The sequence below is a fragment of the Diabrotica undecimpunctata genome, chromosome 3, assembly GCF_040954645.1.
Source record: "Diabrotica undecimpunctata isolate CICGRU chromosome 3, icDiaUnde3, whole genome shotgun sequence".
Classification (NCBI taxonomy): Eukaryota; Metazoa; Arthropoda; class Insecta; order Coleoptera; family Chrysomelidae; genus Diabrotica; species Diabrotica undecimpunctata.
Window position 1 is genome coordinate 107,939,141 of NC_092805.1, and position 72,089 is coordinate 108,011,229.

The window sequence follows — 72,089 nt, forward strand, 5'->3', positions numbered from 1 at the left end:
TTTAAATATAAAGGAATCTAGTGCCCTATCTACCCTATCTAATTAATATAATACTTTCCTTTATTTTACTTCTATTGCATTTCTTTAATTGTTTTCAAATCAATGTTGTAACTAAGACAATTTTATTGAGTAAAAACTACTTATTTTTTTCATGTTAGTAGTGGACGAACGATAATGTGTATGTATATTCTTCTTAAAAATAATGAAATATTATTGTAATTTAAGACGAGTGGTAAAAATATTGATAACAGACAGGCTGTTTACATGATTGAATTCAATTCATCTCTGTCATGGCACGAATAAACACATTAATACATTATTAAATCACGCCCAATATTAACTTACGTTCTTTCAATTTTCTTAACACACCGTCACTTTAGATCGTCGAGCTTTTGAACAATACTCAACATGAACAGTACAGATGTCATACTTAGCTTGAGAAAAAAATGCTTTAGTACACACCAGAAAAATTTGACGAATCATGGCATGTGCCGAAGAGTATTTGATGGGTTTCTATGCTGGCCTCCTACAAATGCCGGAGAATTGGCGGTACAGAACTGCTCTTGGGATATCTTAGAGTCCACTGAACAGGTGAGTTTAGATAACTTGGAAGAAAAAGATTAATATAGTATGGCAAATATGTTTAGTTATTTTATATTACAGGGCTAAAATTTTTAATTAAATTAAAAGAAAAATATAACGCGCCAAAATATAAAAAGGATTTTTCGTAATGCTCTGTTGTATTATATACACTTTATATACCTATTGTAATTAGTGTATTATAAGTGCTGATATTTTAAAAATTTCAAATCCATATAGTAATACAGCTTTACCTTTGTGCTAAAGATTGTTAATTTGGTTTAGTTGGGTAAATCCAGGATTTTCATATGTTAAGCATATTGTACATATTACGAACTTTATTAATTCTTTTATGTTCATCATTTTCTGTACCAGTCAATTATGCTACCCCGATATACAAATTCCACCACTCACTCAATTTTCTGGTTGCTAATCATAATAAGTTGGTTATTTCTAGTGCCAAATTGCATTTCTTTGGTTTTGTTGCTGTTTATTTCTGGACCAACCTTATTTGATTCTTCTTGTAATCTTTGTACTTAAAATTGCATATCGTGTTTTGGACATGCAACTCCATTTTGGTAAATTAAGAGTTGACCTTGTTACAATGTTGAATAGTAGGGTGATAAAACACAGCCCTGTTTTACTCCGTTTAGCACAGCTATTTGGTTAGGTGTTATGCCGTGGTGTAGGACTTGGCTTTCTGTATCACTGTAGTTCTGAGTTCTTTGATGAGATTTATTATTTAGTCCTATTTCCTGTAGTGCTTTCTATATGGGTGTATGTGTGAGCGTATCGAATGCTCTCTTGACGTCCACAAAGCAAATGAAGAGTGCAGAGTTGAATTCCTGCAACTATTTTACGATTACTCTAAGAAGTGTTAATTCGGTGTATGCATGATCAGTTTAGTCAGAAACCAGCTTGTTCTTTCCTAAAAATTGGTTAGACACTGTCTGTCAATCAGTTATTTAAAATGATGGCTGTAAATTTATTTACGGTATTCAGAAGTATGATTCCTCTTTAGGTTTCACAATATCTTTTGTGGGCTTTTTGTGACACCAGCATATAAGTCCCGTTTTCCATTCTTTGGAGAAATTTTCCTCTCTCCAAGTCCTCCTCAAGAGTAATTTGATTCTAAAATTTTGATAAATCTGTATAAAGATCTGTTCAGATATTTTTACAACTGTTAAGTGTATCGTGTCTTAATAACTAGATTGAGACAGTAACTGAAATTTTAAGTTTTTCTTCATTAGTTTCAGTGCACAAAGTACATTTCTGCTCCTGTTGTTAAACTCATATATCGTTTAAGATTATTAGTTAACCACCAGCATTTACAAGTATTGTTGTGGAGCTAGTATATATTTGTGTAGGTATATATTTATATGTTAAGTATTTTTTGACACCATTTATCTCTATTTTCAGCCATTTGAATGCAATTGTTCACAGATGTGCCTGAAATTTGTGATTTTTGATCAGTATAGATAGATAGATAGATAAATAGATAGATTTAATGAGGTGGAATTTAGCTTATTCCACTGTGACCTTTTCAGATCAGAATCGTTTCAGATCTATTATGGTCCTCTAATCGTAGATTACATTTTCTAGCCTGACCCTTTTTATAAGGTCTAATAGCTACGAGACTGAACCTTCCATGTAGCTTTTTTCCGGTGGCTTTTTTCGCTAATGTAAAGAACCGCACATTTGACACTGACACAAAATGTGCTCTGCTGTTTCTTCCTCTAGGTAACAGAATCTGCATAGGTCATCATCTACCAATCCCATTAGCTTCAACTGCCTATTCAGCTTGCAGTGCCCTGTTAACAGACCTATTATGACTTTGACTGTTTTTCTGTCTTTGCTTATTAGGTCTACTGTAAATTTTGGCGAATGTTATCTAATGAACTGTTTCCCCTGTCTTTGTCCTCTGAATTCATTCAGGACAGTCAGGACAAATTTGATGTGTGTTACCCAGCTGTTCTTGTTACTGCTTTTGCAACGTCGTAGAAGGGTTCCAGTCCAATAAATGGCATTAGTGAGTCTTGTTTGGCCATTTCATCTACTTTTTCATTGCCCTTATGACCCTCGTTTCTTGGTACCTAGGCTACCCTAACCTTGCTATGGTCTCCTAGTTTATTTAAGACACTCACATAATCTCGTACTAGCTTAGCTTGATCAACATAACGTGTGGGTGACTTTCCTTTTGGTTTTTCTTTAACTTTCCCTGTACTATTAGCTTTTCCAGTGAATCTTTTTCCTTCTCACAATTTTTTTAACATCCAATGTTTATTGCAATCTGTCTCATTACAAACAATAAGTAATATGTATACTTTATATGTACAATAACACAGTGGAAAGCCACCCAGTGACGAGTACCCAGATAAGACATATAATATTATAAATTTAATCTAAGACATATCAATTAATTTAAACAAGAAAGTTTAATACAGATAAAGAAGACTGACAACAAATATGAGTACTACTGGTCTGTTCTTATTAATCTTTTTTCATGTGAAATGTTGAGCAAATCCGTGGAGAGTGAATTTGGATGGCAAGATAGTCTGGTCTTGTATGCAGAGTTTACAGCAGATATGGCTTTGCTAACGTCATATACCAAGGGGTATTGCAGATCTGGCGCAGAACTTTCGATTGGAATCGTTGTTGTCGAAGTTTTTGTATGTTGGTATTACTGGCTGTATTAAAATACATTTATAAATTAGAAGTTTGTTCTCCATGCTAAGATTTGATTTTCGACTCATGTACCAATACATTTTCCTGTAGATTAAGCTGAATTGAAGGCGCTTCTTCCAGATGTGGATGCCCCGATTAAGTTTGCTATGCAAATGAATTCCCAGGTAATTATAAACAGTATTAACTGGTAGTGGAGTGTTGTTTATAGAAACATGTAAAACGTCACCTTTTTTTTAAGTAAAAGTTATTTGTCTTGATTTTAAACTGTTGAGTTGGACTCAGCTGAACCATAGTTTCATCCAGCTCTCTAGTTTAAGCAGGCGATTTTGCAATATCTGGGATGCTTCAGTTGCTGTAGAATTTGAAGGTATGATAACTGTGTCATCGGCATATGTAGCGATTGTTGTATTGGTCGTAATTGGGAGATCTGATGTGTATAGAGGGTGGGTCCTAGTACGCTTCCTTGTGGAACTCAGGGACATATTGGAAACAGGTTAGTGATTTCCCCACCTCCTTTGACTTGAAAAAATCGATCTGTCAGGTAGGATCCTAAAAATGAACTTATGGGATGATAAAATATGGATTTAATTTTGGAGATAAGACCTACATGCTGTCTCTCAAGCATAGAGAGTCTCTCTAGAAATGCATTACTGCCATATAAATAAGTTCCAGTCTTCTCAGAAAAAGTCATTTAAACCCTTTGGATATAAGAGGCCAATTATTTGGATATAAGCCAATTCGTCAAACAGCTCGACGATTACCACAGGCTAAAAGAGAGGAAGCTGAAACGATTGTTCAGGAAATGAAGAAAGACGGGCTGATAGAACCTTCTACGAGCCTGTGGGTCTCTCCGGTGGCCCTGGTTAAGAAGAAAGACGGAACGACGAGGTTCTGTGTGGATTATCGTTTGCTGAACAACGTTACCAAGAAAGATAGTTATCCTCTGCCTCGGATCGACGATACATTGGACACATTGGCTGGAAGTAAATTGTTTTCTACTTTGGATTTTAAGTCTGGATACTGGCAGGTAGAAATGGACTCAGTAGATAAAGAGAAGACAGTCTTCACCACAGGATCTGGATTGTGGCAATTCAACGTTATGCCATTTGGACTCTCTAATGCTCCTGCGACATTTGAGAGGCTTATGGAAAATATGTTGAGAGGGTTATCTTGGAAAAGATGCCTGGTTTATCTAGATGACATAATCGTCTTGGGGGAGACATTTGAAGACCATCTGAAGAATTTCAAAATCGTTTTTAATCGACTTAAAGCTGGCCAATTGATGTTGAACCTCAAGAAGTGCCAGCTATTTCAAGGTAAAGTCAATTATCTGGGTCATATAGTCAGTAAAGAAGGAGTGGCCGTGGATAAGACAAAAATCGATTCCGTTAAGGAATGGCCAGAACCAACTGACAAACATCAAGTGAAAAGTTTTCTTGGACTATGTACTTACTACCGGAGGTTTATTAAGAAGTTTGCAGATATCGCTAAGCCATTAACGCGACTTACAGAGGAAGCAAGAGATTACCGCTGGGATACAGACTGCCAAAATGCCTTTGAGACCTTGATGAAAGTATTTAATCACAGCACTAATTTTAGGGTATCCACTGCCAGAAGGAGAGTTTATCTTAGATACAGATGCAAGTAATGTGGGAATTGGAGGAGTGCTATCTCAGATTCAAGGAAGACAGGAAAGAGTTCTTGGACGCCTACTAAGATAAGGGAAGAACAAGAGAAACATCCAGTTGTACAGAAAATTCGAAAATGGAAAGAGGAAAACCGTCGACCACCTTGGCAAGAAATATCAAACCTATGCTCAGTAGTTAAGACGTATTGGGCCCAGTGGGACTCATTTATCATGGAAGATAGCTTGCTCAAACGAGTACTGGAAAATGATGACGGTTCGGAGAAGAGAAGACAGTTGGTGATCCCAAAGAGCAGAATAGCCGAAGTACTTCATCAGTTAAAAGACAGTCCATCAGGAGGGCATTTCGGTGTAAAGAAAACCCTTCAGCAAATTCGGGAACGGTTTTATTGGATGAACAGTTCCGACGACGTAAAAGACTGGTGTAAGAAATGTACTATTTGTGCTACGAGTAACGGGCCTTACCGAAAAAGGAGCGAGAAAAAAGCTCATATGAGACAATATAATGTTGGAAGCCCGTTTGAAAGAATAGCTTTGGATATTACTGGGCCATTTCCAGAAAGTGAAAATGGAGGCAAGTACATGTTGGTAGTAATGGATTACTTCACTAAGTGGATCGAGATTTACGCACTTCCAGACCAGAACGCCGCCACCATTGCAGATAAGTTGATCAAAGAATATATCAGCCGATTTGGAGTGCCTTTGGAGATCCATAGTGACCAAGGAAGGAACTTCGAAAGCGATCTATTCCAAGGAATATGTGATAGACTAGGCATGAAGAAAACAAGAACTACAGCATATCATCCGCAATCTGATGGTATGGTAGAACGGATGAATAGGACAGTTGGCAAGTATTTGACAAAGATGGTGCCCGATCATCAGCGAGACTGGGACCAATATCTTCCGTTCTTCACAATGGCCTACAGATAGCAGGTGAAGATTATGTGATCGAATTACGAAGAAGAATGGACGATGTACACGAGTTGGTCCGTTTCCATCTTCAGATCGTTAGCGACCGAATGAAGAAACGGTACGATACGCAAGCCGAAAAGGGGTGCTTTAAGAAGCACGACAAAGTCTGGCTCCATAATCCCAAGAAGCGAAAAGGTTGTTCTCCCAAGTTGTAGCAGTTTTGGGAAGGTCCATACCTCATTATAAAGAAGATCAACGATGTCATCTACCGAATAAGCAAGATTCCGAGGGGAAAGCCGATGATAGTACACCATAACCGGCCGGCGTCTTTCGAAGGTGACCATGACGTAGATGAAAAAGTGAAGTAAACCAAGTCCAAGATGTGTCTGACCTCACGTTTGAGGAATTCATGGGTGCCTATGGAGGTACCGGTAAAGCAAGACATGGTGTTACCACTGAAGAAAAGCAAGATCTACTCGCGCTTCCAGATGACTACTCGCTGGCCCTTACCATCCCGGCCAGTATCAAAGACGCACCAGGGTTGGCATCTGTCATTCGAAGTAAGTTCGGTCGAGTTGAAGAACTTCAATGCCAAGTGTCAGCTGCCGGGAAAGCCTTGAAACTTCAAGATGCATCACGTTACCTTTTCTACCTGGTAACAAAAGACACTGCCGTGACCAACCTACCTACCGAGATGTATGGGAAGCCTTACTTCAGTTGAGAGAGTACATACTAGAGTCCGACGTGCAAAAGTTAGTCATGCCAAAGTTGGAGTGTTGCCAATTAGATTGGAGGGTTATCCGAAATATGGTGGAGGAGATCTTTAAAGACACCGAAGTCCATGTGTTAATCTATTGCAATCCGCATAGTTACTGGTGCGGAGAGAAAACCGTCCCTTGTCATTTTTATACAACTGGAAGTTGTAAAAGTGGGTCCAGTTGCCGATACCAGCATACCGTTCCAGTTTCAGTCCCGACAAGGTTTCAGGAGGAACCATCTTTTAAGAGGGGGCAATGTTACGATAAATATGACTCATATTTAACCTGTAAACAAGAATTTTCTAGTAGTTTCCCCTACGATAAAACCGGTCTACTTTCCATGCCGTTCGAGATAGTTCAGGGGTCAGTACAGGTCAACATCCGTCCGCTTCAAAGGGACTCCAAAACAACGGTTGATAAATATATGTATATAGAGGAATTTTTATTGTGTTAGTTAGTCTGAATAATAATATCGAGTCGAGTTTTGAAATGTAACGCGCGTATTGTCGGGAATATAAATTGTAATAAATGTTGTAAATAAATTATATAATTATAGTGTAAAATAAATTAGTGTAATATTGTATAAATAAAGACTTTATTAAACTAAGTGTTTTTTTTTATAAAAAACATTTAGTTAATATTTTTTTAATAAATAAAATTAATAAATTAGATTAATAAACTCAGTTCAGTAGATATCAGAGACATTTAAGATCAAATATTTTATCTATTCTTTTCATTAACTTATGTACTACTATTTCTAAATTGTTTTGTATGTGTTAAGGAATTGTTGTCTCTATTACATAAGTCTCAACTGTAGTAGATGTATTTCTATTATCTCTTCTTGCAACAATTTTCGCATAGCTGATAGTTGGTTAAGTGATTGACGGATGTACAGCACGAGGTGGTTTTTTTTTTTTCGAAGTGTTGGACATTTTTTTCTGCAGCTCTTTGTATACTGAACATCTCTTGTAGCTAGCAGGATGATTCGCTAGACAATTTACATATTGAACATCTTTTATATTCTTTTATTTTGGACATTGAGAATATAGGTGATCGCCTTCGTGATATAAAAATAAACTGGTGGTTTTGTATATATATATATATATATATATATATATATATATATATATATATATATATATATATATATTTATATATATATATATATATATATATATATATCTTTATTATTATTGTGAGTACCCAGGTCTATATTAAATATTGGCAGATCTTCCTTTGTGCTTCTTTGCTTAATGTTGGAGTTATTCAGTGGTGTACGTTCGTACACTAGGAACGGTTTTTTTAATGTTATCTGGATCTTTTAAAGGGTGTAAATTACGTATAATAACCCGGAATCCACGGTTTTGTTTTAGTTGGTATGTATGGTACTAAGAATTTTTTTCTGCTTAAGATTTTACAATTAATGAATAGATTTTGGATTAGTCAGCTTAAACTTTAATTAAGTAGGTTGTTAGCAAAACATTTTAAAGAATATTTACCTGGAATTATCTGCTGTAGTAATTCCTGTAATGGTTTATTACACTCGACATTTTTTATAAATGTAGGTGGTGGCTGTTCATGTCTTTGGTCTTCCAGCATTTTAACCTCTTCACGAGATTTATCATTTTCAAGTACCTCGTATCTACTGAATACAGAGTTGAGATGTATGAACACAATTTTGCTCAACCAATAATGTTTGAGTGTAGGTTGTTTGGTGTTTTTCAATTCAACACTATCATGAATTCTTACAATTGGCCAAAATATCTCATGATGTTCTTCTGAATAGTTTTGCGTTCAGTGATGTTGAGATCGCAAGGATTGAGGATATTGGTACGTTTCTGGGTTTATGGTATTCTTAGCATTTGTCTTCAAGTGAACGTTTTGAAAGCATCGATTTAACAATAGGAAATATTAGTGTCCTAACAAGCATTATTTTTGTAATTTTGTAGATTCCGTGATCTTTCTGTACTCTCTGGAATTTGGCGAAGACAGTTTTGACCGTAGAGATTTTTATTATTATTTCTTTTTGTTGGAGATTTTTACACTTAGGTATATAAATTCGTTTATGATCTCAATTCCACCAACACTTGCCAGGACTATCTTTCTTTTGATCTACTAATTACCATGATTTTACTCTTTGATATATTGATTTAAAAACCCATTTCATGACTTATTTCACTCACCTTTGACATTATTCGGCGATTTCTTCTTTTGATGTAGCCCCAATCAAGTACACTGAAAAATTAAAAGAAGGAGAAGTTGTAAATCGTAAGGTGATTGAAAGGGATTATTTACCCAAAAGTTATTGTCCGATAATGTGAAACAATTCTTCTTTTTTGAAATAACTATCATTAAAAAATATATATGCAGGGTGTTTCACGATGAGTTTTCACTATCTATATATCGGAAACTGCTTACACAATATTTATAAAAATTGGTTTATGGGGATACCGAGTTACCACGTACTTAAAGAAAATATTTTGAAAGACAGGCCACTTTCGGTAATACCGGAAATTAACAACAACTTTGGTATTTTAAATATAATACCCTGTATATTATTGCATTTTTAGATTCTAGACAAAAGTAAAAATTGACAATCTATATATCATCAAACATGTCGTGTAAATATGCTGAGCAACACGCATAAAGTTATGGGGAGGTGCATTATTTTGCTGATACCAAGCTGAAGCTGTCACTCCATTTTCTAAAGTATGTAACTCCGGTGGTATGGCTGTGTCTAATAGGTGGCAATATCTTTCATCATTTAAATTTTCATCATAAAATTTTAATGCTAGAATTTTATCGTCTTTTATTGTGTAACGATAAGACTACCAAAAAAAATTGAAATACAGTTATAAAAATAATACCTCAATCAACCATGGGAGCTTATCGTCTATGCTTCGCCTAGCTCAGTATCTCAAGTGTGTTCACCTTGTCTTAAACTAGGAATCAAACCATGAACCCTTAGCTGATAGCAAATAAAACAAATTTTAACTAATCATATTTATTAAAAATAGGAAACAATCAACCCTGCCAATGCTTAACAATAAATATAGTGAGGGTGATACTTAAGGCAACGATGGCATCAATGGGCTGCTTGTGTATCCTGCCAATTAGACGGTTAGGTCCTCCTGTGAGCTGCAGTTATACCATGTGAGTGACTCCCAATTAAGTGGTTAGGTCTTCCAATGGTCAATAAATTTTCATAATACGGCCAATAAAGTCTGGAATACGGTTAATTAATTCAGCCAATAAAATTTGGAATACGGCCAATAAACTAAAATACAAGAAACAGCTCGTATTAGAGACACATCATAAAGGGTTTAATTTGGTTACAATTTACAAAATTACAATTAAACTAATAGCGGATGGCAAGGATAAAATGAAATATAATTATCATTACTTAGTTTAATTCTGTTAACGAGTCCTACATGCATATAATTGAAAAAACGTGCTTTCAAAAGAAGTGAGGTTACGAATATTGAAAATGCTGTCAAAATTATAGAATACAGATTACAATGAAAGAACTCAACCCAAGAGAATGTTGCAAACCATAAAATGAAGCTTATAATAATTTTTGCCTTCTTTTATAAATTTTAAAAACAGGCAAACAATTATATTCCTACTACGTTAGAAAAGTTGATTGACAGAAAGTAGGGAAACTAAACTGAAGTTAGCACAGATGTCATAGGATGTTTCTATATGATGGAATTAGCTTTTCTGTCAACATAGAACAGAGTACTTAGTCTACCGGACAGAGAGAGAGAAGGAAAATATTTATTCTACCGGAGAGAAAGAAAAGAAAGACAAAGGGCGCCAACTACTTTTTAAAGAAAGAATTAAAAAAAAACGAATCTAAAGGCAGGAATTAATAAATTAATAAAGAAATTAAAATAAAATAATTATTTAAATATAAATTAATAAAGATGTGACGTTTATAACATTACAATTGCACAAAAAGCATTAAAACTTCAACTATTTTGGAATTTACGTTCTCTACATGGATTTTCATCAGATCAATTATGTCGATTAAATAATTCATTTTTGCTAAACTTTGGTTCATCAGACCATATAACTTTTTTTATGAAGTTTTCATCCTCTTGGGTTTTCATTAAAAATCTTTCACAGAATTCTACCCTTCGAGAAAAATCACACAATAATTGTAAGTGTTGCATCAAATGATTTAAAAATGGTTTCCATTTGAGTTTTTTTAATGCGATGAATTGTTCTCGTCGACAAAGTAAGATCTCTTTCACAATTTCTAAGCGAGACATTTGGAGAGACTGTAAAATAACCCAAAACATTAATTTCGTTTATGTCATTGTCCACTAGTAGTTTATTTTTATTAATTATTGTCTTAAATTGACCAAACTGAGAGCAGTTTTTAAACAATCTTCTTACAATATCACCAGTTGCATTTGGTCGATTTAGAGATCTTTCTACGAAAATACAACAAATCCGTTTAACAATTACGTTACACTCGGCGTAAATAATAATCATATATAAAAAATGATCATTAGTAAATCCTAAATTTGCCATTATTTACTATGATATACAAACTGATAAAGAAAACTGTCAGAGCAATACATATAAACAATTAACGTTCTAACTATCAAATCTTTAGAAGCCATGACCTACCCTTTACTAATATTGAAATAAGTTTTGTTATGTTTCAACTTAGATAATGAAATATCTCAAAAGTGGTTGAATTTAGATATAGGGAAATACACACGAATTGGCTTAAAAAAATACAGCAGAAAATGTAATACTAAAGCATGTTTAAAATTTCTTCAAGTATTCCTCTCAGAAAATTACTTTCACGTCGACTTTGTCCACGAACTTTACTGGACCCATTAGAAATAACCCTTAAGCAATGGTCGATTTACCACGCCTGCTCGTAACAACGAAATTTATTACAGTATGTGTTCCTTTCTCTTATTATTTTTCTTTAGCTAAATAGAAACTCTTTCTCTTAACAAAGAAGTTCGTTCCTATTGTCGAACAACACAGCATATTTTCTAAGAAAAGCTGGGATGTGACTCTTCTATGAAATAATCTTTTCAGTCAGGAGAAAGTAGGAAAGATGGGAAAGAAGACCGCACCGGACTTGTCAATTAAGTACCATTTTCGCTTGGCACTCTCCACTACTCCAACTTTTTTTTATCCCTTGCTGGTCTAAATATCGAAAATCGAATTCATTTTCGTTGTGGTTCCTGTTACATGTGGTGGTGTTCATTAAACGGCGCGGCGGTAAGTGTAATTTCAATTCACCATTATCCATCTATCTTCATACAGCAGTCCTATAGTAAATTTTCTTCCTTGTCGTGCAGACGTCCTCCAATTCAATGACACTGAGTCAATTCTGTTTGCCGTTTCCTCCATCCATTCAGTTCAGTCTACTCTATTCTAGTTTAGTCTATTCTGAGGATTGATCTGATGTATTACCTGTACCTACATTGATTTGATGATTAATGTGCTGATTAATCCATGGTAATTCGGTACCTTACTTACATTATCTACGCTGCTTGTGACGTCCCAATACATTACTTGTGGTGCAACCTGTCAAGTGCCTTTTTCGACGATCGTTCTATGAAAGAATGATATTACCTGTGACTACCTGCCGCCGACTGTAAGTACAATATCGAATTCTTTAATTATGAGTAGCCGAGATTTTTATGATTCAACGATCATCTTTTCTCCGGTGCTACCTAAACCGTTAGGAAAGGATTTATGACTCAAGTTCAGTGCCTTTATTTTATTCCCGCGTGATTATCCTAACCGTACCTTACCTTTCTCGTTATCTTATTTTATATGTCGTAGGTTTCCCTGTTCCATTAAAAATAGGGTGGTGTCCAATTAACTTCCCTTCTGTTTATCTTCTAATTTCTCTTCTCTTTATCTTCAGGACTCCACTAACTAATTCTTTATACTTGAGCCCAAAAGAACCCCGACCAAGATACCTCTACCAGACTGAAGTCCGAGCCTAGTGCCGTTTCCTGGATAACCTCCATTCTGTCCATAAAGAGGGTACAATACAATACAGGGTGTTTTATTTAAAGTAAGCAACTTATAAATGATTAATTTGTGTATGTTAACAACAAGTTTAAAACACACTGTATGAAATATCAATAAGTTGGACACATTGAGTGAACGGGCAAGCGCCTGTTGTTTACTGGTTACAATTTTACTTCACTAGCCCTGTTATTAATAGAGATATCGTTATTCAATGGAGGCTAAGATTTTTTCAAAATTCTGAAAAAAGTCGAAATATCTCGAAAATACTTCATTTTTGGTATAGTACATTGTACACAAATTTTATCTAAAATTTCATGTAAAATTTGAAAATACAATAAAAAATATTAGGTTCTATTTAAAATAACAAAGTTGATATCTACTTCCGGTATAACCGGATGTACCATATTCAGGACCACATTAAATTGAACTCAATATTATCGAAAATCTACACCTTCGAAATTTCAGATTTTTAACATATCTGTATCCGCCATTACTTTTAATCAAAACTTGTCGCGCCACACCCTGTATATCTAAATTAAGTTACCTCTTTTTTATACGGTGATTATGCCATAGGGTAAATAAATACTGTTAAGTGTGGCCCACCTTGAATATTTCTACTCATTCATGTTTCGACTATAATTTAGAAAACTTCTTTTACCTCCCACTTAATGAAATTTTACTTTATCTTAGGATACAGTTTTTCCTATTTCCTATTATGTTTAATAACTTCACTGACGATATATCCCTACCCACTATTAGACATATAGGTTAAGCTCATTTAGAATATTGTTTAATTTTTAGTTATCTACTATTTGTTTATGCCAAATTGAGATCAGTTATTTCCAAAACGAGCAAATTTACCATTTCCAAAATATATTTGTTGATAATAACAGCTTACTCAATGTCATGAGAAAAATGTTAATAATATAAATGGTGAATAGCAACATGATTTGATAAATATTTTATTATTAGAGTTTATATAAATTAAGCAAAATATATCACAAGGAAATATATACAATACTATTAGTTTACCAGGACCGGTATTAGGATAAGAGGAATATATTTTTATTGCGTACCGAAAAGGCTTACTTTGCTCTACTTCTTATATTCCTACATAGTTTGAAACAAGTATGTTGTAGACAAATAGGTTGTATCACAAACTAATCGAAACCTTAATATATGAAAGAGGTACATAACTTAAAGATTTTTAATGTTAATTTATAAAAACAAAATTATTTGTATACATATATCTTTTTAAACATTTTACTGGGGCAACGTAAGATCGATTATTGGGTTACTTGGTTTAAAAAATCTATACTATTTCATAATAAAATAAGTCAAAAAAGATTTTTTTTTCGCCTATAATTAAATGTTTCAAATTAGTGAAAAGAGAAATAGGTAATGAAACGAAACAAAATATTTCTTATTTCCATTAAAAGTTAAAAAATATAACATACTCCTCTACTTTTCGATGATTAGAATAATTCCATTATTGCTGACACTTTATCTTCCGTATTGGGCAAATTGCTTTTCCTCTTTCTTTTCTCTTGCTAGTTAATCAAAATCAATCTCATTCGAAGAAATATCGTCTATCTAGAGTTGAGCCGAGGAATCAAGATCATTATTCGCAAGTTCGACAGAAGTAAGAACCCCAGCCGCGTACCGGCTGGAACGTTCAGTTTGTCCTTTATTTTTCTTCTTATTTCTCTTTATAAGCAATTCTACTTGTTCATTAGCGGATTAATACCTCTACCGAAGGTTGTCACTCTTTTTTTGCGCAGTCGTCCTATACTTCTTCTACCGATTGGTGATTTATCTTTTGCTATTTTGACTACACGGGTCTACACCATTCTGCTTACATGATTATTATATTCTTTTTTCTGCTTAGTGTCCATTAGTTTATACACCGTACGTTACATTTTCTTCTAATTTCTTCACTCCTCTTTCGATTGCTTAGCGTATTTCCTGTAATTCTTCTCAGTACTCTCAGCTCTGACGTTTCCAGTAGTCTTTATGTTGTGGCTGTGTCGGGTCTTGTTTCTGATGCATATGTCATTATTGGTCTTGCACTTGTTTTATAAATTCTTGACTTCATCTCAGTATTGTTATGTCGGTTTCGCCATTTAGTGTTATTTAGGCATCCTGCCAGTCTGTTTGCTTTTTTTTTACTTGATCGCTCATTTCTTTGTTCAGGTTTTTATAGCTGGACAGTGTAATTCCAAGGTATTTTATTTCCATAGTTATTTAATACTAATAAAATAGATTTCTATTTTATATCTGATTGTTTTTTTTGCTGATTACTATTGTTTTAGTTTTCTGTGTTGACATTAACATATTAAATCCTTTTGAATGGCTCTCTGAAAAACACGACGAACTTACACCTAGCACCTGGATGGTATGCTATTGGCTAGGACCATCTTGCACTAAAGTCAAGGCTCATGCAGCATCCGTTGCTATTAATGTCATTTTATTACAATTAAAAAATTTGAACTCAAAACGTTTTAATACCAAATTGGCCTGGTTGTTAAAATCAAGATGATAAGAAATTAATTTTGAACTTAATTTTTTGACAAAAACATAAATTCCTATTGTTTATAAGAAATGCCATAAAAAAAATTAAAAATGTAAGTATAAAAATTAGTCATCATCAGTTGGCGCTACAGCCCTTCGTGAGCCTTGGCCTGCTTCAAAACATTCTTCCATCCTTCCCTATCGAGAGTCTGTCTTCTCCAGCTCATCACTCCAATCTCCCTCAGATCTTCCTGTACATCGTCCAGATATCTGAGTTTAGGTCGCCCCCTTCTTCTTCTTCCAACCGGCCGGTTTAGCATAGTTATTTTAGTGGGATCACTCTCATCCATCCGCATAACGTGGCCCACCTTAGGCGGTTTATTTTGATGGTCTTCACAATATCTGCATCACCAAAAAGTCTATAGAGTTCAAAGTTATATCGCCTTCTCCACAGACCCTGTTCGTTTACTCCGCCATATATGGCCCTGGTACTTTTCTTCAATACCTGTATACCAATAAAAATTAATACCTGTACTTATATGACGGCTTCTCCAAACTTATACATGCCATATAACAAGCCCTAAGTTTTGAAACTCACAATAAATGGGAAATATGTCATGGATCAAATTTTTTGCATCTAAGTGTATGTTAAATTAAATAGGTTACATTATAGTCTTTACAATTTATTTTATGCCACATCTGTTTAAATGTCTTTATTGGTACCAGATTAGAATTTTGAGAAATATTTATTGGATGTTTTGGTGATTTATCCCAACATTGATGTTAAGGTCCATTCGCTCAACTCGGGCATATTTTAACAGTTTCATAGCTGGAAACCTACAACACAAAAGTTCCTAGCTCACAGTATTAACAGCTTAAATAAACTTTTATTACAGACTTCTTTCATTAAGAAAAGAAGAATTAGTATAAATAGTGGAAGTGTATACTAAACCCATAAAATTTTGGGTAGTATATATTTAAAAAATATATTTCAGTTGTTATAATTTAACATAACTATTTATTATATGGTGCAAATAAATAAATATTGATTGTTGGTAATTCGTAAAGATCTATTTTATTTACTACTTAGTTTGTTTACTATTAATATTGGCTATGAGTAAGTGTGCTTGGTTGTATAGTATTTTTCCAGCCACTTTTAGTCTGTCAAAAAGTAACTAACTTCGCAAAAAAATAATTACTAAATTCACTAGACAGTTCGGACTGGGAATAGCGAACCGACATATCTAGAACGCATTTTTAAATTTTGTTCGGACAAACAATTGAGTTATGACACTGATCTAGTTTTTATAAGAATTGATGGAGTTGTTGTTTGTGATTATTGACGTTTTGTAAGATTTTTGGTGGAAGAGTTTGGAATGATAGTGGACTGAGTTTATTGGTCTAATTTATTAACTTTATTTATTATAAAAATATTCTAACACTTAGTTTATTAAAGTCTTTATTTAATTTATATATATATACAATATTCTTACACTTATCACAACTACTTTAATTTATATTATTTATTTACAATATTTATTTCCGCCTTACAATTTGAAACTTGACCCGATTATATTTTCAGACTGCCTCAAATAATGAAAATTCCGCTATTTATATCAAACAGCCGTTAGTTCTGGAATCCCTTCGAAGCAGGCGGATGTTGATCTGTGCTGACTCTTGAATTGTCTCGAATAAAAGGGAACACCAGACTGGTTTCTAGTGGGTCCGAGAAAATACTAGAACAGAATAACAAAATGTTTACAGGTTTTAAATATGAATCATATTTATTGTAACAATAGTAATTATCTCGTAGTTGTATCTTTTCTTCATATGATATCTGTATATTATTTTTAGGGATTGGCAACACGTCAATGTTTAAAAAATGGTACCTGGTTTGTACCACCTGGACACAGATTTCCATTTTCGAATATTTCTCAATGTGGAATGTTTTTTATAACTACAAATAAAACAACATTATCTCCTCCAATTAGTGATTTGGATATATTTTACTCAGAATGGATACCGCGAATCAAAGGAATATCATATTGCGGCTACACGTTATCTATAATATCGTTGATATTGTCTATATGTATCTTTATTAGCATCAAGTAAGTAAATCATTTTACATTTAACCAATATCATAACTACATAACTCCCAATAGAGTAAATGATATAAGGAAAAAGAAGCTATTGATTATTAGACTGTTATATCACACGTCACATAAGACGTTTAGATTTGACACTTATTCATATTTGACACTTATACTTAATTTAAAAAATTTAATTAAAAAAAATATCTGAGGCAACTTGTAATTTTTTTGAAGTGAAAACTTCTTTAGCGATGTTGTGCAGTTTTTGGATGAGGAAAAAGTATTGAATACGTTAAATGAAAGGGAGGAGATAACGATTATATTAAGATAAAGAAAAGACAAACAAGGCGACTACCAAAAGGGCACTACATAGCATCTTCGTTAAGATAGAAAAAACTAACAATGCTACTACAAAAAGAGCACTATACAGTATCTTAATTATTAATGAACGCATAGTTACATACGAGATATCATAGGGCACTATGGATGAAAATAGATTAAGTATAAGACAAATTTTGATTTATTGACTTAAAGGAGAACTCTGACTAAGTACAAAATAAACAACTAGGCGAATATGACATACCAAAGCATATGACAAACCAAATGAAACGACGTGAGACGTGATAGTACATAAAATGAGATGAATATGAGATAATATATCTATATATATATATACAAGGTTCAGTAAAAACACTCAAGTCCCGACAGAAGTAAAAACTTCTTAAATTGCATTGAAATTATGAATATAATGACAATGAAACTAAAATTATGAGTAAAATGAATAATAAATTTTGTTTGTTTTGTTTTGTTGACAAAACAAAACAAAATAAGAGCAACAGAGATGGAATTTCTAAGGAGAAGCTGCAGAGTAACAAGAAGAGATAGGATAAATAACATGGAGATTAAGAGGAGAATGGGCATGAACTCCGACATAATAGACTACATCGAACAGAAGAGGTTAACCTGGTACGGACATGTCAGAAGAGCAGACCAAAATCGGTGGATAAATAGAATAACAGAGTGGAGCCCGATAGGAAGAAGAAAGAGAGGCAGACCCCGAAGATCTTTCAGAGATGAGGTGGACGAAGCAATGAGTAGAAGAAACCTACAGGAAGGGGACTGGCTAAACAGGAAAAATTGGAGAAAACGGTTGAGTGAAGGAATACAGTGAAAACTGTGGAAATCCTTGTATATATATATGAATAATAAATTAAGTTCATTTAAGTGCACAATGTCGCTAAAGAAGTTTTCACTTCAATAGTATATGACGCACGCAACGTGTATATACTATATACCACTTATTTTTGGATAGAGAAAAGGCATTATTGTATATATATATATATATATATATATATATATATATATATATATATATATATATATATTTATAATGTATTGTTTGTGAATGATAAGCAATGAGTGTTTTTAATAATATATATAGGGTTTTTATCGCGGTTCTCAAAGAATTAGTTTGTAAGCACTTTTTTAAATTATCTTTGTTTCGAAACTATCTTACCGATTTTTCTATCAGATGTCGCTATTGCGTCCATAACGAAGCCATGTTATTGTTGCTTCCTTATAAGACAGAGAAGATTATTTTTCACGTTAAGAACGGCTATGAATAACTATTCTGATGAGACTTATTAAGTCGAAATACGTATCAATAGATACATAGACGCTTTGAACGTGAAATTAAATCTTTTCTGTCTTTTTCATTTTATTCGGATCTTCTCTGTATGAGTACGAGAAACAAATTCGTTAAGGATTTCTGCTTAGATGAATAGACATGTCGTGGAATGCAAATTTTAGATTCCCCATGTCTCTATTAACATCTTTATCATCGTCTGGCCATGCCTTGCAATTTTTAGAAAGCTCCAGATTAAAGCAGAAATCTGAATTTGTTTCGAAACTATCTTACCGATTTTTTTAAATCAGTAACTTAAACACTCTAATTTAATAAACTACACATTTTAAACAACATATAACCCTACTTTATATTCGTAATAATTATTTAAAATGTCATTTAAGTGTATAGTTGGTTGCCTATGCACATGGCTCACTTAAATATATTTACAATATTATAATTATTAAAATAAAACTTTTTACATTTATTATATGCTAATTTCTTAAGAATACCCTCATATAAATAATTTTTATAAAATTCTCTAGTATATAACTTATAAATTATTTTCTTTAAACACCAATCATCTCAATATATATATATATATATATATATATATATATATATATATATATATATATATATATATATATATATATATATATATATATATATATATATATATATATATATATATATTTTTTTTGATGATACGCTACATACATCATATGTACTATTATATACGTCTCACGTCGTTTCATTTGATGTGTCATATGCTAGGATTAGTTGTTTATTTAGTACTCAGTCAATAAATCAAAATTTGTCTTATAGTATTATCATTCACTGTGTCATCTGATATCTCGTATTTAATAATACGTTCATTAATAATCAAGATACTGTGTACTACCCTTTTGGTAGTCGCATTGTTTGCTTTTTCTATCTCAATATATTCTTTATATCCTGCCCTTTCATTTGCTAGGTCGCATGTTAAGATTCGATCAGTTGTTTATTTTGTACTCAGCTAGAGGCCTTCTTCAAGTCAATAAATCAAAATTTGTCTTATAGTAAATCTATTTTCATTGACAGTGACATCTGATATTTCTTATGTAACCATACGTTCATTAATAACGAAGATGCTGTGTAGTGCCCTTTTGGTAGTCACTTTGTTTGTTTTTTCTATTTTAGTATAATCGTTATCTCCTCCCTTTTCATTTAACGTATTCAATGCTTTTTCTTTATCCAAAAACTGTACAACGTCGCTAAAGAAGTTTTCACTTCAAAAAAATTACAAGTTGCCTCAAATATGTTTTTCGTGATAAAAATTTTTACTTTTTTTTAATTTAGGGTTGTTAAATGACCGCTTCCTTCCAGCTGGGTCTGCATTTCTTTATTATTATATTACGTGCCTCAAATACCTACCAAAAAATGTCTACCAGCTCTCCTACTAGCATGTCTGACACAAATTCCATGCAATAAGTGTCAAATCTAGACGTACGTATGTTATTAACAGAAAGTAACTGCCACAATTTTCAATATGCTCAAGTAAAAGCGGATAATGAATTGTCCATTATTAACTAATAAACAAATCAAAACTCTTAGAATCAAAAGAAAAATAGTGATTCACCCGGTTCTACAGGAATTTCCCTGGTATCCCTATAAAGTATAAAACTAATATAATACTAAAAAATTGACTTTAAATTTTGAATAAATGTCTAAATCGATAGATATTCCGTCTGATTGAAAAATTGGCCGTAATAGTGACCTACATACAATAAATAAAATATAGTATTTAGTATATCAGTGAAAAAATCATTGCTTTTACGTAAAAATCTTATATGGACATTTTAAGATTCTAAAAGGTATTATAAGGGGTAGCTGATTACTAGACTTCGGCAAATATGCAAATAAAAATGTAGAAAATATGCGCATAAATATGCACGTGTTTACCCGAAAATATGCAAATATTTTACAAAATATGCATACAAATAAATAAAAAAATCGTAAAGTAGTAACAATTTTATTTAAAAAAAAAAGTGTACATAACTAAATATTTCCTACTATTCATTAAGATTTACATTTATTTTAAGTAACTACATCATTTTTAAGTATGAATAAACTTATTTAGAATTATGGTAACAATAAATGACCAAGTGGTGTTCAAAATTTTCTAACAAAAACTTGTGGCTTCTGTCTGAGTACATATATTTATATATGGAAAAACTTCGTTCAACATCAACTGATGTAACTGGAGCATTTTTCAAACTAACCAAAACATTTGGTTCTAAATTAATTGTTTCCGAAATATTTCCAGCTAGAACACTGACTACTTCAGAAAGAATATGGTAACCTTTATTTTTTTCCATAGTAGCTTCAAATTTTTTTAAAATATCTTTTCCAATATTACCTCTAACGTTCCGACAACATGACGCAAATTCTTGTATTAATGCTGTACTTTCGAACAATGACAGTTTTGGTGATTCTAACTGAGTAATTGTTTTTTGAACAAAACTAAAATTTGATTTTATAAATGAAAGTTCTTGTTGAAGCAAGTTACTCTGAAAAGTTTGTTTAGAATCCAAAAGAGATTGGAAACTTTCATCTGTTAACGTATCAATTATGTTCTTTATTTTAACAAAATTATCTGCATAAAAATATTAGATACTTACAATTTTGCCACAGACTGAACAGTAGATTTTTCCCATATCCATAGACAGCTCTTTATAAGGTTTAATCCAAGTTGAAGCACTGGTTGTTTTAGGCATTATAAAATCACAATCTTCCTTTTTGTTACGCACAACGAGTGTTTACGCTTTGAATATCAAAACAAAAATGATTTACAAATCTGAGCATCAAATTAGAAATGTTTAGGTACCTAATTCAATAAACTGGGAGATTTTGGAAAATCCCTAAATTAGGAACAAAACTATTAGCCGTTTACCTGCTGTTAAGATACAATAAATTGTAGATAGATTTGGGGATTAGATCATAAAATGCAAATGAGCGAACCCTTAGCGATTATCCAATAACTGAATGCCTCAGTGACCGAGACTTTCTAAGAATGTTGAGGGCTACTTAAATTGATCTTCTTTGAAATTGTAAATGTTTTGTACCTGTAGAGATTACGTACTTAGATCATTTCTTGATTAAAATGACTACAAAATTTTATACAAGAATTGAAATAAATTTGGTATGTTTAAAAATTTTCAAATACAGTATAAAAATCTGAACTTTTATGCACTTTATGCAAACTTTTATACAAATATGCCAAAATATGAAATATTTGCATAAAATATGCACATTATGCAAAATATGCAATATGCATATTTGCCGAAGTCTACTGATTACAAATCTGTGAAGTCGTACATCTAACTTGCAAAGGTATTTGCAAAACAACCCTTATTTTTGCAGTAATTTATAAATATTAATAAGTTTGTTTTTTGTATAATGACATTTTACTTGAAATTGAGACAATTAACGAGTTATTGAAGTGTAATCAATTTCAGCCAGATCGACTAAATAGTTTATAAGTTATTCAATTTGTTTATACCGGAGAACGTGTATTCAAACAATCATACTTTCTCAAACAGTGGTTCTAGAGGTATTTAGCGATCGTAATCGATTCTTTAAGGCTACAATTTTAAAATATATAAAAAATAAATTCCACATTTTATCAAACATGTTATTAAAAAAACCGTTTGAAAAAGGGCTGACTTTTTAGCTTATAAACGTTTATAATAACTTTGATATTTTTTATGTCACATGCTTGTACGTAAGCTGAGTTTAAAGGTGATGAGAAAACATAATTAAAAAAAGAACCTTCAGTGACCAAATAATATAATAATAAAATACTGCTATTTTCACTTCCCGGAAAAATCGGAAAATCCCGGAAAAATAAACTAATTAAATCTTTTCATAAAAAAGTTATTAAATTTTACTATTATTTAATTTAAAATAAGAAAAGACTTATTTTTCAAAAGTTTTAGTTTTAAACTCTCTAAATAAATGGTTTTAATAGTTATTTATGTATCAAGGGCATTAAGTAGATGTTTATGTTTATGTTCCACAATGTAAATATTTTTAAAAATTAAGAAAATTTATCACAGTAGAGTGGGCAATACCGTCGTTAGGGTAATAATAGTAATGTCAAACATAAATAAACATCTACCGCTGTCAAACCTAAAAAATGAAAATATAGGAAAATTTTGAAATTCCCGACGAAATCGTTTTTTCCAAAATCTCGCTGAAACGTTTTTTCCAAGTTCCTTATGATCCAAATATTCAATGGTAAAGAATATAATTACCAAAACTTAATCGAATATATGAAGCAAGCGTCAAAAACATACCAGCCAAAAAGTCTAAATTTCTATCTAGAGAAGATGTCTATGAAGCACCGAATGAGACGTTTTTAATGAACAAAGTTGCATTAATATTTGGTGTATTTGGTGGATGTTGACGGCAAAAACTGGTGAATATGCTAATTACTCACGTAGAAGAAAGAAAATCAGGTTTTTGTGGTAAACGTAACAGAGACAAAAACCGACAAAAGGCGCGTTTTTACCATTATTAACTCGTTGACTTCCAAGGCACTGTCAAGGAAACGGGTCCAGGACGCCACGATATGAAAATCAAAATAATGAATCAAATATGCTGAAAAACTTTATTTTTAACATTTTCACGTGCTTTCCACTCAATTTTTTTTGTAAAAATTGTTTCGAGATATCTCGTGGTCTGGCGTCCCCGATCAGAATGGGTATTCTGACGCCCACAACCACGAGATATCTCGAAACAATTTTTACGTGCGCTTTAGAGATTCCGGTAGTTTTCGGCCGTTGTCGCCATCGAACCTCTGGTAGGATAGTTGAGTCTGCATAATCACGTGTTTAGTATCTCTGTTGAGTTGGCGTGCGATACAGCTGTGGGTCTTTTGTGTGTTTTATTGGTGAATTCGTTTTAGTTTTCGCATTTATTTTATAAATAATGTCCAGAAACCGAAGCTTAACTTCAAAGGAACTCGGGAACTATACGAACATGAATGAGTCTGAATGGGAAGAGTTCCTGAAGGATAATTCAGATGATGACTCGGACTATGAACTATCAAATGAGCAAGGTTCAACAAGTTTAATAAGTTCAACAGCAAGCGACCCTTTGTCACAATTACAATTGGAACAACCTACTCTAGAGCCAACTGCTGAAATATTCAACGAAGAAGAATGGTGTGATGTTGAGAATGACCCACAAACTTTTGATTTTTTTACACAATATGTTGGGCTAAAACATCAAGGTGAACTGACTATCGACAATCTGGTTAACTTGTTTTTTTTCTGATGCAAATTTGAACATGTTGGTTCAACAAACAAATTTGTATGCAGCCCAAGAAATTCAGAAAAATATACTTACAAGGTCTTCTCGAATGAATAGATGGGTTGAAACTGACAAAAATGAACTACGCGTATTTATTGCCCTTTTGCTATACATGGGCCCATGTACTTTACCATCAATTGATCATTACTGGTCTCAAAATGTTATGTATAAATTGCCATTTTGAAGGTTAGTAATGAGTAGAAATAGATTTCAATTACTATTACGTTTTTTGCATTTTGCCGACAACTCGGAACAAACAGAGGATCGATTATACAAAATAAGGCCAGTCCTTAGTCACTTTAACAAAATAATGGAAGAGAATTAAGTTCCCCATAAATTCTTATGCATTGATGAATCAAGGATCCTCTGGCGTGGTAGATTATTTTTTCGGCAGTACATAAAAAACAAAAAACAAGTATGGTGTGAAACTATATGAACTGTGTGAATCCCATGGAGTGGTTCTGAAAATTAGAATTTATTGCGGCAAATCTGAAGCCAACGACGCTACGGTTAATATGGGATATACTACAGAGGTAGTATTGCACTTACTGGATAAATATTTAGACAACGGATATATTGTCTATATGGACAATTTTTATAATTCAGTAGCCCTTACCAAGCGAATGACAGCCAGAAAAACATACGTCTTTGGTAGTTTACGCAATAATCGAAAAGGGAATCGAATACGTGATCTCAAAAAAACTTAAAAAGGGCGAGTGTGTATGGCAAAGAAATAAATCGGTAGATGTGTGTAAGTGGAAAGACAAACGAGAAGTTTTAATGATTTCAAATATGCACAAAGTAGAAATGGTCGAGGTCCATGCCAGAAGTTGGAAAGTTGCCTGGAAACCTAACATAATCAAGGATTACAACGCTGGAATGTCACGTATAGACCAGTCAGATCAAATGCTAAGCTACTACAGTGCTCTAAAAAAACCATAAGGTGGCCGAAAAAAGTAGCTTTGCATATTGTCGAAATATATATAAACAAAGCATACTTGCTCTACCGTAAGTCAACAGGGAGCAAAATAAAATCTTTAAAATTTCGAGAGATATTTATTTCAACAGTCCTTAGTGATAATATGCCAAAAACTACACCAAATCCTCCAACAAAATTTCATTACCTTGAAAGTATACCACTAACAGAAAAGAAACAATGACCAACAAGAGCTTGCTGCATATGTACCACTCGTAAACGTGGTCGAGAAACAAGATATAGATGTGGTGCATGTGAAGAAAAGCCTCCTTTGTGTGTAGAATCCTGCTTCAAAGAATATCAACATGAATAGGACTGTTCAAGCACTTTTTTATTGAACTTTGTATGTTTCTTTTTCATTTTGGAATTTTTAGTTTTTGTCCTTTTACCATAACCGAAAATAATAAATACATCTGTTTTCTGATGTCCACCTATATTTTAAGAACCTTTTGTAGACGCACCAATATAAAATCTCCATGCATATCCCACGAATAATCTCGTGCTCGGCGCCACGAAAAACATCTACAAAAACGAGATAACTCGTGGTTGGCATCTAAGAACAGACAGGTTTGAAGCTAATAAGATATAACCTACATGTCTTTACGGCCACGTGATTGTTTAAAAAAAAATTTTGACCCATAAATAAGGTCACTGTATTGTACAAATAGTTGGAAAAATCCCCTTTATCATTGCAAAATATTTGGGTTTGAAGTGGCATGGTGGATGGAACAGTACATCAGTTGCTGAAGGATATATAGAAGATAGTATATTGTTACGAACATGCATTCTACGTAGCCCATATAACGGTTGCAGACCGGGACGAGAATGATATGTCCTTCTAGAAGCGACGGGAACTGTCGACCGCTAGAAACTAGAAAGTTCCACCCGACAAGCGATGAGACGAATTAGAGGTGGGCTACTCCAGAATGTTCTGCTACATAATTACTTTTATATATAAGCATACTTTCTATGAGTTAAGTGAAGTTGATAAGATATTATCGAACTGTAAACTTATAAATAAATATATTTATATAAATTCGAACCGCTCGTTTTATTTAAAAAACGTTACAATATCTTTAAAAAATGAGGTTAGAGGGGTGCCGACAGGCATACCTTTTGGATCTGGCTTTGCCCCTCATGAACTTAATACACAGACAATAAAACATGAATCAACATTTGCTGCTGGCAATCTATCTATTACCAGATCTTTTCAGAATTGCCAGTTTTATGTGAATTACCCTAAATAGTGTTAGGTAGTTATACTAATTTAGTTCCATAATTTGCAACTTTAATAATAAATGTTATTAAGAAGTTATTAAAATTTTTTTGTCTTTATGCCTGTGCGTTCCATAAAATGCAGTTTATGCCCGCACAGGTATACTATTATGCAGTTGGTAAATAAGCAATAATCAGTGGCGTAGCTAACTCCACAGGGACCTCGTATCAAAGTTTGTCGCCGGTCGCTTTCCCACGACTGATATGGGATAATGCTAAAACATCAAAAGAAGCAAAAATGCTTGTATTGAACAAAATATTTATTAAATGTAGTTAATAACATTACCCCAAACAATTTAAAAATAAACTTTTCTTGCCTTTTGTTTAAGATTTAAATTTTATTTATTTTATTTAAATTTCTCTAGATTTTTGGTTTCATAGACAGTCACGACAAATCTGATAGTCGTACTGGTACTGCAATACCAAGTAAACTTTTTTTTAACATCCATTGTTTATTGCAATCCGTCTCATTACAAGCAATATGTATAATTTATGTACAAAAACATAGTGGGAAGCCGCCCAGTGGGGAGCACCCAGGTAAGGCATAGGTATAATATTATAAATTTAATCTATGATATAACAATTAACTTAAACTTCAACCTAACAAAGTTTAATACAGATAAACAACAGTGACAACACATATGAGTATTACTACTACTACTACTACTAAGGATTTCCACAGTTTTCACTGTCTTCCTTCACTCAACCGTTTTCTCCAATTTTCCCTGTCATTCCAGTCTCCATCTCGCAGGGTTCTTTTCTCCATAGCCTCGTCGATTTCATCTCTGAATGACCTTCGGGGTCTTCCTCTCTTTCTTCTTCCAATCGGGCTCCATTCTGTGATTTTATTTATCCAGCGTCCTCTGTCCGCTCTTCTGACGTGGCCGTACCAGGATAGTCTCTTCTCCTCTATATAGTCGATTATGTCTGATTGCACTCCCATTCTCCGCTTAATCTCTGCGTTTTCAATTCTGTCTCTTTTTGTAAGTCTACAGCTTCTCCTCAGGAACTCCATTTCTACTGCTCTTATTCTAGCTCTATTTCTCTTGTTTATTGTCCAGTTTTCGGACCCATATGTCAGGATACTTCTTGTCAGGGTATTATATATTCTCTTTTTTGTCTTTATCGTAATGTTCTTATCCCACAACACTGAGTTTAGTTGTCTTATACAGTTTGTTGTTTGTCTCAGTCTGTTGTTTATATCTTCTTCTGTTGTTCCCTGGTTCGATATTATGGTTCCTAAATACTTGAATTTATCTGTTCCATTTATTTGTCTTCCCTCGTCTATCTCTAGGTTTCTCATATCCTTGTTTTCTGTTGTTAGGCATTCGGTTTTCTCTAAGTTTATTTCCATTCCGTTGTTTTTATATTCTTCTTCTAGTTTTCTGAGCATAAAGCTGAGATCTTCTTCATCTTGTGCGATGACTACTTGATCGTCGGCAAAACTTAAGGTGTATAAGTATTCGTCTCTTACTGGTATGCCCATTCCTTCGCACTTTCTTCTCCATGGTTTGAGTGTCTTTTCCAAGAATATTTTAAACAGAGTAGGGGACGTAGCACAGCCTTGTAGAAGTCCTTTTGTCGTCTTAAATGGATTGTAGGCTTTATTTCCACATTTAATAGCTACTTTGTTTTCTTTGTATAGTGCTTTAACTGCTTTTATTAGTGTTTGTCGGATTCCGAGATCATTCATTGCTTCCCATAATTTGACTCTAGGTATTGAGTCATATGCTTTCTTTAGATCAACAAAGGCCAGATGGACCGGTCTACCTTTTGCCATTTTCTTCTCTATCAGTTGTTCTAATGTGTACGTATGATCTAGGCATGATTTTCCTACTGTGAACCCTGCTTGGTCTTCTCCAATTTTTCCTATTATTTCAGTTTCTAGTTTTTCTTTAATAATTTTCCCGTAAAGTCTACCTACCGACGATATTATACTAATTCCTCTATAGTTTTCACATTTTTTCCTGATTCCTTTCTTATGTATGGATGTGATGTATGCTTGTGTCCATTCCGCAGGTATTTCTTCTCCATTTAGTCCTCTTTCGAACATTCTATGTAGCATGCGGAATAACTTTTCCGTTCCGTTTTTAATTAGTTCGTTTGGTATTCCTCCGGGTCCTTTGGCTTTTTTGTTCTTCAATGTCTTCAATGAGTATTACAAGACTAAAAAAAATCGAGAAAAGTTTTAGAAAACAACAGAATAAAAACTTGTTGTTTAACCGCACTGTGACACTATGATCTGTTTCTCCAGATTTACTAGAGGTCCAAAGAGTCTGGTCATTTTAATCTACTTACGTGTGAAATGAGCAGATCCGTGGCCAGCGGATTTGGATGGTAGGATAATCTGGTCTTGTATGCAGATTTTACAGCAGATATTGCTTCGCTGGCTGTTGGTAACTGTGGATCGTGGTGTAATCTGTGGTTCATAATCTACCAAGGGGTATTGCAGATCTGGTGCAGTATTTTCGATTTTAATCGTTGAAGTTTTTGTATGTTGGTATTACTTGTTGTACCTCAGATTTGTGCTGCTTATAGCCATATCGGTGTTAAAATACATTATCAGAAGTTTGTTCTCCAGGCTAAGATTTGATTTTGGAGCCATGTACCAATACATTTTCCTGTAGATTAAGCTGAGTTATAAGGGGTTTCTTCCAGATGTGCATGCCCCAATTAAGTTTGCTATCCAAATGAATTTCCAAATATTTAACGATGGTATTAACTGGTAGTGGAGTGTTGTGTTTGTAGAAACTGGTGGCGCGTCACCTTTTTTTTTATAGTAAACGTTATTTGTGTTGATTTTAAACTGTTGACTTGGACTCGCCACAGTTTAAGTCAGCTCTCTAGTTTAAGTAGGTGATTTTGCAGTACCTGGGATGCTTCAGTTGCTGTAGAATTTGAAGCCATGATAACTGTGTCATCGACATATGTAGCGATTGTTGTATTAGTCGTTATTGCGAGATCTGATGTGTATATTAAGTAGAAGGTGGGTCCTAGTATGCTTCCACCAAGTAAACTATTAATTTAATTTTGAATTGTGGGGCTTAAATAATTTATCTTACCTTTCGGTTTTAAAATAAGTTATTTTAAGATATGATCATAGTTTGGCATTAAATGTAAAATTGATATAAAATTTCCAGATTCAGAATCATGGCATCTTAAATATAAACTGCATGTTTCTAAAGTAATTATATTATTAATTATACGATGAAGTACATTTCGCCAAAAATTAATTTTACTGCTGATTTCACTCTGTAATAAAGTATTAATGGTATGACCAAGTAACCAATTATTATAACATAAAGCTGCTTTACTATGTCGCTGTGAGTTTTTTGAATTGCTTCCAACAAAAACACCGTTGACCTACCCCGAACAATAAAATTAGCTTTGATAATCTGCTAAAAACCAACAGAAATGACAATATGGTTTGTTCAAAATATTAGAATAACACAGCCATGATCTTAAAATTGTTATACCATTTTTATTTAAGTAGAAAGAATAATAAATTAAAAAAGCTCGCTTTGTTTGTGCATCCTTTGGAAACGACACTTTAAATAAATACAATTTAAAAATCATTTTTTTGTTCGTATTCGATGAGGCTGCTACAAAATTTACTCGATCTGATGAAGATGTATTAACAAATTCTTAAGTTTTATTTGGATTTTCGGTGTTATCTTTTTCAATTTTTGGTACCTCTGTCGACTATGCGGTGGTACAGAAGAATCTAAAAATAAAATAAAATTCAAGTTATAATCATTCAATCATCAATAATCTTCTTTTTTTTTCATCATACTTTTTAGGGTCCCTTTTACTTTACTGTAATGTGCCCTAGTATTCCAATAAGTTACAGACGACAATGGATGCGAATTGTTACACTAGTAGATATAAACCTAGTACTTACCATTCCAATCTAAATCACTTTGAGAATCTAGTTGATGGGAAAATGAAGAAATTTTGGACATCTTCTTTAAAACTTCTTCCTTTTTTGTCTTATTTTTTTTTTCATAGCTCCACTGAGGTACTATCTTTTTCTTTTACTCATTTTTTTCACAACTTAAACAATATTTTCAGAATTTAAACGTTTGAATCTACTGCACAAATTAAAATGAACTTTAATAAACCAAAATCGAAAAATAGATTTGAATTGTTGAGAATTAGGTAGAAAAGAGGGCGAGGAAAAACCTGTTAATGACCCAGGCTAAAAGGGCTCCTCGACCAAATCAAGTAAGAATATTATGGCAGCAGTAAAATTAGTCTTTGTATTGGAATTAAGCGCCTCACAAAAGCGACCAATAATTTTATTGCTGTTGTAAAATCTTTAGAAGATTGACTATACGACCTAATAGTGAAATTGTGGAATAATTTTTTTAAATTGAATTTTTGTTTCGACATTTCGAGGACTTCTGTTTGTCGGGGGCCTTGTATAATTGATACGGCTGATACAGCGGTAGCTACGCCCCTGGCAATACTAAACAATAATGAACTATATATATATATATATATATATATATATATATATATATATTTAGTATGGCATAAAATACATTTTGAAACGAATCTTTTTGTACTTTACAAGAAAAAGAAGCAAACTTTACTACGCAATAACTTTTTACCACGAGTATGTTTACATATGTATAAATACTATTGTGTGTTTTTATCTTTTAGTTTTTATACTTAATTATATAAATTTAATTAAATAAATTACTAACAAAATGAATATGGAAATTTAATTCCAACTACTAAAATTATACCATTGTTAAACAATGATTATACATAGACTATTAAATCGTACAAAAAGAATATTTATACTTATTAGACACATCTTCAAAAATATTAATAACTTTATTAAATGCAGTTATAATAAAATACTTTTTTTTGAAAAATAACTATAAAATTAAATAAAAATGTTAACTGTGTTGTATTAATTTATAATTATTATTATATATTTATTCACATAATATAGTTCTGAAGCTTTTTTTTTCCTGTGGTAAAACAACTAAACAACTAAAGGTTCAGTGTGCCATAAAAGCTGAGATATTGCAAATTTGTTCATTTAAAAAAAGGAGTTCAGACGTTCTTCCCTCCACTTTTCCGTGGCGGTATTTTACGAGTATTATCGCTTTAACGGGTTATAACTTTTTACTCATCTGTATATGTACCCTATATAACTTGGATCATATAATTTAAATTTTCATTTATAATCTGTTTAATTTCAAATACGATTTTAAGAAAAAATGCTATCTTGGTACTTATTGGCTGTAGGTTTTTTTAATTGTATTTTTCTACTAGCTTTTTATTGGGCCTACTTACAAACGTGAAACATAAAAAATATCATAAATAAAGTTATTGTAAAAGTTTATAAGCTACAAAGTCGGCTCTTTTTCAAACGGTTTTTTTTTTTCATAACAATTTTGATAAAATGTAAAATAAATATCTCTAAATCTGCTAAATATCTCTGCAGTCACGGTTTGGATCAATAATGTTGTTTAAATAACACAGGTCTGTGCCCAAAAACTTGTTTGAAATTTAATAAATAATGTTCATACTGTTTTCAACGCTAATTTCAGGAAAAATAGTAAATAAAGTAATAGTAAAATGATATAATAAAGAGTAATTAGCAGAAAGCAGCAGTATTTTTATGTCAGCACTTGTTCTTGTCGTACCCCTCCCCATCCACTTGCTGACTCACTGTGCCTTCTTTCATGTCAGTGCCTATCTTTTGGACTGCACCTCCTTTCCCGGCCATTAACAAGCAGTGAGTCTCTGATACTGTCCTACAAACCTTCTTACCTATGCCTACAGTTCGAAGCAGCTCTTCACTCTGTGCATTTAACGTGTTGTTACTAGTGCTTTTAAGTAGTGACTGTCTTCTTGTGTTGTGAAAATATTGTATTGTATAGACATTGGACAATGGCTACCAGAGGATGTATAAACTCGCCAAATTGTATACCGTTAAAAAGTAACAAAGAACCGTTTCCAATTTTATTGAAAAAGTATATTTCGCTTATTTTGGTATAAAGTTAGGCGATCAAAATAAGCCTTGGGCCACACACAAAGTTTATTCAGTGTGTTGAAAAACTGAGGTAATGGTTTCAAGGTAAAAGGCAGTCCTTAACTTTTGGAATATCAATGTTTTGCAAAGAGCCTAAAAATAATAGTATTGGCTGCTATTTTTGTTCTTGTAACGTACGAGGTTTCAATTTGAGAAACAAAAAGGATATTTCTTACCCTAACATTAAATCAGCCATTCGCAATGTCTCTCATGGACCTGAAGTGCCAATACCCTCTCCTCCAGATTCTCTGGATGTTATACATATTGATCACTGGCCATTAGATTAGGAAGGTGATAGTGAAGAATACAGTGATTGCTACGATTCTGGCACAACCAATCCCATTCCATTCTTACAATTCGAACTGAACGATTAAGTAAGAGACCTAGGTATTTCTTAAGAATCGGCAGAAGAATTATGATCTAGATTGAAAAATAAACATTTATGTGGACTCCGTTGGCTTTCTTGGTGTAGATGTAGGAAAAAGGAATGTAAATCTTTCACTAGTCCGTGATCTGAGACAAAGATGTTGTCTCTATCCTATCTCCTTGAAAATATTTTTTTAAACTCAGATTTTAAATATTGGTACAATAATTCTAGAATAGATGTTAAATTTTCACTCTCTACGTTTGTTACTTATTAGTCATTATTTCTATTGGTGTGTTTTTCGGTGATAAATATTTCATAACCATGAAATTAACATCCTGACATCCTTTTAGTATGAAAATAATTGTTTGTCCTGATTTATTGTTTGTTTTAGGCGACTGAGGTGTTCAAGGAATACATTACATATTAATTTATTTATTTCATTTATATTAAGATCGCTTATGTCGATCTTGAAAGACGCTATACTTGTAAGAGGAACTGCACTATCTGCCGATGTTCAGTATGACAGTGAAGGTTTGCCAGTCTTTTCAGCAAGTCATAGCTATGTAAGTACTAGAAACCGATAATGTTAAACCTTATATTATAAAGTGTAGCAATATACTCGGTTACCTCTAATGGATTAAAAATAAAATTGTACTGAACCTATAGATGGCAACTACTTCTGCGTCTTCTTCATTTTCTTGGATGACTCCTACTATATCTAACGTAATTTTACTTTTCGCTTTAAGTATACAACGTAGAAGTTAACAACAAGAACTTAACAAGAACAACCGAACCTTTCGCTATGACGAACTAGCACATTTATTATATTTTGTAGTTATTGTGCGATGAGTGTATTAGGACTATGTTGTCTATGCTGGTTCCGTTAATCTTGATTTCACCTAGGACGTCATCTAATGCTTCTCTGAATATAGATTCCGAAAACAGATTAAATAATAGTGGTGATAAGGCGCAACCTTGTCACACTTCTCTTCGGATACGTATATCTTCAGATGTTGTGTGCTCTATTTCAGTTGTTGCCGTTTGGTGCCAGTATAGTTCTGAGATAATTCGCAAGTCTTGTTCGTGAATTCCAGCTGTTCCTAGAATTTCGATCATCTTTCGATGGTTAACTCAGTTAAATGCTTTTCAATAATTAATAAAACATGCATATACATCTACATTCATGTCTCTGCATCATTGTATTAACACATTTAAGGCAAAAAGAGCTTCTCTTATTCCCAATCCGTTTCGAAATCGGAATTGAGTGTCATCTGAAACTCACACTTCTTGTAAATTCGTGTATGAATGATTCTGAGAAAAAAAAAATCGTCATATATATTATTGAATAGTGCTGTTATCAAGTCTAGGCTTTTATTTTACTTGTCTGCAATTAATTTATTTATTTCGACATTGAACTTTTACAACTTTTACTGCTTGAATAACTTCTTCTTTGGTTATTTCTGGACCTTTTTGGTGGTGGTGGATGGTGGTCTAATGATGATTTTATTGATTAGTTAGTATTCTATTGGGTGTGTTTTATGTTTTTTCTTACATCCATAAGGTCCATGATCTCTTGCATTATCCATGCTTGTTTTCTGTTGTTTTTTGTGAACTCGATGTCTTCTTCTTGTATCTTTGTTATTTTCGTTTTAAGAGCGGTCCATGTTACTTCAACGTCTGTATATACCGAGTTCTCTAACGTTTCTATTTCTTGTTCAACTTTGATACTTATTTCATTTTTCTTTTCAGCATTCTTCAGTTGTGAGATATCTATTTTTCTTGACACTGTTTCCTTCTTAACTTTAGAGATAGGAAATAGGTAACTAGATTTTTTAAGGATAACGGTATGGGATATTATTTCTCTCAGTAAGGAATTGAGAGCAAAGCATGGCTCGCGTGGACAGGGTCGCTTTCCCGAAATAGGCCTATTCTCTACCGGTATCGTAGAAAAGTGTCTACCTGCTACACAGAACAGTCAATTGCCAGATTCCTTATAACAGACAATCATCTTTTCCATATTCAGAAAATAGGGTATTAATTTCCTGCTTTCTAGCACTCTCATTACAAAACCCAACAGATTAATTGCATATCTGAATACTTCCCCGGTTAAAACTGGTATGCTATGGTATATTGACGGTTTAAAATTCACAATTATCGAGGTATGAAAGGAAGGTTGTCGAAAATTTTTCGATTATTAGTTTATCGCTACTTAATTTAGAAATAGGCCAATAGGCCAATAGACTCAGATGGGCAGGGCATGTGATACGTAGTAACGACAATCGCCTTATAAATAATGTGTTCTGGGAAAGGCCAGAGGGAAGAAGGTCTGTAGGGCGGCCTAGAGAAAGGTGGAAAGATGCAAACAAAGAAGATCTAGAGAAAATGGGAGTGCGACAATGGGAATTACTGGCACATTACCGACAAACATGGAAAGCAATAATAAACGCGGCAAAGACTCACGAAGAGTTGTAGCGCCATTGATGATGATGATGATAATTTAGAAATAAATATCAATGCACCTAAATATTTGATCTTTTTTCGTCTTTGAACCGTATAATTGAACCTAAATTATATTCTCATATTTTGGACATAACTATAATGGATATCTTGTATATATTCTAATTGCAGGGTTCCGAAATTTTATATATAGCTATTTTTATTTCAGTCATGGACATGCAAAGCATTGAATGGTATACGATATTATTTTATTATATCGAATTTTATGTTCATGTTAATGGAAGGACTATATCTTCACAATTTAATGTTTTTGAAACTTTTTTCTGACCACCATAGTGTGGGTATTTACTGTGTGTTGGGATGGGGTAAGTATTTTTCTGTGTCAATAAATTAATCTACTGCCAAAGTATTTTTAATTGATTTCCAGGGCTACCCCTTGCCTTTGTAATTCCGTGGATAACCTTAAGAGTATTATATGAGGATCTCATGTGTTGGACAACGAAAGATAATATTTATATTTCATTATTTATAGATTTACCGATATATAGCACAGTTGTGGTAGGTGTTTGTATAATAATTAAAATATATTTATTAGTATACTTTACCTAACTTCAATTAAAACGATGCCATGCATGTGCGCATACAATACAATATTTTCATTTTAATTTTTATATCACATAAGTATGTTATTCATCGTTACAATTGCCCTACGATAAAGTATACTCAAAGTTTTATTAATTTAAATGACTACTTATTTAACTTTATTTCTTTTCAGATAAATTTTATTTTGTTTCTTTTAATCGTAAGGGTTCTTACGGCTAAATTAAATAATATTTGTTTAGAACAGAGAAAATTTAAATACAGGTTAGTACTAAAAATGATAAAATCTTTTTGATATACGCTTCAATATTTAAATATTTAGTTTATACCATTATCCAGTTGTGAATTGTGATATCTTATTTTTAATAAGATTCTTCTAAGAATCTTCTCCTAGTGATGATAAAAGTTTATTGAGGTAACACAATCCAAGTCATTTTAATTCAAATAACGTATAATAGTAATTAAAACAAGGAGTCGTCAATAGAATTTATAGACTACAACCCCATGGGGCGTTTTAATGGGTCATTTGACCCAACATGAATCACATGTAATTCAATACTATAATATGTAATAATAACTTTAGGAGCCATACTGCCAATTCTTATCGGTACACAAAGCATGGGGGTTCAAATTACGGGTCGCGCCTTAGATTTCTTACCCATGTCCCAGCCAAAATCTACGTCGGTGCAAAAAAATTAATCTATCTGTCGATTCGAAACTTTATGTATAAATGCCTTACTGTGTCAAATTACCGAAAATGGTAAAAAGTTTTCCGAATATAAATATGAATTCCGAATATTATCATCATCATGTCGTATACGCTCCTAGCAGAGTGATTGTAGCCCTTTTTGGGCTCTTCCGATTCATTTGTCGCGGGGAATTGGTCCGCATTAACATTTTGGTTTTAGAATTAGTTGTGTGACTTATCGTCTTCTAGAATATTTCTACATTCTTTCCTGTTTTGCCTTATGGTTTTTCAATCTTCTTAATCCGCAATTTTCTGGTTCTCCTATCTCATCTTCGATCTTTCTAGTATACTGGTCTCCATTTGGTGATTTTCTTGATAACTGCTTCTAGATTTCTCCTTTCTAGATGTCCCATGCATCTAAGTCTCTGTGCCTTGATAAATATGACGATATCTTCTCTTTTCACAAGTTCTCTTACTTCGTAGTTCATTAGTTTTCTAGATACATTATTACCTAAGTTTAGTGGGCTTGCTACTCTCCGAATGATTTTTCTCTCTAAGATCCTTAATCTTTCTTCATCTTTCTGTGTCATGCACATTACTTCAGCACCATGTAATTATTGGTCCAATTGTTGCTCTGTAAATTTTCAGTTTAGTATTCTGAGTAAGCTTCTTATCTTTGAGGAAGTTGTTGTATTTCCAGTAAGTTCTGTTTCCTGTCAGAATTATTTCATTGATTACTATGCTTCTTTTATTAGTTAAATTAACGGAGACTCCAAGATATTTAAAGTGTTCTACCTTTTCAAACTCAAATTCCCTAATATTTAACCTTTTCACATTAACTGTACTTTTTGTTTAGTATATTAGGTATTTTGTTTTATTTTGATTTATTGCCAAATCCCTATTGGATGCTTCCTTGCACAACTTCGCAAATTATTCCTTTAAACTGTTTAGGTTTCTGCTAATCAGTATTATGGCGTCATCGCACGTCACAAGCTGTCACGTCGATGTTATAATTGTACCTTTTATTTCAGTAGCTCTTATTGTTCCTTTTATAGCGATGTTAAATAGTGACGTTGATAGAGAGCCGCCCTGTCATCCTCCAGTTGCTATTTGTATATTTTTGGAGATGTCAAGTTATTATTGCTGCAATCAATCCCTCCACTGTCACATTCGTAAGCTTTATGAGTTTTTTTGGGATATCCAAATTTTTCATATCTTCTATTGTAACGACTATTTTGCTTACCACATAGGGTATTATTATAGGGGGTTGAAAATTTGGGACAGAAATTATTGGGGTGGAGATAGGGCAAGCAAAACAAACCGAAACGTTGCGAACGGCCACTCAGGGCTTATTTGGAGGACTGGGTCGTGGATAAGTGAATGACAAGGGGACTGAAATGGGCTAACTACAAAAATGAAACAAAAGGGGTACTTACATGAGTCTCTTGGACAAACAAAAATACAAGAAGTTCTCAAAGTTATTTAAAATGGACGCCGCTTTGAAGAATCTTCCTGCTGGATGAAAGAAAAGGTTCTTCCTTCCTAAAAATACAAAAAGGGTTTAGATACTTTTTTAACAAAAGAAATAAACAAATTGGTTTAGAAAAAAAATTAAATATTTATTTCTGTCACCACAAACAGTTACAAAAGTAAATAGTACAAAAATACTATATTAATAAATATAAGGCTGAATGTTCGAATAAATGAACTTTGATCAAATAAAAGGCATATATCGATCACAGTTTAATTTAATCTTGCCCAAGTACTTTCGATCCCTAGATCATCTTCAGGGGCATTTCGTCGATTGCGGCCTATCTGACAAGAACAAAATGTCATAAACATATAATTGTACATTACACTACACTACAAAAGGACAAACAAACACTTTAAAATTATTAAAGAAAAGCTACATTGTGTGCCGAAGCCGGAGACAGAGTGTCTCCCGATCTAACGGAAATGTTGGGTTGACATGTCACCCCAACATTTCCGTTACATCGGGAGCCATTCTGTCTCCGGCTTCGGCACACAATGTAGCTTTTCTTTAATAATTTTAAAGTGTTTGTTTGTCCTTTTGTAGTGTAGTGTAATGTACAATTGAGGAGGTGTCAATCAAAATCAATCATGTCCACCTTAAGAAGTTTTAGGGAAATCGCAAAAAACGTATTAGTAAATAACCTTACATGAAAAATCGGATAAATTAGCATATATCATTTTATTTATTGAAATTAACTGACTCTTAGTAAATATTTCAAATCTGAAGGTATAAATAAACCTGTAAATACATTTTAAAAAAAGGACATGTTCTTATTTGATTGGACTTCATGGACGTTGATAGAAGGGGTTGATAAAAAAACTCTTAGACTACTTAAAATATCTATTGTATTGTTACAAAAAATATCTTGAAAAATGGCTGACATTTACCAACGACACTTTCCACAAAATATAAATGTTTAAATGTGTAGTCCAATGTCAGGTTCTAGACACTCACAGGATTCGTCCACTTCGTCAGCATCAATTTCGTCGTCCTGGACTTCTACTATTATGGTCTTATACCAAGATAAAAAGTCATGTTTCTGCCAGTCATCACCATACATTTTCACAAGTAACGTCTCCACGTCCTTCTTCTTAGCTGCTTTCACTATATTGCTCAGTGGAAGTGACTCTACAGGAGTTGAGAACGACCTTGCAGAATGCCAGCCTTTTTTTTGAGGCTTGTTGTAGGTTTCAAAATCACTTTCAAACCTAAAATTCTGTGCCGATTTCACTTTGATAACAGTAAGTTCTTGTCCATTGCGGTTGACAGCTTTCTCTTTCCTCACAAAAATCCTCTTCTTTTCAGATATCATTTCAATGTTTTTAAATCGTGTAGCCAAACTTTTAGCATCAATCAATCCCCAATCCTCTCCAAGTTTCCGTACTTCTCCAACAGAACTATATACATTGTAGTACTCTTCCTTTGTTGCAATGGTAGGCTGCTTCCTGAGTAACTTTTCAACCCTTCCGAACACCCGATCAGCGGGAAGGAAGCTATGCCCGCGAACAGGGTATGTTAGAACAATCTCCTCTAAAGCATTTTGCACTGATCCTAAGTAATACACTAATGTGTGAACAACGGCATTGTTTTTGTTTTGACCGGCACACCCATTACAGAACAGATTCAGTCTTGTTACATTTGAAAAATTAGCGGAGTTCAAGAAATTTATAAGTGCAGATGAAACTTCGGTCGCACCCCTTCCTGCAAGTTCTTCAGTCCATACGTAAAATATGGGGTTTTGTGCGTTTGATGCTACAATGCAAAAAGAGTAAAAACTTAATTGTCTTTTGTAGAACGCGTCTTGAATAGGAGTTTTGGGAAGTGCTTGAATTTGCTGGAGATCAAAACAGAAAGTAACCTCATTTTCTTTGTTTTCCTTTAAGAGCCCATAAAAAGCATTAGCTCTTAATCTGTGTATTCTTTTCTCCATCATAAATTGGTTGACCACTACCAAGTCTTTCACAGCTTTAGCCTTCTCAATTTTCAGCTGAAGATCTATTTTATTGCATGTACTGCAAACGTCAGAAGCTGGTGATGAAAATCCGATATTTAATTCATTGAAAACTCTCCTAAACATAGATTTCTTAACTTTAAGATTATCAAGTACAGAATCATTGTATATTAGCCACAACTTCTTAATGTTTAAGTCTGCACCAAGATAAATCCTTATCGATTTTTTTCGATTATAGTGGCTTTCTTTTCCTCTTAAATTTCTCAAAAAAAGGCGGACTGATTCCTTGTTCGCAGCAGATTTGTGACTCTTCCTATCGCCACCCCTCTGATCCTTAACAGCCTTTCCCTCTTTCACCTTTTTAGAAATATTAGTCAATCTTGTTCCGTTCACCATGGTAATATGCATGAAAAGTTTCCTACACACAGGTATAACTTTACCGGTTGATGAAAGCATAGAATATTGTACACTAAAACTTTTAGCCTTTGATTTTTCAGAGGTAGGCCTAGGCCTTCGCCGCTTTATGTTACGTTGATTTATCCAACTGGCAATGGTGTTATCTTGCGTGTTTTTGTCAGGTATTTTGTAGAGGATATTTCGAACAAAAATAGCATCTATAGGCCTAACTAATGCACATTTCATACCTTTGTTCATGTGTTTACATGGAACAAACACACGACATCCCACTGGAGTACTGTATCGCTTAGTTTTCTTCATCCATGGAAAATTTCAATTTTATTTAATAAAAACTACTATAATAATATTAAAATTAAACCACAGTGCAATACAAACTCAATACTCGCTATCGACATAACCTAGAGAGAAAACACAGACAATGTGTTGACATGGTCAAATCACGTGACCAAATCGGGGCACTCCTATTAGCTGAATGGACATGTGGTGGTATGATTGAAACCAACTGTGGACATGATTTCATTTGATTTGGAAACCTAATATTGTGTATTCATTTTAAACAGGACATGGTTTTTTTTAACCGAAACCGAAAACACCATAGAATAGGATTCACCCTTTATATTATGAAACAGCTGCTAACTCATTTTTTGATTTTTATGGACATGATTGATTTTGATTGACACCTCCTCAATTATATGTTATACACATGAGTCTAACGGAAATGTTGGGGTGACATGTCAACCCAACATTTCCGTTAGATCGGGAGCCACTCTGTCTCCGGCTTCGGCACATAGTGTAGCTTTTCTTTAATAATTTTAAAGTGTTTGTTTGTCCTTTTGTAGTGTAGTGTAATGTACAATTATATGTTTATGACATTTTGTTCTTGTCAGATAGGCCGCAATTGACGAAATTTTATTTGATTTTTGGGATATTTTTTCTAAAAACTCTAAAAAAAAAATAAATAAATTAAAATCCTTCAAAAAGTTTTATAATCTTTAAACCTTCACGTATAAATAAGAATATTTTGACAAAGTTAAGTGGTTTCTTATACTAATACCGAATATACAGTATATAAACGGTATATTCCGTTTCTAAGCGTCTTTTTATGAGTAAACCGTTTGCCTATTATTCCTCAATAATTTTTACAATTATTGTTTTTATCTTCTTTCTTATACACAATACTGTGATATGACGTTTTCCATTCCATAGGGATTTCGCTTGTCTTTATGCATTCTTGAGATATGTATCGAATTAAAATGCTTTTATTACTAAATATTATTATTTTTTTCTTATAAAATGCTTTTATTAATTTATAAAAATCTATTTTGTAGAAAATTGTTAAAAGCAACAATGATTTTAATACCACTGTTTGGAGTTCCGTATGTATTTTCGGCACTGATGTCACTTTTTATTGTAAATAATCCTGCCTTGGACATAGTGTATTTATTTTTTGATCAATCATTCGCTGCTTTCCAGGTATAATTTAACAGCTCGAAATTTATTAAATCTATGTTTAACTCTTCGTATTTTAATGTTTTAGGGACTTTTCGCTGCTCTTGTTTATTGCGTACTGAACAGTGAAGTTCAGATCGAAATTAAAAGAAAGTATAGCTTGATAAAGGACAAAAACGACAAGGAATTTAGACGAAGCAGAACTATCTCAAATACCCAACAGGTTTCTCTAAATGTACTCGATGACAGTCCAGAAGACGAGAATGGTGTATTATGCAATGATAAAGAAATCAAGCAAATTACGTCAGTTCAAGCAGATCAACAGTGTTATTTTTGACGAAGGATATTTTATATTGTTCAATAGTACATGTAATGTATTGTAAAAATAAAAACAAATATTTTTTTGATATATATTATATATTTATATTTATTTTTATATTATATTTTTAAATGTCATTTCATTTTATCTCCAGTAATTTGAAAGTATTATATGGCCTTTTTAACTCACATTCGACAAAACAAAATACACTGAGAACTGAAGCTTTATTAAATAATAAAAACTACTTAAGTAAGAATAATTTAATTAATGTGTAAAAATGGTTAACTTTAGCATACTCCGTACAAAAGCATCGTATTTTATTTGTGTGTCATGCTTGTTTTAATTGTTGGCTATCGTCATGTTAACAAGTTGCTGAAATGATTCTCGGTTAGTAGCCTCATAAAACAATTCCTCGGCCGTTCGACCTGTTCATAGTCTAATGTTACACAACCAGGAGAGTTGTTTTCTGTCGACCCAGCGATTTCCTTTTGTTTTGCCCTGGATGATTAATCGGACAAGTGATATTTAGGCCCCCTCATTATATGACGGAAGTATTGGATCTTGTTTATGTTAATGGTGTCGATCAATTCTTGCTCTTTGTGCATGAATTCTAGCCCACGTTTATTGGATATTTACGAATGACCACAGGATTTTGAGCAGGCAACGGTAACACCACAACTGGAACGCTTCTAATCTAGTTATATTTGATCCTTATTGTCCATAGGTTTCACATCCATAGAGCAAAGCGGGCCAGACGTAGTACAGCTCTTAGATGCGTGTTCAACAAGAAACTTCTCTTGTATAATAAAGAATGATAGGTAATGAAGCTTTCTCGCGCCTGTTCTGGTCGAAATTTCCTCATCGCTCTCTTATACCTTATATCGAATCCCTGCAGCCAATCCAGCTGTCCAGATGTCAAAGTGTTCCAAATTAACGAGTTGTTAATATTAATTTTTCCGACCACCATCCATTCCAACACTGCCTGGGGTGATTGCGGGATGGATTAAGTAGCTCTGCGGTTACCACAGCAGGTCCCAAGCCCGGATAAAATGTGGAGGGTGATTGGCAAGGTTACCAACCTACCAATCGTAAAAACAAATACTGCTCATAGAAACAATGTACAGCCTCGGAACCGGATTGATACTATGAAGACGACTACGGCAAGAAATAAGGACAAGCGAAAAACATCTGAAACCCAGATGAGAATTACTACTTGGAATATCAGATCGCTCAACTCAAGCGACCAATAAATAACCCAAGTGCTGAAAGAGAAAGAAATAGACATTTGTGCTCTACAAAAAGCAAAAAATAAAGGAAAAGGTCAGTCAAAATTAGGTGAATACATACTAATCTACAGTGGAGTAGAAAAAGAAAACAGGGCCAAAGAAGGTGTAGCCTTACTAATACACCAAAGATACCAAAATCACATCAAAAAGTGTCAAAAAATAGTAACAACAAAGATAAGAATAGAGAAGGAAGACCTGAACATCACCGGAGTATACGGACCAGAAAATAACAAGCCTCAAACAACAAGGGAAGCGTTTTATGACCAATTACCACAAGTAGTAGATCAAGTCAGAGAGAATAATTTTGGGGGATTTTAACGCTCGAATAGGCAATTAAGTAATACCCGACATTAAACAAATAACGGGAATGTTAAAAACGAAAATGGAAAACTGATGATCAACTTCTGCACGAATAAGAAACTAAGAATAAACAACACATTTTTGACCACAAAGACCAACACATATATACATTTAATAACACCCGTGGACAAAGATCTATGATAAATTATGTTCTAACCAACAGAGATATACATCCATCGAAAATAATCGACGTAAGATGCCTCAACTCAGCAGATGTAGGTAGCGACCATAGCCTAGTATTATGTAAAATAAGAATCATGCTGAAATACTTGCCAACCAAGAGAGCGGCACCAACACAAACAAAAACCAAAGTCGAAGGACTAAATACGGAATCCACGGAATACTTATACAGGAAAAGAATATCAGAGAAAATCGCTGGGAATGAAATATTAGAAAACGATAATATTGAGGAAAGCTGGGAAAAACTCAAAAATAACATAATTAACGTAGCAACAGAATCACTTGGAGAAAGGAAAGTAACGAACACTAACATTTCAAAAAAGAAAACACCATGATTTAGAGAGGAAGTGAAGACAAAATGCGAAGAAAAGAAGAAAGCCTTTTTACAATACGGAACACAACAAACACAACAGGCATACAACCACTATAAACGAATCAGAAATTAAACGAATACTTTAGTTAGACAAATAAAAAAGGAACACTGGCAGAGTTGTTCAAAAAAGATGGAACACGACTTCTGCGGAACACAAAAAGAAATATGGAGAATGATCAGAGGACAAAGAAAAGAGATAAACAAACTAATAAAAACGAAACACATTCAGAAGGAAACATGGGTAGACTACTTTCGATCCCTGTTTGCTAAAGGTGACGATAATGTACCACCAACACCAGAGTTGACGACAAACGAAGAAATAAAGGAAATTAAAATGAAATTAAGGAATAGAAAATCACCAGGAGAGGACAGAATACCGAACGAACTCCTAAAGTATGGAGAACCAGATCTGACCAAACAACTATTAAGACCAATCCAAAAAATAATTGAACAAAACAGAATTCCCCAAGAATGGAGATCAAGCATCCTAATACCTCTCTTCAAAAAGAGAAACAAATCGGACCCGGAAAATTACAGAGGAATTAATTTATTAAACACAACACTAAAATTAACAACCAAAGTGATAACAAATAAACTGAATGAAATTATACACTAGCAGAAGAACAAGGTTACAGGTCGGGAAGATCATGCACCGACTCTATATTTATAATGTGGCAAGTGCAAGAGAAATCATTGGAATACAACAAACCGGCATATCTATGTTTCGTGAACCTTAAGAAAGCATTTGACCGTGTCAAATTAAAAGACGTTATCCACTTACTGTAGGCAAGAGAAATACCTATAGGAATAATCAAAACGATCAAAAATATCTACCCAAACAACAAACTAAAAGTAAAAGTAGAAGAAGAACTAACCGAAAGTAGAGAAATCAAAGTCCGAATTTAAACTGCAAGGCAAGCATTTGTGAAAATGAAGACAATGCTTACCAACAGAGACCTTCAGTTGCATTTTAGATTGAGGGCTCTAAGATGTTACATATTTTCTATCTTACTATACGGAATGGATGCTTGGACATTGAAGAAGCAACACATAAGAAAAATAGAAGCGTTCGAAATGTGGTGTTACAGAAGAATATTAAAAATTCAGTGGGTTCAAAGGATTACCAATGCTGAGGTACTACGACGTCTAAATAAGGAGTTAGAAATTATGAACAGCATAAAAAGAAGAAAACTAGAGTATTTGGGTCACATAGCCAGAGGAGAAAAATATGAGCTGCTGAGAATTATTATGCAAGGAAGGATCCAAGGAAGAAGAAGCATAGGAAGAAGACGCATCTCCTGGCTGAGGAACCTTAGAGAATGGTTTAACTGTAGTTCACTACAACTTTTCAGAGCAGCAGCCAACAAAGTGACCATAGCCGTTATGATATCCAACCTCCGATAGGAGATGGGACTTTAAGAAGAAGAAGATTTGTGCTGCATATAGCCATGTTGCTCTTAAAATACGTCTATAAATCAGGAGTTTGTTCTGCAGGCTAAGATGTGATTTTCGGCTCATGTAAAATGCAGCAAGCGTGACGAATATGAACATCAATTATATTATCAAGATTAAATTAATTATTTTCTCGAAAATGCAAGCACAAACTGTTCTTTGAAGACACATTATCGTTGAATAAGTGACGTCGTCCAGACACCTGGATGCGCGGGAATAGATATGTAATACCTCGGTTAATCATCATCAACATGTGCGCTTACTGCTGGACATAGGTCTCCCTCAGCTCTTTCCATCTGTCTCTGTCTTGTGCCGCTTGCATCCAGTTATTGCTAACACGCTTCGGGTCCATCTAGTTGGTGAGCGTGCTCTGCTCCGTATTGCTTCTTGTCTTGGTCTGATAGTCTGGCGACGTGTCCCGCCCAATATCATTTTAGCGACGCGATTTTTTTGATTGCGTCTGTTGTTTTTGTTCTACAACGTATTTCTTCGTTTGAGAGTCGGTCTCTCAGAGAGACACTCACTCTTATTCACTACCTTGTTTGTGAATGCTAATGTTTTCGCTCCATAAGCGGTTAATAGGAAGACAGAAATCCCGGCTCAAAGAGGATCTACGCTGATGTCTCGGTAATGCATCATCCGAAATTTTCCGAGCCAGCATTTCACGTTTACCTATTGCCAATTGGATTGCCAACCTTCGAAGAGAGACGAAAATTTGGCATAATATATGTGAAGTAAGAAAGAAAAATAATATAGTATATGGTATAACAAAGAAAGAAGATAAACAAGAAAATGATATGATAAATAGTATAAAAAATATGGCAATTAAAATCAAAGTTCCACTAAATGAACACAAAGACATAATATATATAAAACGCGTCGGTAGCCAAAGAGATCCCCTACGACCGAGACCTATACTACTGGAACTTAAAAGCGGTTCCAAAAGAACAAAAATAATGAACCAATCGAAAAGACTAAAAGGAACTGACATTTATCTTAGTGAAGATTATTCCAAGGAGATACAAGACCAGAGAAAAATACTGAAACAACACTTAAAAGAAGTAAGAGAAAGGGGTCAGAAGGCATCACTAAATTATAATAAGCTAAAAATAGACGACAAAACATATACTGTGGAAAACTTAGGATACAAGAAGACATAAAGCGAAACGATGAATACTAAAACACCTCAAGGAAAACCCAGAGGAAGAACATATACTGAAAGATCACCAGGGGATGACGAAAATAAATCAGAAGATATGGCGAAAATAACCAAGACCGCAAATAATACTGGCACAAAGTCAAAAAACTGGGATCGTATGTAAAAGTAGCACATAGTAAAGAACAAACGACCAGTATCACTAAAACATCCCGTCAAACGAATATGGAAAACGCGTCTATGGAATGTAAAGAGGCTTTAAAGAAAACGGATAAAAACCAGATGACGAAACTAGCAAGGAAAAAGAAAAACGAATCAAACATAAGAAAAAGAAATAGAAAAAGAAAAAACAAGAAGAAAAATAGAGTAAAAGTAGGAACCTTGAACGTTTAAACATTATTGAGACCAGGAAAAATGGAAGAGGTAGCAAGAGAAATGCAAAGATACAGAATAGACATACTAGCACTACAAGAAGTACGATGGAAAGGAGAAGGAAATATCAAAAAGAAAAACTACACAAAATACTACTCGGGAGAAAACAAGCAAGGGAAAAACGGCACAGCATTCATGGTTAACAATAAGATTAGAGATAAAGTTATAGAATTTAAAGCGATAAATGGACGAATGTCATATATAAAAATAGAAAACAAACAAGCCAATATGACAATCATAAACATATATGCACCCACAGAAAATGCACCATAAAATAATAAAATTGAATTATATGAACAACTGGAAGAATTATATGAAAGGTTACCCAGAAATGATAAAGTACTAATGGTTGGTGACTTCAATGCAAAAGTAGGCAAAGAAAACCAGTCTAAGGAAGTAGCAGGGAAAGAAATCATTCATGATGAGACAAACGATAACGGAAGAAAATGGTGCCAACTAGCAGCAATAACAAACAGTTACATTATAAGCACAAACTTCATGCACAGAAAAGAGCATGGTTGATACCTGGTACAACAGATGGCAATCAGATAGATCACATACTAATATCCAAAAAATGGAAAGGAATAATGCACGATGTCAGATCATATAGAGGAGCAAACACGGACACAGACTATTTTCTAGTAATAGGAGAAATCAAAATGAAGATAATTAAAGCAGCGAGAACAAGACAAAACAAAAGAAGATGGAATCTGTAGAAGTTAAAAGTACAGGAACTAAGAGAACAATATAAGACAACCCTAAAGGAAAATCTAACAGAAGCAAATAACACAGAGGACATATGGAAAAATAAAAAATAATCCACTTTGACTTCAGCTGAAGAGGTGTTAGGACAGAGGGAAATAAAAAGAAGGAAAGAGTGGTTTAATGCAGAATGCGAAATCAAAATCAAACAGAAAAACCAAGCAAGAGATAAATGGATATCAACTAAAGAAGAACATCATCGAAATGAATATAAAGAAAAAAAGAAAGCAGCAGATAATTGTTGCAAGAACAAAAAAAAAAATTGTGGATAGAAGAGCTGTTAATGGACCTAGAAAGGAATAGTAAAGACAGCGCCAAACTATTTGGATACCTAAAAGCTCAACAAAGAAAAGGCAGACCAGTAGTTAAAATTGACAATAGATCATGGGAAACACACTTCACAGAATATTTATACATCATGCAAAAAATGAAACAGAAAAGAACACCCGGTCTAGATGAAATTCCCAATGAGCTGATTAAAAATGGAGGGGAAAAGTTATTAACAAGCATCTATAACCTAATAGTTAGAATATGGGAAGCAGAAGAAATGCCCAAGGATTGGAAAGAAGGCAGAATTATACCAATATTTAAGAAATGAGAAGTAACAAACTGTAACAACTATAGAGCAATATCTCAATTGAGCACAACATATAAAATTATAACAGCCCTCATCAATCAAAAACTCACTCAATTCTCAGAGAAAAAAATTGGGGACTACCAGCAAGGATTCAGAGAAGGCAGATCCACTACAGATGCCATCCACATAGTTACACAAACAATCGAAAGATGCCACGAACACAACATAGAACTCCACATCCTTTCGTAGACTTCAGACAAAGCTTTGACTGTATTGGAAAAAATAAATTATTTATTGAAATGAAAAATCAAGATATACCAGCAAAATTATTCAGATTAACAAAAATGAGCGTGGATGGAGCTCGAACAGAAGAAGGTAGCACAAAATCAATTGTAGTAGAAACAGGAGTGCGGCAAGGCGATTCCCTGTCAACCATATTATTCAACATAGCAGTACAAAAGAACAGTCAAGGCCAGCAAAATTAAAGGAACTATAGCCCACTTCTCAACACAAATAGTTGCATATGCAGATGATTGAGTTCTTATAGGAAGAGACAAGGAAAGATTAAAAGAAGCAATAACAATCCTGGCAAAAAAAGCACGGAAAATAGGTCTAGAAATTAACGAAGGAAAAACAAAATATCTACTCTACTCTAGAAGAGAAGGTAACAAGACAAGAGAAATCAAAATAGAAAACTACACTTTTGAAATAGTCCAACAATTTAAATAATTGGGGGTAATAGTGAATGCTCAAAACAAGAGAAGTGAAGAAGTAACGGAACGAATACTAGCAGGCAACAAAATATACTGGAGATATTATAGGCTCATGAAGGACAAGAACTTATCCAGAAATACAAAACTGAAAATATACAGAGTTGCAATTAGACCAGTAGTTACGTACGCAGCTGAGACAATGTGCCTCACGGAAAAAGATGAAGAAAAATTGAGAATTTTCGAAAGGAAAATCCTCGGCCGACAGACGAATTATGGGCCCAATAAGAATGGACAACGGAGAAATGAGAAGAAGAATGAACCATGAACTAAGAGACGTAATAGAGGGAGAAGTTATAGTTAGATTTTTTAAAGCACAGAGGCTGAGATGGCTAGGACACATAGAGAGAAGCAAAAACGACCTACTGATTAAGAGGATCACCAGATGGAAACCAGCAACTGAAAGACCAAGGGGAAGAGTGAGAAACTAGAGGGAACTATGCACATATCGAAATAAATGAAAGAAAATTGTAACGAAAGCCAAGAGAGCTCTAAGTAAGAGCGGCAAACATTCCACTCGGAATGAAAAGTCCTGATGATGATGATGATATGTGAAATATCGCACATAGGTATGTAATATCAGCAGCTACCACTTAAAAAGGTTTGAAGAAGGTAATAAGAATGGTAAAATTAGGATTAGGATTTAAAACATACTTTTTTAGTTCAAATAAAATACCTTATATTTCTAGATTATTTATTTTTTATTTATTATGGTATAGATGACTACATTATATTATCTAAGATAGCAGTAAGTTGTTAACCAAAAATAAAAACCACTCTTGAAACCTATCAATTAAATACATTTTCTGAATTTAGAATTTTGCTTTCCCAACTTCTGGCGGATGAACCATTTTTTTTTTATTTTCAAAAATTTTTTACAATTTTTTTGTTTTTTTAATATAAGGAACTAAAGCATTCATATTGCGCAATATAGGTATGCTGGTAATATAGGTATTTCTTGCTGATGTTAAGCACACATTTTTATTCCAGTTCATCTCTGCTAAGTCTGAATCTGGCAAAATCTTCAAACACGATGTTATCATCATCGTCGTTTGCAAAGCTTTTCTCGTACCGTCCTTTGTCAACGGATTTCATCTTTTTCAAGCTCTGAGAGCGATCTTTATCCATTGTACCAGGAGCTGGATGTAAAAGCTTGAATGGTACATCAGTCACCAATTCCCCTCCCAGAGTTCCACAATTCAGTTTCACCCTCAGAGAGTATGATATTACGATACCGATGGCATCGATAGGGCACTTTCCATCCGGAACCAAGGTAGAACTGGCCAAATTGGCATCGTCATCCCGCAGACGACCATCTAAGGCTACACCTGCAATCAGAACGCAATTTACATAATATGTTGTATTTAAAATCTAAGAAATATTTACAAAGACGTCACTATAAATGGTTTGTGATTGGGCTTTTACTAATATCATTTCAACAGGGAGACTCTTTCCAAACCAACTGTTTTGTTACCATTTGTATTCTGTTTGGTTAAATAACAATATTTTTGAAATGGGGTATTACTATTTAATGTACGGAAAATTGAAACAATCAATTGATAAAAATCCATATGAAATCAATCTTTTTTTGAGCTGTTTTAGGAAAGAATGGAGATTTTCATATTGTGTATAAGTAGAAATTAAAAAATCATTAATTGATATGGAAAGAAACAAAAACATTACAAGAACAGGCGAAATCCAAAATCTAAATAACTTAAATAACTGAGTCTTGAGCGGAGAATATAATAGAACGAGTACATTAAAAGGGTATTAAGGGGAATATACATTGCAATTAAATTAAAGTAACACCCTACATATAAACACGTCAAAAATGTCTAAAGAACACAAAGTTTTTCCCATATATACATCAATTATAACCGTCAATTATAACCAAATATTACCGTTATAATTCCTGATTGGGCAGCAATATATACATCGTTTTACGAAACGTTTAAGAAGATCTTGTCTAGTTAAAACATTGTGCAGATGAGGAGCAATCTGTCTCTGAAGCATACCTCATACATGCCCGATAAGATTAAGATTTGGCGATTGTGCTGGCCACAGTAAAAGTGTATATCCTCATTATGAAACCAATCTCTTACTGTTGCTGCAGTATGTGGCCTTGCATTACCCTGTATGTAACGGAAATTAGGACCTGCAACAGTGGCAAATGGAAGAACAGTTCTTAAACACACATCATAACTTGTGGACCACTATATGGACGAACACCTCTAGGGAAAGAAATATGCTACGCTAATGATACTTAGATGTCGGTTGTATATCATAAATCACAAAAATTTTATTTAAAAAAACCCTTTATAAAAAGGGATATTTATTTAAAAAGAACCCTTTCGCGCTACTTCACTGAACGTTTTCGGAATGCTAATTCCATCATCAGTGCTGTTACTAGATATACATGAGTGAACCCACTAAATAGCTGGGTAGAATCCATTTAAATGTTATTAAATGTTAATAAATTTATATGATGTTAAAGTTTTAAACAGATTTACTTCATGGCAACGTAAAACCTTCAACTAGTGTTGCTGGCACTAAGTCGTCGTCTCTATATGGCAACTGAACAATACGATATATGAGCCAACGTCCAGAAAAAAAAGGGCCCGAAAGGGTTCTTAGAGGATGAAGAATGTCTTAATTATATGATAAGAAAGTATCAAACGGAATATGATGCGTTATGTCTAACAATGAATGTGACAAAATGTGTAAATCTAATAGTCGACAAAGACGAAACATCTGACAAAATTGTAGAAACATGTAAATGTTTAGGTATAATATTTAATACTAAGGGCCATAGTGCAAATGAAATCATAGAGAAAGAATAAACACAGGTAGAGCAGGTGAATTTCTTTCACAGAAATTGCAAGAGGAATTAACTTACGACAGAAAATATGAAAAAAGTGTTAACGCAAACACTAAGACAAGCGTAGAGAATTCGTGTATTTACATTGGTAACATTGATGTAATAATTGATAACAATGTTAATTGGTTAATTAAGACCGGTCATGATATTAACGGAATAAATCTATTGATGTAAATTTCAATACTGGTTTCCTTGATAGATATTACTTAGAAAAATGTTAGGATACACCATTATATGACATGAAATAAAAACCTAAATACGATATTACAAACCTCTGCGATCCTTATTGCTGGATGCAAGTGGTACAAGATATACCACTTTAGTGAAACTTGCACCTGGTGTTATAGGGCAGCCTTCACGAGTTTCCAAACTGGCAACGTACTTTGAGAATTGGGCATTGACCATTGTTACCTAGAAAAACATAATTTAATGATAAAGAAAAAGAAAACCGCCTGCTCAAAAATTCAAACAGGTTAGGTATTATTTAGTAGTATCGAGGAATTTTTCATATTTCAATTAATATTTGAAATATCTGAGCAAGGTTAATAAGATTTCTAGCCATTTTTTCCTCTAAAATCGATAATAAATTGATGCCTTCTAGTTTTATGGTCTTAGCCGCTGACGACAATTACAAATAGACGATAAATGCCGCCATATTTTAATTTAATATATTACATTTTATAGTTTTCAAAATAAATATTAAATATTTGTTATTATTATATCATTATTCACCAGATGTATGACTAGTGAGTAATCCTAACAAATCTTGTATAATTCAGTAAAATAGAATTCTTTCTTTGAATGTTTGGTCTTGGAAATAAAAATAGTCAATAAAATTGAGTTGTTGAGTGAGAAGACTGATGAAAAAAGATATTTTAAACAAGGAGTATTCGGCGTACTACAAACGAGATTAATCCTTTGGAGACAACAGAAGGTATTATTGTTAATGTTGGTTAATGCTTTTTTGTTAATGGTGGTAATATTAGATATGCCGAAGATACCTTAGTGCTGGCTTATTGCGGAGAAGATCTTCAAAATCTAAAGAACAAAATAAAAAAAATCTGTAATCATTATGGATTAAAACTCAACTTTAAGAAAACTAAATAGTATGATAGTCAGCAAACAAAACTGTATACTGGATGACGGTATAAAAATCGCAGATGTCATACTGGACAGAGTAGAGAAACTCTTGTATTTCGGCAGCAATGTCAATATCAGCTGAAATACAACCGTAGATTCAGGTAAGATCCAAGGTAAACGTGGTCCTGGTAAAAGAAGAACATCATGGCTAAAAAATCTAAAACAATGGTACGGAAAATCGATTACATCATTATTTAGAGCTGCTGTCAATAAAGTCACGATAACGAATATGGTAGCCAACATGATATCTAACGTTCGATACTGGTGATGTAACTAGAAGAAGACAAACGAGGATATTAACTCTATTAACATATCAATTCTGCAATATGTATGATGCATAGGAATATAATAAAGTTATTATTTTCGTAATTTTAGACTAGTTTGAGACTATAAATGTAGTCAACTTTATAGAATAGTAAAAGAGATGAAGGTGATTGCGATGGTATAACTGTAAAAAGACGTGCAATTAAATATTATAACTAACGAAAAAGTCCACTGGTTATATTTACTAAAATCAAGATGTATGTCTGTAATAAAAACTAGAAAGGAGTAGGTAGTAGGTATTTGTACAATCTAGGAAAATATGTAAAAAAAACGTAATAGATAAAGAAGGTATTGTATTGTGATATTGTGTTGAAGGTATATAGAAGACTGAGACCGCAACAGATTTAGATGAAGACTCCAGAGATGAAGTTAATTCGATACGGTCGAATATACATTTATAAATTTAAATTACCTCGCAATGCTGTACAACATACACCTTGATATTTCTGACTTGCTTTCTTGAATTATTGCTGATCATAACGTTCGCCCCGATCTTCTCTCCATGATAGTAGATATCCTTGTCGAGAGTGACTTCCAGGTTGATCTTTCCACTGGAGAATGTAAAACCTTTGGACACCAAAGAGCTTGGAAGACGACTGGCACCCTTGATAGCTGGAGCGTACTGTAGTTTCTTAATTGCTAGCTGGACGATGCTACGTTTATGGCCTTTGTCCTCTTCGTTGGAACCCACATAACATTTAACATAATACTCAACTCCCAGAGGTTTACCCTGGTCGTCCTCACCTACAAACGACAGAAATATGTAAGCGTCTTTATTCAAACTACGTTTAGCCAAGATCTCACCTGGTTGCAGAGTAACGGAACATGGTGACATGTCAGGAAAATGGAAGGTAAAGGGATGGGCACTTGCTCCCAATTTGCTGATCAGTTTTTCCTGCACTGGAGTCAATGGTTGTTTCTCCTTCAAGGGCACCAGTTGTTCACTGGCTACGACCATTTCCTTACTGAATTTGACTCCCATGACTTCATCCTCTTCTCTACCATATCGGTAGACGGTGAGGACCTACGTTTTTAAATAATGTAAAAGAAATAGTAAGGTACAATAGTCCATATTGTTAAAAGATACAAAAAGTAAAAAAATTAAATAAAACTCAAAACTTTGATGCATACCTTCAATTCATATGCATGGCAAAATTTGTGGTCATAGCAAAAAGAATTTTATCAAAAATAAACTAGGAAAAATATTCGTAAATAAAAACAAAGAAAGACTATATAAAAATAGACGAAAATTTCCAAAATCCTACTATAATTCGGTATCCTGTTAAGTTGGATACCCATAAGATCCAGATGCACGCTTTTGTACTAATAGATCATAGTTGCTTCAATAAAAAATGAATAAAAAACAAATCTACAGCTTTTTTTAAAATGTAATTAAATTTTATTCACGAAATCATTATTATAAACCTAGATACAACACACGATAATTCATGTTTATGCATTATGTGTAGGATAATAATTATATGTCAAACAAAATCACAAATGAAGTCCTACATATTAAACCCATGGAGGAGTCTAGAAAATTGAAACGGCAGTGTACAGGTTACAAGAATTCAAACATCAATAATAAATATTAGTGGATATCGTATTATCCATTATAATACACAAAAAAAGCGCACTAGTATATTGAAAGAAAAATTTAACAATCCTAAAACTGAAGCAAAACAGACAACAAAAAAGCAAAAGAACAGGGAATAGATAATAAACAAAATTGAAAGGTGGTGTTTAACTAGGAACCTCGTTTCCAATATCTTCTGCCACTGAAATATTGTACAGTATCTATTCCATTAAAAGATATCATGATTTCTGAGATTGTAGATATGTTACATTTGAATAAAAATAAATAAATGACGATATGAGAAGATCTCGTAGATATTTGGTAATGATCTACAATAATGAATACTATGGTTCTAAAAAAGCCAATATTAAAACCCTATTTACCTGCCCGTAGATCTTTCTGCCCTGCAAGTATCCATCTTCGACAACGACCACTCCATCTATGGGATCTGTGTGGTCTAGATGATCGATGAAGTCTCTCTTGCTAAGATATACCGTGACTTTACCATTAGGTGTTGTTTTCTTAAAAACTTTAACGGCCACCACCATTTGTTGTTGTTTAGAAAGGTTGAAGGCGAGTTAGTCGAACTTGCGATATGAGTTGCGGTTGGTACTTCCACCAGAAGTGAAGAGAGCGTAGAGTTTGAGAGTTTTTAAATGATTTCTCAGGGTTTCCTAACAGGATTACAACGACTAATTGGATATACCGACGTAGGATTTCCTTGACTAATTGGACGTGGGGTGAATTTGTATGCGTTATGTAAACGTGTTGGTTCATTTTATTATTAGAACAAATTTCAACCGAAAACTGCGATGTTCCAGAAAAAAGTATATATATTTCCTATAAAAATGATTTACTTAAGTGGATTAATGAAAACGTGTCAGAAAGTTACATTGTTAAATAATTGTTAATCTTTTCTTTTGCTTCGACAACTGTCATTCAGCAAGTTTCAATCATATTATTATTGTAATAATAATAATAATATAATTATTTCTTACTTAGCTGATGTACATAGGGGAGAATGTTCCACAGTGGATCATTTTTTTTTTCAAATGACTTTTTTTTTAGAAAAATTAGATTTTTGTATAATTTGTTTGTAATATCGCAAATAGTAGACATTACTTGTCATTAATGCAGCGATTGGTTTGAATTACCTAATAATATTACCTATCTTTTATTATTTTTTTATTACCATGTCATTTGTTTCAGTGTGCCCCAAATATGGGGCACACTGAAACTATCGGTGGGGTACAATGAAACACTTTCTAAACAAAAATATGTTTAATGTAAAATATGTAGTGTCATACAAGTTTTACTCACTAGGACCTAAATGAACTTATTAATAAATATATTTTACCGAACGTCATGATTGTTAAAATTTATTTCAAAACTCATGTAGGCATTTTGTCTTGACGTTGACCCAGAAAGAATCGGTTGAGGTAAAAGCATTTTAATATCTTCTAACCGAACAACTGAAATATCTGGATTTGTAGGAAAGACGAATTTGCAAGTTACTTTTGCGCTTTTCCTCATAAAGGAAATTTTAAATTCATCTTTTTCCAAAACGTTCAATATTTTCCCAACAAAGTAAATCAAATTCTTGGTCGTAAACTGTACCAAAATGAAGTTATTTTTAGTTGGAGGTCTGGTTAATTCCTCAGTAAGATCTGAAATTGGATCTTTCGGTGGCCAATCGCTTTCACTTGATGATTCCTGCCATTCGTGTTCTTCGTCATCATCATCATCTGTAATTTTTCTTGTCACCTTTTTAACAGCTGTTTGGTTTACTTTTTTTCTACTCAATTCCCTTTTAGCTAGTTCGTCCTTTTCAGGAGTGTCAGTCGCAATAATTGTTTTTCCTTGCCTTCTAGATTTCTGAATCTTTCTTTTTTGTGCCTTTGGAAATCCTCGAAAGATTTGTGGAGAAACAGAAGAAGATTTATTATTGGTTTTATTTTCTGCTGGCGTTTCATCAGTTCCCTCGATGCCTTTCTGTTTTTCTGTTTCTTGCTCAGGCTGTTGAATAACTGTTGGTTCAAAATGATTTTCTGGTCTGTCTGTTACAGCCGACATGAGGAAATCGTCGTCTGAAAATATTTCTGGATCATAAGGGAAGATGCCAGTTTTCTTAAATCCTGAACTGATGTTCGTAGGTGTCATTGATCTTTCATGCGCAACTTTAACAAAACTTCCGACATTAAAAATATTTACTGGAATACCAGGGTGATTAAGAAGCCAACCTTGCATGGCATTGTTATAATGCGCCTTGAACGATGAAAATACTGCTACATCTAAGGGCTGCATTTTGTTTGAGCAGTGTGGAGGTAGTGTCAATATTGTGACCCCATTCGACTTTGCAAGATCCAAGGTTTCCATTGACAAATGGCTCTCGTGATTATCCATGATGAGAAGGCTGGGGTTGTTACAAGAACTAGAAGAATATTTTATAAAATGTTCCATTACTTGCGGAAATAATTCCCTGTTCATCCATCCAGAAGAAGCAGCCAATCCCAACGTACCTGCTGGAGCATCTTGTATCATCATTTCCTTAAAATGAACTCTGGGAAATACCATGGCCGGAGGTAAGGCATAACCACCAGCACAAATGATACTGCAGGTCGTTACAAGAACCCCTCTATCCCCACTAGTACATTGAGAGACCTGTTTCATACCTTTTTTGGCAAGAATTTTAGGAGGAGCATGAACTGTGGTGGTTCCAGTTTCGTCTAAATTAAAGACTCTACTGCCATCACTAAAACGAGACTCACGCTTAACTGTTTCAAGATTTTTGAAAAAAGTTGAAACATTGTGCTTGTTAAACGCAGTAGAACGGGATAAACTACAAGCTTCTGGTTTTCGACAACTTAATTCTGGATGCCTTTTCCTGAAGCCAAAATACCACTCTCTACCTGCCATTTTTTGTTCTTTCCAATTATTAGGGATTTCCTTATTGTTTCTTATTGCTGACTCAAGCGCAAGCTTGTGGCATTCCAGTGGAGTAAGTCCATAGCACATCTTTGCAGAGGTCAAAATATAGTCAACTAAGGTTTTCTCTTCATCATGTGTAAAAATTAACCTCACATCATATTTGGGACGAAAAGCAGTGTCTGAATCGGGGTTCGCTTTAACTTTGCGTACATACCTAAAATAAAAGAAAAACCATTTTTAGAAATGAAAAATAGTGCATCATACAACAGAAAAAGTTACTTAAATGCATCTGATTTCTTACCTAAACAAAGTAACAAAGGCAACACCTTGTAATTCGGCTGCTCGTCTTATAGGCAGATTTTCTTGAACAACGAGACGCACAGCTGCTTTCATCTGCTCTTGACTGAAAGTGCCAATGTTTGTTTTGCGCTTACGGTTACGAGCTATCTTAAACTTGGATGACAACTAAAAAATAAATAATTAAAACATTGTTGCATGTGTCATGGGGTACAGTGAAACATGTTTCACTGTGCCCCACATGGACTTGTTTCAATCTGGACCATTAAGCACTTTTCCCAACAATTAACTTAACAACCTAACCTAAAATATTCAAAATGCCGCAAATTTCAGAAATCATCAATCAATTATGTACCTTACCCCGCAACGTTCTTAGCAAATATTAAATTAAATAATTGGAGACTTACCGGGTTGAAAATATATCACTTAAAATTTACTTGGAACCAGAAAAACAATATTTTTTTCGTCGCAACAGAACGGCGGATTTACACACACTGAGGTTAAGATAACAGGTAGAGGACGGCGGGAACTTCTCTGAAGCGAAGGTTGCGTTGATTTGAAGCGGTATTTGAATTTTAAAATCTCTTTGTTTCAGTGTGGAACATGTTTCGCTGTGGAACACCCTCCCCTACTATGTTAATAAATACTATATTATACCTATATTATAATTTAGTTGTTGAAATATGTCATCTAAGATATATAGTATATAATATATTTTGAAATAACTTTTTTTATTTTTTAGTGCTATCTCTTTACTGGGTTATTTATTTTATCCGATACAATTCAGGATATCATCATCATCAACAGCTATTCCATCCATCGTCGGATGTAAGCGTATCTTAGGTGCGTCCATTCATTACTGTTTGTTGTTTTTTGCATCCATTCGTGACCAGCCATTCACTTGATTTGATTTCATCAGTCCATCTGGTTTAAGGTCTGCCTGTACTTCTCTTGTTTGCTCTTGATCGCCATTCAATAATTGGCTTCGTCCAACGTTTGTCTACCATTCTTCCTATATGTCCTGCCCACTTAAATTTTAACATTGCAATCTCTTGGACTACATCTGTAACTTTTGTTCGTCTTCTTATTTCTTCATTGGACTTGCGATCAGTGAGCTTAATGTTGAGCATTTTCTATTCTATAGCTCTCTAAGTCACTTGAAGTTTGTGGACTATGTTGTTGTTAAAAACCCATATTTCAGTTCCATATGTCAGTACCTTCAGTATTTAATGATCGAAAGTTTTTGCCTTTAAAGTATTTGTTAAGTTTAATTTAAATACTGTTTGTAATATGACGAATGCTACTCATGCTAAGGAACATCTTCTATTTAAGTCAGACGTTAAGTTAAGTTTTATTAATTCGATTTTTTGTCCTAAGTAAATATATGACTCAACCTTTTCTATATCATTATTGTTCAGAGTTATATCCTCAGTTATATCAGTGATTCGTTTGTTAGATATTTTGGTTTTGCTAGATTTATTTTTATTCCCATTTGTTTTGATTTTGTATTTAGGTTTAACAGCATTTCCTGCACTTCTCTGTCTTTTGCTATTAACACATCATCGGCAAATCTCAGGTGATTCAGGTTTTTTAACCCCTCTCTGTAGTTTTATTTTTTCTGTTCTCAATTCTGTTTTTACTTGCGATGTTGCATTGTCATATATATACTTAACGATATTTGTATATCGGTCATTAATTCTATTGTTGCTTAAGGCATTACGGATGGCCCAAATTTCTATGGAATCAAATGCCTTCTCGTTCTCTACCATAGCTATGCAGTGTTATATTGTATTCGTTTGATTTTTCAATTAGTGTTCTTATTACTTGTATATGATCTATAGTGCTATAACCTCTTCTAAATCATGCCTTATCCCTAGGGCTAATAACTATCCAGTTTGTTTGTTAGTCGCAATGTCATTATCTTCACAAACAGCTTATTTAAGACTGATAACAGGCTAATAGGTCTATAGTTTAATAATTTATATTTATTTGTCTTTTTAAATATCAGTATTATAATAATTTTTAACATTTTTATGTGTTGTCCGCCATACTTTATCATTTCTGATACTATGTTGTCTCCACCTAGAGCTTTTTTATTTCGCATATTGCTCATTGCGTTTCTTATTTCGTCCTCTGTTATATCTGGTATATCTTCAGATCCAACATTGTTTACTATTTTTCTGTGTTTTTCGTCTTTACCTGGTGGTGGTGTTGCTTTTGATTCGTATAATGTTTAGTAGTAGTTTTCTATCATGGTCGGTCCTTATTTTTTGAACTTCGGTCATTTCCCTGTTTTCATCATTAATTAGTTTTATAATTACATTTCTACCTTCGCTTGTTTTCTTCTTTCAGTCTCGTATGCCTTGTTTTCTTGTAGTATTTTATTTAACTGTGTTATTTTGTACTTCCTTATGTCTTTCTTAGACTTTTTCTTAATTATTTTGTTGATTTCTGTTATTTCTATTTTATTACGCGCACAAGTGGTTGTCTCTTTTTTATTAAATCTTGTGTTTCCTTGCTGAGTTCTTAAACTTTATTTGTTTTATTATGGGTCAATTATTTTGCTACTGATATAGTATTCGTTAAATTTTTATGTAGGATTTCAAGGTTTGAATCTTTGTCTATTAGTGTAGTATGTTCTATCGGTTTTTAGCCTTGCGTTTATAAGTTTTCTTCTTTCTGTCTTGGTGTTGATTCTCATTCGTGTTAGCATTCTGTAATCAGTACCTATGTTTATCGTATTTAACACCACTGTATCTTATATTACGTTTCTGTCAGTGAATAATATATAGTTTATTTGATTCTTTGCTGTCCCATTTGGGCTTTGCAAGGTCCATCTTCTCTTTTCTGGTTTTTTTAAAGAACGTTTTGGTTATATAAAGGTTGTTTTCTTTTGCATAATTTACTAGAATTTCTCCTTTATTTTTTCCTTCTCCTAACCCATAGGGTCCTATTAACCCTTTTACTATTACGCAAATTAATCTCCATCGTTCAGGTTCTGTCACCGTACATTTTTAAGTATTTACATCTTTGAAGAGCTATAATCGTAATAGTACGTTTTACATTGTCCTTCTTGCTTACGAGTATCGTTCATGTACGTTACGATCGACAAATACACCATACTGATGTCATACACGGCAACACATCACCCATCCTAGCGCCGTACTTTATAAATGCCCTTTTTTTGAAGTTTTACGAAAACTGAATAATTTTGCATGTATAACGTTATTTAATCTGGATGTCTATTGATATTACTCTTTTGGATATAGCCTTATACTGTGTGATTCTGGATGTCACTTTTTTATTAATAAGTAAGCATACACCGCCTACTTAGATTCTGAGACATTATCTCTACTCGCCTGGGTGTAATTTGTTTCGGATATTCAACATTTTATACGGCCATTTCATAAGTTTTAGCCTTAACTTGTCACGCTGTCCAGGCGGGTTGACTCAGGATATACTTTGTAAAATCCCCTAAAACGTCGTCTTTAGGGGTAGATGATAAGCGTGTAGGTTTTTATATTATTTTTTACGACTATTATGCTCTGTATGTTATAAAATGTTCAGAATATCGATTAATTAGCCTAATGGTCACACTGTTAAGATTTTCCTAAGAATACTCCACAACAGGTGTAGACTTAAGTGCAAAGAAGATCTCGAAGATTTCCAATTTGGTTTTGGAAATGCTACAGGAACTAGAGAGGCATTTTTTGCGCTAAATATCCTATTACAAAAATGCCGTGATCAAAGAAAAGACGTATTTGCTTGTTTCGTGGACTTCAAAAAGGCATTCGATAAAGTACAGCACGTGAAAATAATACAGATGCTAAAAAATATATCAATAGATAACAAAGATATTCGTGTTAAGAAAAATCTGTACTGGAATCAAACTGCTATCGTAAAAATTGGAGACAACTACACCGACGAAATCCCCTTACAACGAGAAGTCAGACAAGGTTGCGTTTTGTCCCCAATATTGTTCAATGATTACTCGGACCAGTTACTTAAAAATGCATTTGACACAGCCGGAATTAAAATCAACGGGCAACTACTTAATGTAATTAGATATACGTACGATAATCCACATCCAGGCTTCAATTAAATTGAGTCCAAGTTGAAAAAGTTTAAAACATTACATATTTGGGAACTGTCTTAACATAGAAATAAAACGTAGAATAGCAATGACTAATACTACTTTTATGAAAATGAAGACATTTCTTTAGAATATTCATTTACGTTAAGAACTAAGACAAATAATGGTTAAGTGCTATATTTGGTCTGTACTTTTGTATGGAGCAGATGGTGTGGAGCAGAAGTGTAGACACTAAAAGTATCAAGCATGAACAGAAAAAAAGCATTAGAAATGTGGATTCATAGACGGATTCTGAAGATACCTTGGACAGCAAGAAAAACTAATGAGGAAGTACTAAGTAGGGTCAACAAAGACAGAGAATTGGTAAAGACTATTAAACAATGGAAAATGTCTTATCTGAGACATATAGTGAGGGAAAATCGATTTATAATACTACAACTGATCCTTTAAGGCAAAATAGAGGGCCGTAGAGGTGTAGGAGGAAAACGTTGGTTACAAAACATTCATAAATGGACTCAGATATCAATTGCAGGAAATTTTCCATGTGACAAAAGACCGAAAAGCCTTCGCAATGGTTATCATCAACGTCGGATAATTCTGATATCGCACGTGCAGAAGAAAATATTATGCTCTGTAGCTGCCAAATTAAACACCGAACTGATTTCAGGTTAAAATTCTTTTTTTATGTTGGGTATTCGTTCATGATGTTGACGATCATTATGATTATCTTCACTTTGTTTGACGCAGCGTGGAATAACTGAGTAGTAGTCATGTTATACGATTTCCGTGGATTTTAAAACTAGAAAATACATCTCCTTCTAAGTTGTTTAATGTCTACTGAATGGTCGTATTGGGTATTAGATTGGTGCCTAGATATGTTTAATGTTCGATTATTTTGATCTTATGTTGCTTAATTATTGGTACAGCGTTTAAGACAAGAAAATTAATGAAAAGAAAAAAGAAGAAGTATCAGAAACAAATAATCAGAGATAAAGAAAAAAATCGGAAGAACAACCAAGACAATTTTTTAAAAGAGTTTCAGAGATCAATTATCTTATCAATCAATCTTATTAGTTTGATAAGGAAATCCTAAAACCTAGAAGCAATACTTCTATCAACTGTTAAAGGACCAATCTAGCAAAAATACATCAAACATAGAAGTGCATATCGCAAAGCGCAAAGTGCTTAAATCACGGAGGAGAAGCGTTGTACGGATCTACAGGGCGTTCCAAGATGTTTTTAACAGCCTATAATTCAGGAAGTAATGAATATTTTTATTTGAAAATTGGGAAATGTCAATTGGGCCTCCATTACTATTAATTGATGTTTACTTGGGATATGTGACCTCATCACAGGCGCTGTGACGTCATTACAATGGAAAAAATTAATTGGATCGGGTGGTGTAGTTTTGGTCAGATGAAAGGGTTTTTATCCCAAATTCAACAGTGTACCACATTAAGGGTATTAATTTAAATAAGTACACTAAATTTTCAATTTAATGTTTATTTTCAACAATAATCAATAACATTCAAAATGTGAAATAACTTTATAGGAGGTATGCAAAATGACCTCCTGCTACTTCAACGTAATCAGTACACGCTTGTTTAATTTGAGTTTTTAAATCCTCTACATCTGTAGGTTCTTCGTTATAAACGATTCCTTTTAAGTAGCCTTATAAAAAAATCTAAGGGTGATAGCATAGGCGGTCTTGGAGGCCATCGGGCGGTTCAATATTCTCCAGTAAAAAAAGTAGTAATTAAAAGTAGTTTTTTACGTAACCACGTACGTAGATTTTTCAGCCAGGAAATCCTTTGCCTTCTCAGTCCTCATTTTCTTTCTACTTGTCCTAGTAAAATTAATTGAAGCAGCCCATATCTTTCGTTGTTCCTCATCAATTATCTTAATGCCACATTTCCAAACAGATGGATTGGAACTAACGGATCCTTTCAAGATCGGCTCAAGTAATGGCCTCCAACATCGCCTGTGCTATCACCCTTAGATTTTTTTTCTTCTTCTTTTTATGGAGACGTGACTCTGTTTTTCAATTTTCTTCTAGTAAGTTGTCGTTCTATCGTTTTCGTGGTCTTCCTAATGATCGTCTTCCTATTGGGGAACCGTTTCTTACCGTCTTTACTACTCTATTTGTTGCCATCCGGCTTACATGGTCATTACATTCTACTCTTGTATTTCTTACCCAGTTGCTTGATGTTCTCCATCTTGCATCTACGTCGTACATATTTGTACTTTTAGCTCTGTCCTATCGTGTCTTACCATCAATGTTTTTGAGTGTTTTCATCTTTTCTGTTTCCAACATCCTTCTTGTCCTCTCTGTGTCAGGTCGTGTTTTTACCGCGTATGTCATTATTGGTCTGTTGACTGTTTTGTAAATTCTGCCTTTCATTTCCGTCCCAATATTTTTATTTCTTCATATTGTTTCATTCAGGCAATATGTGGCTCTGTTTGCTCTATTCACTTGATCTTCCACTTCTGTTTTGAGGTTTTCTTAGCTATTCAAATGCCTAGATATTCAAACTTCATCACTTGTTCTATTATCTGACCTTCCAGCTCCAATTTATATCTTAGTAAATTTGCTTGTTATAACTATGTATTTTGTTTTTTTTTGGGAAATTAATTTTGTTAAATTTTCTGTAGGGGAATATTTAAAAGGAATCATTTATAACGAAGAACCTACAGATTTCACTTCCTTGATCTATTAATTTTTTTCATTGTGATGACAGTAACCGTGATGACGTCATATATTTCACGTATACATCAATTGATAGTATTTATGGTCCAATTGACACTTCTCAATTTTCAAATAAAAATATTCATAACTTCCTGAATTCTAGGCCGTTAAAAATATCTTGGCACATCCTGTATATACGAGGTATTTTAAGGCATGTGGCTAGAAGAAACAATGCCAGATAAATGAAAAGAGGAGATTATTGTACCAAGTCACGAAAAAGGAAACAAAAAGCACTATATTAACTACCGGGGAATAACGCTCCTAAATACCACCTAAAAATTCCTTGCAAAAATCCTGCTAGAAGAACGAAAACATACACAGAAAAAATCGTTGGGGATTATCTATGCGGATTTAGACCGGGCCACTCTACTATTGACCAGATATTCACAGTAAAACAGATAATGGAAAACGCAAACGGGAGTTCGATCGTGAGCTTCATCATAAGGTCATATATTTTAAACAGGCATTTGATAGAGTAAGCTGGGTTAGACTGTGGACAGCGATGCTAGAACTTGGCTTTCCAAAAAAAACTAGTCAACTTAATACGGATGTGTATGGAAGGGTTACGATGTAAGATGAGAGATGTACAACAATACTCGGAGGCATTTAAAATAACAATGTACATATACATAACAACTCTTCAATTTGGCTTTTGGCTTACTATTGGCTTTTGCAGACGATATCGATCTAATAGGAAACACCATAACAATGATGAAGGAGACTTTTATCAGGTTCAAGAAGGAAGCGGAGAATATGGAGCTCCTAATGAACGAAAAAAGAACTAAATATATGCATATGAACCGCCATAACCGAAGCAGAGATAGAATCAGACAGAACATCACCATCTATGATTTTAACTTTGAGCGCGTCAGAGAATTTAAGTATCTTGGAAGAACAATAGCTGGATATTGTTCTGAAGATATTTTCCTGCGACATATTAATGCAATTTACTATTTTTGTTATGACTAAACCACAATTTTACTTTAAAATAACGGATCACAAAAAATAAACAATAGAATACAAGCCTGTAACAGATGTCTTTATGTCCTTCAAAACCTTATATAATCAAAACAAATAACATGTCATACAAATATACAACTATATAAAACAGTCTTATGATCCGTAGTGATGTATGGTAGAGAAACGTGGACGATAACAAAGGCAAAAGAAGAGCGACTACGTGTTTGGGAAAGAAAAATCCTAAGGAAGATCTTTGGGCCTGTACTTGATGGAGTAGCAGGACAATATATGATAAGAACTGACAAAGAGCCCGAAAAACTATATCCAGAAGCTAATATAACAAAAGCAATAAAGACCAGAAAACTCTAGTGGGCAGGCCACCTCAGAAGACAGAAGTCGGCTAAAAATTTTTGAACAAATTTCCTTTTGGGCCTAATAACTTTTATTCTGATCATCATCAGTGGTGCTACAGCCCTATAAAAGAGCCTCGACCTTCCCAAGTCTATTACGCCAGTCAGTTCTATCCATTGCCAACTGTTGCTAGTTTGCTGCGCCTATTTTTCTACCATCCTCATCTACACCATCTCTCCATCTGAGTTTTGGCCTACCCCTACTTCTACTTCCCACAGGTCGTGACATAAGGATTCTTCTAGGAGGGTTGTTCTGCTGTGATGTAGCCAGATGTCCTGCCCATCTTATTCTTCCTATTTTTATAAGAGATACTACGTCTTTACCACCAAATACATGTTTATATCTGTGATATATCTTGTAGTTGTACCTCCTTCTCCAAACACCATTTTTACAGATGCCACCGAATATTCTTCTCAGGATCCTTCGTTCAAATATAAGCAGGAGGTTTTCATCTGCCTTGGAGATGGTTCATGTCTCCGATCTATATGTCAATACTGGTTGTATAAAGGTTTTGTATATGGTTATTTTTGTTTTTTGGCTTAAGTTTCTGCTTCTCATATGTCTACTCAGTCCAAAATAGCATTTGTTCGCTAGGATTATTCTTCGCTTGATTTCTTCCGTCATGACGTTCTCCTTGGTGATCAGGGAGCCTAAGTATGTGAATTTGTCCACTACTTCAAAGGTAGAGTTATCAACCGTGAATTGGTGGCCGATTTTTCTGGCTATATTGTTGGGTGTTGATACCATTATCTAAGTTTTCTCCTCGTTTACTTGCAGGCCCATATTTTTTGAGGCATTTGACAAGATGGTATACATTTCTTCTAGCTTGCGTGTTGTGCGGGCAACTAGGTCAACATCATCTGCATATGCCAAAATTTGGGATGATTTATTAAAAATGTTTCCTCTGTTGTCTATTTGGGCATCCCTGACCACCTTTTTTAGAGCTATGTTGAAAAGGAGACACGCCAGCGGATTTCTCTGTCGCAGCCCAACATGCGTTTCAAATGCCTGTGATTGTTCGCCCTGTATTTCAACTTTGCAAACAACTTTACAAATTGTAGCCTTAACCAATCTTATCAGTTTATCGGAGATGTGGAATTCATCCATGGTTTCATACAATTTATTTCTTAGGACACTATCATAGGCCGATTTAAAATCTACGAAAAGATGGTATGTGTCGATATTGAATTCATTGGTTTTTTTCAGTATTTACCTTAGCACAAAAATCTGGTCTGTTGTTGATCGACCAGGCATAAAACCACTTTGATATTCACCAAGAAGCTCCTCTGAATATGCACTCAGGCGACCATATAAAATACTCGAAAATATTTTGTACGCTGTATTAAGGAGGGTTATTCCCCTATAGTTTCTACATTCCAATTGATCACCCTTTTTGTGTAGCGGACAAACGATCCCAATACACCACTCTTCCGGGATTTGTTTCTCATTCCAGGCTCACAGTATGATTATATATATTTATATATATATATATATATATATATATATATATATATATATACATATATATATATATATATATATATATATATATATATATATATATATGTATATATATATATGTATATATATATATATATATATATATATATATATATATATATATATATATATATATATGATCAGTCAGAGTAGCACCTCCACATTTAATCAGTTTCTGAGTTCCGCGGGTATACCATCACTTCCTGGAGATTTATTATTATTTAAGTGTTTTATTGCATCCCGTACTTCTTGAATTGATGGAGGCTCCAATGGTGTATTGTTGCTTGCTCCTAGGGGTGGTTGATTTGGATCTTCTACTTCGATAGTAAGTTGTTCTTTATAGTGTTCCACCCAGCTTTTCAATACTCTTTTTTTTTGTATTGAGTATATGCCCCTCCTTATCCTTACATATATCCGATCCTTGGTTTAAATTCTTTTCTTGCATCATTTAGATTTTTATAGAATTTTCTTGTTTGATTTTCCTTTTTTAATGCCTTCTTATGAAGTTCTTTCAATATTCTCTTTTCATAAGTTCGTTTTTTTCTCCGATGGATGTACTTCTCTTCTCTTCTAAGATCTTTATATTTTTATTCTTTTTCTCGTGTTCTTCTTTGCTGCATCAGTTTATATGCATTGTTCTTTCTTCTTGTACTCTCCTCGCACTCAGCATCGAACCACTCATTGTGTGGTGGTGGTCTTTGCGGCCCTAGAATGTTATTTGCTGCGTCTTTAATATAATTTTTACAAATTTCCCATTGTTCACTAACTGTTAGATTCTCTGTAGTTATGTATTTAGTTTCGATATAGTTTTGAAACCTTTCTACCGTTTGTGGGTTTTTGAGGAGTTAAATATTAAGGCGCCTTGTTTTGGTACTTCTCTCCTTCTTCCCATTTGAGATTCTAGCCCGAATTCTTGTGCCAACTAGAAAATGATCTGAATCAATATTGGCGCCTCGATAGGTGCGGACATCCATAAGGTTGGAGAAGTGTCTAGCATCTATGATCACGTGATCAATTTGGTTGTTCGTGAATCCATCGGGCGAGGTCCAAGTCCCCATATGTATTTTTTTGTGTAGAAAAGATGTGCTTCCTACGATTATGTTCTTTGAGGCTGCGAAGGTGACTGCTCGGTGTCCATTCGAATTAGGATTATTATGGAGACTATATTTACCAATGTGCGGTAGATATATTTCTTCCCTTCTGATTTTTGCGTTCAGATCACCGATTACTATTTTAATGTCATTTCTGGGACAATTGTCATATGCTCTTTCTAATTCATCATAGAAATTGTCTTTTTCTTCGTCTTCCTTGTCCTCTGTTGGGGCATGTACATTAATAAGGCTAATATTAAAAAACTTGCCCCTGATCCTTAAGCAGCTCATTCGTGGATTTATCGGCTTAAAATCTATAACCAAGTGCTTGACTCTATTATTGACTATAAAGGCTGTCCCAAATTCATGTCTGGTTCTATGGCAACTATAGTATATATTGTAGTTTGCTTTTTGGATTATGCCATGGCCTGTCCATCGTACTTCTTGTATTGCAGTAATATCAGCAATATATTGTGCTAATATATCACACAGCTTGCGGATGCTTTCAGGTTCGTTAGTGTGCGAACGTTCCAGGTAAATACATTAAGATCATTATTTCCATTATTCAAGTCCTTATTTCGTTGCATAGGTCGTCGTCGAGATTTCCGTCCGGCATTTTTGACTTTCGATTTCGTAACTATGGGGTTTTACCGGGTTGGGTAGTTAACCCAACGCCAAACGCCCTTTTCGGAGGGCCATTTCACCCGCTCTCGTCAGTTCCCGACCCAACTTTCCACCTGGGTTGGATACCGGATCTCTAGCTGGGTTGCTCCGGTTATTGTAGGAGGTTTTTCCAAGAATAATTTTCACTACAAATTTGTTTGGTTTTATAATTTCTCTGGATTTTATAGAGCTCCGAAGTTGACTGGGTTCTTAAATACTCGTCATCTTAAGGGGTGCAAAGGGTTTTCGCGCTGAATCTCGTAAACGAACATCCTAAAGAAAATTGTATTTTATATTATACTTTAACTTAACTTTCATTACTTGATTCTCATTACTTTTTATCGTAAAATTGAAAATAAAAAAGTTATTAACAAAAATAACTAAAAATTTTTTAACAAATTTTCTTTTGGGCCTTACAAATTTTTTTCTAGTCATTTTACAACAAAATAACATTTGGGAAATATTATAGAGGGTTTTTTAGAAGAATAATTTTCACTACATATTTGTATATTTTCATTAATTTTTCTGGGTTTTACAGCGCTCCAAAGTTGACCGGGTTCTTGATTACTTGTAAGAATATGATAAAAACGAACCATTAGACTTTTTTTGTATTAATTTTTTTTTCTCATATGACTTTAAATTTATTTATCATTTTCTTAACATTTCTACATTACTATTATTTGATTATCGACCCATTCCGTCACCACAAAACTTTTCCCAACTCGTGTACTTGCGTCACAACACGAAAAGCACCAATCGACAGAGATAAAGTTTAATAAGAGTACCGTACCAACATTATCCCAAGATAAATTTCTTGGTAATGTAAAGAACAAAACAAACCTTCACAAAACTTCTTTGTCAAAAGTGGATTTTAGTGTCGACCACACTGAATCTGATGCAGATACAGTCATTATCCGTTCTGCATTTGCTGCATTCCAATCCTATGATTCTATGACTATCGTAGCAGAGGATGTCTTACTCTCGCTTTGCATCATGCTTTTTGTCTTGCTTACGGCATTAGGAATTAAGCAGTCTAATGCTGTGTGTCCAAAGTGTTTTTTTAACCTTCAAAAGGGTATAAGTATATAATGGCGATGTCATTACAGAGAATTTGCTATTGCCCTATGCTTTTCAGGTTGCGACACAACATCAGCAGCTTACAAGATTGATAAAACCTAAATTCATCAAAATTTTACAGAAACATCCTGAAGTAGCTAGCGAAACATTATTATTTCTCAGTGAGAAAGCCGAGCCATCTTTGCTCACTATCATTGGCGAACGTTTCTTCGTCTCTTTTATGTGATGGAAATAAAGATGATTTTCTGATAGCATGAGATACAAACGATTCGCCAAGACAGTGACCAAAATTACATACATTTAAATTATCATCGCTTCGCCAACACAAAATGTAGCTCGTCTCCACAGTCTTAGGGTTTATCACCAGAAAATACTGCAATCCTAAAGATTGAGGCTGAAAAAAGCATAAAAAAATTGGATACCAATCAAAACTTCCAAAACTCCAACATCCCCTGAAATTAATTTTCTGCAGATACAAGGGAAACTGTGAAAGTATGTGTGGTTGCCTAAAAGAAAGCATCAAATCCTTTGCAGTGTGCCTCAATTGTTCTGGTGAACTCTGTAGCACTGCAGTAACAATATGGAAATATCAAACTTAATCAAAAACTTCGAAGATGAATTACCCACAATGACATCAATTCTAATTCCAAAATTTTTAGTTATTTATATTAATAACTTTTTCATTTATCATTTTATGATAAAAAGTGATACAAATAAAGCTGTAGACAATTTAATTTTCTAGGATTGCAAGTTTACGAGATAAAGCTCGAAAACTATTTGCACCCCTTATTCCAA

General features: G+C 33.7%; 2 protein-coding genes across 5 annotated transcripts; one reads left to right on the forward strand and one right to left on the reverse strand.

The window, feature by feature from the left end:
* Nucleotides 1–218: 218 nt before the first annotated feature.
* Nucleotides 219–42,373, forward strand: LOC140437188 (parathyroid hormone/parathyroid hormone-related peptide receptor-like). Of its 4 annotated transcripts, none has more exons than XM_072526540.1 (8): nt 219–591; nt 16,960–17,213; nt 33,239–33,410; nt 35,513–35,669; nt 35,732–35,862; nt 36,080–36,168; nt 41,823–41,967; nt 42,032–42,373. In XM_072526540.1, the coding sequence occupies exons 1-8, from the start codon at nt 409–411 to the stop codon at nt 42,278–42,280; spliced, it is 1,380 nt and encodes a 459-aa protein (XP_072382641.1). In that variant the 5' UTR covers nt 219–408; the 3' UTR covers nt 42,281–42,373. The 4 variants fall into 4 exon arrangements, with proteins under 4 accessions (XP_072382641.1, XP_072382642.1, XP_072382643.1 ...); XM_072526541.1 differs by lacking the exon at nt 219–591 and adding an exon at nt 3,369–3,428; XM_072526542.1 differs by lacking the exon at nt 219–591 and adding an exon at nt 16,776–16,869.
* A 7,914-nt stretch (nt 42,374–50,287) lies between these two features.
* On the reverse strand, nt 50,288–56,162 carry Arr2 (arrestin 2). Its single transcript, XM_072526544.1, has 5 exons — nt 55,912–56,162; nt 54,757–54,976; nt 54,365–54,696; nt 52,761–52,899; nt 50,288–50,938 (listed from the first exon to the last, which is right to left on the reverse strand). Exons 1-5 carry the CDS (start codon nt 56,074–56,076, stop codon nt 50,592–50,594), a joined length of 1,203 nt encoding a protein of 400 aa, XP_072382645.1. The 5' UTR covers nt 56,077–56,162; the 3' UTR covers nt 50,288–50,591.
* Between the last annotated feature and the right edge of the window lie 15,927 nt (nt 56,163–72,089).

What these genes read in the sequence shown, in the direction of transcription:
- Arr2 (XM_072526544.1), bottom strand. Translation starts at nt 56,076, where the DNA reads ATGGTGGTGGCCGTTAAAGTTTTTAAGAAAACAACACCTAATGGTAAA. An exon ending in ATGTTGTACAGCATTGCGAG is followed by an intron (nt 52,900 to 54,364) that starts GTAATTTAAATT and finishes ATGTTTTTCTAG; the next exon opens with GTAACAATGGTCAATGCCCA. An exon ending in CAGCAATAAGGATCGCAGAG is followed by an intron (nt 50,939 to 52,760) that starts GTTTGTAATATC and finishes TTCTGATTGCAG; the next exon opens with GTGTAGCCTTAGATGGTCGT.
- LOC140437188 (XM_072526540.1), top strand. Translation starts at nt 409, where the DNA reads ATGAACAGTACAGATGTCATACTTAGCTTGAGAAAAAAATGCTTTAGT. An exon ending in TGTATCTTTATTAGCATCAA is followed by an intron (nt 17,214 to 33,238) that starts GTAAGTAAATCA and finishes TGTTTGTTTTAG; the next exon opens with GCGACTGAGGTGTTCAAGGA. An exon ending in TTTCAGCAAGTCATAGCTAT is followed by an intron (nt 33,411 to 35,512) that starts GTAAGTACTAGA and finishes TTTTTATTTCAG; the next exon opens with TCATGGACATGCAAAGCATT.